This window comes from Pistacia vera, unplaced genomic scaffold (assembly GCF_008641045.1).
Source record: "Pistacia vera cultivar Batoury unplaced genomic scaffold, PisVer_v2 Contig1318, whole genome shotgun sequence".
NCBI classification, from domain to species: domain Eukaryota; kingdom Viridiplantae; phylum Streptophyta; class Magnoliopsida; order Sapindales; family Anacardiaceae; genus Pistacia; species Pistacia vera.
Genome location: NW_022195378.1, coordinates 14,162 through 86,250, shown reverse-complemented (window position 1 = coordinate 86,250; position 72,089 = coordinate 14,162). Strand labels below are relative to the sequence as shown.

The 72,089-nt window shown below is 37.9% G+C and overlaps 1 protein-coding gene and 1 pseudogene across 1 annotated transcript; one reads left to right on the top strand and one right to left on the bottom strand.

The window, feature by feature from the left end:
* LOC116122122 overlaps positions 1-34 on the bottom strand; it is a 3,457-nt pseudogene extending 3,423 nt beyond the window's left edge.
* A 30,924-nt stretch (positions 35-30,958) lies between these two features.
* LOC116122121 (translation factor GUF1 homolog, chloroplastic) lies at positions 30,959-58,554 on the top strand. The gene is made up of 22 exons (XM_031408030.1): positions 30,959-31,195; positions 31,271-31,447; positions 31,648-31,734; positions 34,207-34,263; positions 34,497-34,562; positions 34,854-34,916; positions 35,875-35,919; positions 36,045-36,145; positions 36,323-36,419; positions 37,444-37,515; positions 38,597-38,751; positions 38,857-38,914; positions 40,959-41,039; positions 41,162-41,248; positions 43,948-44,019; positions 44,135-44,269; positions 48,578-48,651; positions 49,362-49,449; positions 55,454-55,531; positions 56,411-56,486; positions 57,467-57,507; positions 58,408-58,554. The coding sequence occupies exons 1-22, from the start codon at positions 30,959-30,961 to the stop codon at positions 58,501-58,503; spliced, it is 2,043 nt and encodes a 680-aa protein (XP_031263890.1). The 3' UTR covers positions 58,504-58,554.
* The last annotated feature ends 13,535 nt before the right edge of the window (positions 58,555-72,089 follow it).

Sequence of the window (72,089 nt, the reverse complement as noted above, 5' to 3'; positions counted from 1 at the left end):
CAACAATGTCATCTTCATCTTCTTCCTCCTCCATGTTCACAAACTTTCGCCAACCATTCAGAATAAACACCCCACTATCAGTATAATTCATCTATACAAGCCACAAATTTTCCATTGAATTTTGAAGCACAACCTTCTTTGGAAATCCATTCAAGTGTTCCACAAAAGCATCTGGGATTTTTTGCAGCAGAAATGGAAGAAATCAGTTTCATCATCTGCATAATTTTCATATCAGTAAAAAATATTCACAAAACTGATCCTTGGCCTAAAGCAAACTTGAAGCTCCATTCAATCTAATTAATAAAGTGATTTTATCATTCGCAAGCACTTATTATAATATGAGAAAGATTTAAACTTTCTTCCTCTCTCAATTGCTCTCAATACATTAACCCACCAAATTAAAAAAGAACAAGAGTTCGAAGTTGGAACCCTCGACGGTTTTTTCATAAAAACAACTCACAGGCCGGACCATCCGGGTAGTCCTAGTAGGTAACTCCAAAATCTACCCACTTAAATATTCGCTAAACATTATGTTATTGCCAGTTGATTTTTTTTTTTTTTTTTTTTTTTTCATTTTCTAAATTGGAATCCTGTTCCATTTAACAATAGTCTTAAAACTCATGAGTACTACAATTCATAATGTTACATACAACAAAGCTCAGAGCTTGTAAAGCTAAGAGATTTCTTCACTTTTACTGCATATTTTTGCAACCCATCAACAATAGAACAGTAAAGAATCAAACTTTTCATCTAGCATATCAAAGAAACCACAAAACAAAAAAACCCAGAAAAGAAAATGCTGAAACAGAGAGAGTAAATGAAATTACCAAGCCATCGTACCCATGCTTTGGTAGGAACTGTTTGCAGAAGCCATGCCATCTCTTGTTTTTGCTGTTGTGTGTGTTGCCTGCCATTACTCTCTTCAGTTTCTGAGGGTTTTGGAGAAGAAAAGTACTTTCGGAGAAAATGAAAGTGGCAGCTAGAGCAAATAAAAAAAAAGGAGCCTAGCCACTGAGTTTCAGTCTTTCAGACTGGAAGCTTTGAAAGCTGTAGAGTATAAGCAGGCAAAATGTCTTAAATGTGGGCCCAGATCCCAGGATCAACATAACTTCTGGGAATTCCTTTTGGAAAAAGTACTCTTTACAAAATGAGTAATGATGCTGACATCGACGATAATACATCAAATTTATGTATTGAATCACGTAATAAAATCCTGATCATTGATTAATATTAAGTTAAAATTAATCAACGGTCAAAATTTTATCATATCATTTAGTACATAAATTCGGTGCATTATCATCGGTGTCTATATTATTTTCCTTAAAAAAATACATAATTTCGGTGATCTCCCTGTGGCTTTTTTTTTTTTTAAATTTTGTGATTTTCTAGAATTTTGTCTCCAAATTCTGTTCATGCGTCTCTTTGCAATAGCAGTAGTGAATTGATTTTCCAAAAGTCCTTTTAATCTTACTATCCTCTCTGGCCTTTCAGTCCTTATTTGACTAGAAATTTGAAGCAAGGTTCTGAAAACCAAACCTGACCAGTCGGTCAGACCGGTCCAACCAGTGACCGACACTCTCTTCGGTCCGAGTTACCAATTTTAACTATTCACCAAATCCCTAATCTAATCGCGGACGAACAGAGGGCTATCAAGTGCCGAGGTTAGAGGACTTTTGTAGAATGGAGGTCGATGGTTCAAGGGGTGGTGTCGAACTGAACTTTAGACGCCAGAATCAACCAAAATTTAGCTGAAAAAAATCAACCCAATATGCAAGTCACGGCCGATGAACATGGAGCTATCAAGTGCCGGGGTTAGATGGGTCTTGTACAATGGAGGCCGATGGTAAAGGTGGTGGTGTTGGATTTAATTTTGGACACCGAAATCAGCTGGAATTTGGTCGAAAAAATCAACCCAATCATGGTGTTGTTTGCAGGTCACGACCGGTGAACGGGGGCCTATCAAGTTTCGGATTTAAAGGGGTTTTGTAAAGTGGAGGACTGTGGTTTAGGTGGTGGTGTTGGATTGAATTGTGACTGCCGGAATCAGCCAGAATTTGGCTAGAAAAATCAATTTAGGGTTAGATGGCTGGGGTGTATTTGATAGATTTCAAACTTGCAGAGATTGCTCAACTTTCAAGGGTGTGTTTGCAAGATTTCAAACTTTTTGGAATGTCGTTTTAACTGGTCGGACCGGGCAAACCGAGAACTGACCCCTTGGTCGGGTGACATCCCCGTTCCGGTTTCTAAACCTTGATTAAAAGGTCACAAACTGTCCTTTACAATTTCAGCAGGGCCTAAAGAATTAAAAAAATCACCTTAATTCAAACTTCATAAAGATTCTAATACATAAACATGAATTCTTTTTTTTGTTTTTTTTTTTTTTTTTCTCATGGTGGTTCATTAGCTCCCACAATTCGCATAGTCTTTCATACGTACATAGTGTTAATAATACTATAAATAAAGCAATTATGCGTTCTAGTTTATTTTGTCTTGTCGAGACATACATTTTAATTTTCACTTTCATGACTATTAAAAATGATTGCTCAATCAAGACTTGAATCACCTTGTTGGATTATAAATAATAAATTTGGTATAGAAAAAAAAAAAAAAAAAAAACAGTTGTAGTTAAAAGTGATTAAAAAGGTATGAAACAACTTGTAAAGGGAGGTTGTTAATGAATAAAGAAACCTGAGGGGAGACACCTGCAGGTTTTTAAAAAGGTATGAAACACCTTGTAAAGGGAGGTTGTTAATGAATTGAAAAACCTGAGGGGAGACACCTGAAGGTTTCTCTAAGGGTTTGTTTGAAAGTTTTATGATAGCAGTTATAAAGGTAAACTACCGTAATGGTTTTAAAGAGTTTTTAGTAGCGGTTTTTAAAACACCCAACCTATGCTTAGGAGTTTATTTTCCAGCGGTTCTGATAGTTTTTTAAAATGATAAATTTACATATATGCCCACAAAAATACCTCAACTTCAACTAGTACTTGGGAGTTTTGTTTTTTCAATTACAAGGTAAGAGTTCTTTATCTGTTTTCTACTTATTAATATTTTATAACTTCAAATGTGATAAACTCTTTATCCTTCTTCGTCATTCTTTGTAGTATCAGGAATGATTGAAAAATTTTAGCTCCACTTCTCCAAGAAAACATCAAGAATGAGATTTTAATAATTTTTTTTTTTTTTTTTAAAAATAAATAAAAATAATTTAAAATTAAAAAAAAAAGGAAAAAAAAAAAAAAGATAAAATTTTTTTTTTTTTGGACGTAGTTGGGATAGTTTTGTAGTAGATAGGGTATTTGTGGAATAAAATTTTAAAACCAACCAAAACACCCCAATTTGGGGGGTTTTATAAACCCCTCAAAAATATACTACATTGATTCTAGGGGGTTTTTGAGCTATCAAAACTAGTGCAGAAAAAATTAGGCAAGTAATGGTTTTAGAATACCTCAAAACCAGTGAAAAAAACTCCCAAGCAGACCCTAATAGTAGGTGTGATAATGGGTGTTGATGCAAGAAAACACCAACTAGAGTGATCCGATCGACCTTGGCGGGATCGGAACTAATGTGTGTGATTATGAGTAATCAGCAATGAATGAAAAACAAATGCAGTAAAGTAAATGGCAAAGAGATTTTTAAAGTGGTTCGGCGAGATGAACTCTTGAGCCTACGTCCATTATTCTTGTATTTGTTGTGAGAGCTTACAATGAAAATCCTGGTAATATTTGCTAACCCCTTTCTCATCGTTAGAGGGGGTTTATATACATAATTTGTACAAAGGAATGAACACAAATAAAGGGATTACAATTAAGTTTGAAATGCAACTCCGATATTCTCGCGATTAGGCGCTGTGATTGCGCAAAGATTACTGTCGATCTGATCCTTCCTGAGATATCCGGGATCGCATTCTTCGGTAGGGCATTGGATAAAGATTCGGTCAGACTTTGAGAGTCAGACTCATGCCCAGTTGATGTACTCCACACTTGGACCTTTTCTCTTCTGTGACATTCTCGACAAAGTCAGAATTTGAAAAGAAAGGGTAGTTGTGTAAATTCCACGCGATCATGTCGCATTAAATGCGGCAGCCTTCAGCAGTTACTTTTTATCGCGGTGGGTGACTACAACTGTCCACGTGCAAAGTTGAGGTGACGTGCGACAATGGTTATGATTATGGCAGTCTAACGGTTGATTGCCTCTTGTGGATGATTAACATGTGGCCACGTCCAAGGGCCGAATTGCTTGATAATGAAGGGTAGAGATTCACTGTAAATCGACGGCTACGATTGAAACCAGCCCTTTCGTCTCCCATGCAAACCACTATAAAAGCGGGCAAACTCGTTAGAAAGCTTGCACACCTTGCAAAAACTCTCAAACGTTCTTGTTTATTCTGTTGCTGCTTCTTTGTCTTCACGGTGCTTTTTCTGGCGAGTTCATCTTATTCTCTTGTTTTGGTAAGGTTTCTTTTCCCTTCCTTTAGTTGTTTCCTTAATTTTCGTGGTTGAGGGTAGCCATTGTTGTGGCCACATTGAGTCTTTTGGGACTTTGTCAGGGTTTTTAAGTGTGTCTTCGGTAGTCTTAGGTTTAAGGAAGGCTTATCATGGCAGCCATTGGAATCCTTGGTAGGTTGCGTGCGTCTGTTGTCCGACACAAGCTATCTTGGGTGCCTGAACTGAAAGCAAAGTATGGATAGGTCGTCGAGTTCTTTGAGCTCTGACACATGTTTGCTTTTGTTTCAGGTACCCAGAGGCGAGTTATAGCCATGTCTTCATCAAGTAGCCACACAATTGATCACATGTTCGATTCCCTTACTGGATCGACAATCCTTCGGGGCATTATCCTTAAGGTTTCCGAAAAGGTCGTCGCACGGAGCTTAGACCCTGATGCGGTAGGCTCGTCTGATCATGCTTCCATGGAGGCCACTCAATCAAGGAGATCTCTAGTTCACAGGTCGTGGAAGGAACTGCAATCCTCTATTGATGTTGAGGATCTTAGGTGCATAAAAGAGACTTATGCGTCTCAACTCAACTTGAGGGTTCTGGGAGGCTTCTCCCAAAAGAATCACCCCACAGGCTGGGTGGCAATCTTTGAGACCCTTCTAAGATGTAGGATGTCTATTCCCCCTCGTCATTTCATTGACAATGTTTTGAGATGATTCGATATCATCCTTCTCCAATTGTCCGCGAACCCATACGTCATAATCATAGGTTTGTATATAACATACATGATTTCCGAGCTGGGTGTGCCATCTGTTGAGGAACTTGTCTATTTTTATAGGTTGAAGAAGGGTCAAGACCAGATATACTACCTCTCCAAGGTGAGGAAGGTACGTTTTAACTGTCTGGTTGACATTCCAAAGAAGGTCCTACATTGGGACTCTTAGTTTTTCTTTTATGAGGCCGGGGAGATTGGCGTTTTTACTTCGAAAGCTAGTAAGACTTTGACCCCCAACGTGTGCAAAATGCGTTTTTAAGCTCGATGGTCGAACTAACCAAACTTCTTTGCTTTGCAGTTAACGTCGAGCAAAATTTTCTCCCCACTACTAGCTTATAGAGGCTTCAGCTCTTCAGCAACCTTTTCGACAAAAAGCACAACATTAACAAGATTATCTTGCTTCCTCGCTTGAGGGCATATGGCTTTTGCGAGGATAACGCCAATTTCATTACCATTCTTGAGAAAGGTAAAAGTGTTCACTTGCTCGCACTTCTTCCTTTTATGTAGGTAGGTCGCTTATTGTTTGTTGCTCCTTTTGTAGAAATGTGGGTCGAGATATAGAAGGGCCTAAAGAAAAAGGTGACAACTTTCGGGACTGCTATGAAACAATTGGTTGCTCCGACGAAGAAGTAACCCACTGAGGTTGCTGGCACGAAGTGGAGCGAGGGCGAACTTAGGGAAGACCCAAGTGTGAAAAGGCCCGTGACTGCCTCGAAGGTAGTTGGCAGGAAGGTACCCTCGAGCCCCAAAAGGGTTTGCGAAGAAAGCATCAAAGCCAATTGGAGGCTTAGGAAAATAGAAAGTGCTCGAGCAATATGATAGCTTGGGCAAGAAAAAGTCGATCGAGCCTCAAAGGGGCTCGAGAAAGCAGAAGGTGGTCAAGCAGCAGTTTGGCTCAGGCAAAAAGGTCATCGGGCAGGCTGGCGGCCTAAAGAAATTTGCGGCCAAGGACTTTGCCAAGAAGAAATTTGTTCCCATGGGCAAAGCTGCTGTCACTGTGGGAAGAAAATCAAGCTTGTCTCAGTAGGGAGGCAAAAAGATGGACAAGGTGGCTCGAGCTACAATCGATGCATTAATCGATCAACTCCCTGATCATATCAACATCAGAGCCACGAGCCAGGGATGTTGTGACCCCGCGAACTTTCAAGGGTGTTAGGGATTTGTCTCATACACGTATGTTGGCTTGGGTGTGCAACTATACGGCAAAGGTACTAGCAGTTCGCCCCCTTCTCTCTTTTATACATACTTTCCTTATTCCTCGCTGACTCTCACTTTTCCTTTTCTAGGCTTGCGTGGCGAGCAGACTTCTCTATGATGAGTGCTAACTCACATTAGAAGGCACTCATCAAGGATGGTAAGAAGCGGAGACGCTTAAAGAGTATGCCTTGGCTAGGGCCCAGGTAGTGGAGAAAGAGAAAGACACAAAGCAGGCCGAGCTTGAGTGACTTAAGGAAGAGATAGCGACCTTTGGGGTCAAGGAAAGGGAGTTCCTTGATAAGATTAAGGTAAGTGAGGTCGCTTGGGAAAAGGTTGAAGCCAATGCAATCGAGGCTAAGAAGAACTTGACACAGTAGCAAGGTGTCAATAATAAGTTGAACTCCAAGCTTACTTTGGCTCAAAAATTGTCTCGGATTGGGAGGCAAAGTTCAAATAGGCCTCGCTCGACCTTGCCTAGGATGCTAAAGTTTGACAAAATACCAAGGCTGAGACTGAGCAGCTCATGCTTCAAATCGGGGAGCTGAATGAAGCCATTACCAATCGGACGTAGGAGACGTCGGTCTTCCTTGTGCAAAAATTGTGGGAAGCTCACCCTTTGATCGACTTCTCCTTTCTTCTGCAAACTTATTAGAAAGAGGTCGATAAGGTGAGGACCAAAGCTTAGGGAATGACCTATGTGTACTCGGATGATTCCGAGCTTGATGGTGAAGGTCAAGAGGAAATCGAGCAAGGCAAGGAGGAAACTGGCCTTAAGTAGGAGGTCGAGGATCCGGCTCCCCTGGCTCTACTTTCTCCTATTATTGTTGACCTTCCTTCAGGCGAGGTTTCAAAGAATGTGCCAGCTCCTAACCCTGAAGAAGCTGTTGTGACTCTTACCATTGAGGAATCATCTGTCCCAGTTGGCGACAAGCTTCATGGTTTGACCGGTGATGATGCCCTTATTCCTCCACCTGCTTAGGAAAATTTTTTCTTGTATCCTTTGCATTCATTTTTTTTAATATAGTTTTGTTTGTAACCAAACTTTTAAATCAATGAAAGATATTTTTGCATATACCTATCAAGCAACTTTTTATTTCTGTAGAGTCGTTTGAATCATCCTAATTGGACTTATGATACAAAATTTAAATTTGCTCCAAGTTATGCGTAGCTCGCTTCTGCGTCAACTTTGACTTTGGACTCATTGTTAGTCTTAAGTTTTGGTCGTCGACTTATGACTGATTTCCCTCGACATATTTTACTTGATTTTTTCCAAGTGTAACTTCGTTGATTTGGGGAATTTCACCCTTAAGAGTCAAATTTTGGCGTGGCTTATCGAGTTAAACTGTCTTTTTGTGGACTCTAGACTCTGAGTTTTTTGCATGCGATCGTGTAGGTCGCGATTTTTGAAGCAGTAGATGATAAATGATAAACAATAAGTAAATAAAAAGTGGCAAACAAAGAAAAGTTTATGAATAATACCTCTTTTATTGATATAGCTTTTTGGTTGTAAATGACCTTACAATGAATGCTTGAAAGAAAATAAAAAATAAGTGAAACCCGAGCTGCTCATTGGTAATACCTTTGCAGATGCTCAGCGTTCCAGGCTCGCAGTATGGCTTTGCCATTGATGCAGTTTAGGTGGAAGGTTCCTGGTGCGAGCTTCTCGGAGATCTTAAATGGACCTTCCCATTTGGGCTCAAGTGCCCCCAAGTTTGGGTTTTGAGTACCCTGGACAACCTTTCTGAGGACTAGGTCGCCCATTTCAAAGTCTCTATTCTTGACTTTGGTGTTAAAGTATCGTCTGGCTCGCTGCTGATACGAGGCGAGCCTTAACTGAGACTTGGCCCTATGTTCTTCGATTAGGTCTAGCTTTAGGCGGAGAAGATCTTCATTTGTTTCTTCGTTGAAAACTTCCCTCCGGAACGAACTAATCCCCATTTCAATTGGGGTCATAACTTCACACCCGTACGATATAGAGAATGGGGTTTCTCCTGTCGAGCTTCTGGCTGTCATTCTGCAAGACCATAAGGCCTCGGGAAATTTTTTGGCCCATCTTCCCTTTAGGATGTCAAGCTTTGTCTTGATGGTGTGCTTGATAACTTTGTTCATAGCCTTTACTTGACCATTGGCTTGAGGCTGATAAACAATGGTGAAGCTCTTTCTGTAAGTAATTGATCTACCATACACAGCAGAAAACAAAAATTCAAGCGGTAAATCAATTACCTTTCTTTGCCTAGATCCGAGTATAGATTATATCGTTTACATGTTTATAAACAAAAATCTGTATAAAGTAAATCCATTCAAGGATTAGAATACTTACATACGTTTGGAGGCTCCTTCCAATATCTCTGTTTCAGACAGGAACACTGTTAACGGTACTGTTTACGAGGGTACTGTTCATAGTTACTATTCACCATCTACTATTCTTGGTTACTGTTCATGTGATTTTTCTCTAATCGATCCACAATAGGATCGCACTCACGGAAGTCCACACGAAGATAATCCGCAGAACCCTTGATTATTCTGCTAGAACAATCAAGGGCTTTGAGAATCAAGAAAAGTTTTTTTCTTGAGAGAGAGAGAGATAGGGTGGTTAGGGTTTTAATTGAATGAATAATTCATTTCATGTTTTAATTTTAAGTTGCACTTATATAGTGCAACAATTAAAATCCTATTCCACTTAGGAATAGTCATAGGCTCCAACCCTAGTTCACTCTTGCAACCAAACACACCATTTATGGTATTTTAATTAATTATTATAATTAAAATCAATTAATATATAATCATGTATTGATATTTAATTAATAATAACAATTCATTTAAATATATACAGAGATATATTTAAATATAATCTCACTAATTTAATTTTAATATTAAAATTAAATACAGGCAACAACCTCAGCAAATTTAATTGCACTGTGAGATTACCAAAATACCCTTTCGTCCTAAAAGACAAAAATACCCTTCTCACAAATTGATTCTTAAATTATCTTCTAAGTGTGTGACCCGTAGGCTCCTCATGATATCGGTAGTGTGTAGTATCGCGATTAACACCAATTAATCATCGTACTACACATAGACCAAGATTGGCCCCTAGCAAGGCATCATGGTATGGTTACCGTGCAATCAAATCATTTCATCAACTGTTATCTCATCGAGACTAAGGTACAAAAATAGTGTCAACCTCAGATATCCTCGACATGTTTGTATTCAGTTATTGGACCAATGACTGGAATATTAAATTGGATTGAGCATCAACTCAATCCCACTGTGGCCACAGATTTAGTGTCATTGCCATTTATTGAATTACCCAGTGAGATAACTTCTCTCGTACCCAGGAGTGATGAATCCTTTGTCGATCCACCATAGTCTCGATACACTTCTTAATGCTTATTGATAGCTCTGAATAGAAGTACGTTGGGCTAGTGTCAAACTACACCAATTGGTGCACAAGGCGCTCCAGTGATCTCAAGTCTAAGGATCAGATGCACCACCATCCGTTAGGGGATTTATTCCATAGACACTGGGGTTACCATCCATATGGAATCCTTTGGTGGGTCTGTCCAGTGAACTTGCCTCTAGCAAACACCCATGCGTTGCACCAGGTTGTCGGCAAACAACCTTGACAAGTGAGATCAGTCACTGCCTTTCGATATGGTCGTTCAACACTATGATAACCTTACCGTATTATCTATGTCCCTGGTCAGAATAATACTGGGGCTACGGACATTTGTAGAATGGCCACCATATGTGATCATAGGGTTCTCACTGTCAAGATTTGAAACACTTGATACCCTCGTCACAGTTCTACCATTCTAAGAACATATATAATTACATACACGATATAGAAGAATATGCCTTTTATTGAAAAATAAACATTTATTACAGAGTCAATTTTACAATAATTGATTGGCTCTAGGGCACATACTCTAACAATTTTTAATACCAAGCCGTTCATAGAAAGATATGAAGTCCTCACTACCGAACTGTTTTGCATTGTCAGTCATTGTAGTGTGGGGGATTCCGAATCTACAAATGATTTTTTTGTAGATGAAATCCTTCAACTTGTTTGACGTGATAGTGGCTAAAGGCTTGGCTTCTGCCCACTTGGTGAAGTAGTCCACAGTAGCTACCACGAACTTAACGCTTCATTTTCCCTGAGGTAAAGGGCATATCATGTCAATGCCCCAAATTGCAAATGGCCAGGGGCTTGTCAAAGTAGTTAACTCTTGAGGTGGAGCTCGCAGAACATCTGCAAACCTTTGACATTTGTCATATCTGCACACATAGTTTACTGCATTGTTAAAGACTATTGGCCAATAATAACCCTGACGAAGCACTTTGTATGCTAGAGATCTAGCTCCTGCATGGTTCTCACAGATGCCTTCATGGATCTCTCTCAGAACATAGCCCGCATCTTCATGGTCAACACATCACAGTAATGGTGAATTGAACCCACGCTTATACAATTTGTTGTTGATGAGAATGTATCGAGTTGATTTCGTGCGAAGTGTTCTAGCTTCATTTCTCCCTTTAGGTACTATTCCATCTCGTAGATAGGTAATTATCGTATCCATCTAGCTATATCTCTGACTTATCACTAAGATTAGTTTTCGTAAAGCGGAGATGCTTAGACTTGGGAGGAACTTAACAGGTATTGAATTAGTCTTCTCTTGGCTCATTGCGGAGGCTAGGCGAGCTAGAGCATCAGCTACTAAATTTTTCTCCCTTGGGATTTGAAGAACAGTGAAGGATTTGAACTACTCAAGCTCGAATTACACTTGTCGGAGATAGGATGTCATTCTGTCTTCCTTTGCCTGATATTCTCCGCTAATCTAATGGACTATAAGTTGGGAGTCATTATAAATCTTAATGGACTATGCTCCCATTTCCTTGGTGAGGTGGATCCCCACGAGTAATGCATTGTACTCAGCTTCGTTGTTGGAAGCGGTAAACCCGAATCTGACTGTAGCCCTAATGGGTTTCTTTATGGACTTTCAAGCAAGAGCCCAGCTCTTGCCCCTTTCTCATTTGAGGACCCATCTACATACAAAGCCCACTTCCACAGTTTATCAAACTTTGGCTTTTGCTGTTCACTTTCTTCTGAGATGCTTGCCCCTAGCGGGCTTACTTCTCATTCTGGCTGACAAGAGAATTCTGAAATGAAATCCATCAAAGCTTGACCTTTGATTGCTATCCTCGGGATGTACTTGATATCGTGTTGACTCATTTCCATTGTCCACTAGATCAATATGCTTGATGCCTTCGGCTTTTGCATTATCTTTTTCAACAGAAAGTTTGTCCGCACATGAATGGAGTGCGCTTGGAAATAGGGCCACAGCTTCCTGCTGGCAATGAGAAGGGCATATGTGAGCTTCTCCATCTCAGGGTATCTTATCTTCGCATTGAGCAATCTCTTGCTCACATAATATACCAGCCACTGCGCTCCTCCTTCCTTGCGTACCAAAGCCGTAATGATTGCAGACTTAGATACTGATAAATATAATAGTAGTGGCTCGCCCTAGATGGGCTTTGATAATAAAAGAGGCTGTCCCAGATGTTTCTTCAATTTCTGGAAGGCTTTCTCGCACTTTTCTATCCACTTGAAACCCTTTTTCCCCTTCAGAGTCTCAAAGAATGGTAAGCACCTGTCTGTGGCTCGGAAAACAAACCTACTAAGTGCAGCCACACGCCTTGTCAAGCTTTGTACCTACCTTAGGCTGGTTGGGCTTTTCATGTCTAGGAGAGCTTGAATCTTCTTTAGGTTGACGTCAGCACCTCGCTGATTTACAAGGAACCCTAGGAACTTTCCCGCGCTTACTTCGAAAGCATACTTCAGAGGGTTGAGTTTCATTTTGTATTTTCTGAGAATGTCAAACATTTCCCCCAAGTGCTCAATGTGGCTTTTGGCGACCTTTGATTTGACGAGCATGTTGTCTATGTACACCTCCATAGTTTTGCCAATTTGGTTGACAAATATCTTGTTCACCAAGCACTAGTAGGTCACCCCAACATTCTTTAGCCCAAACGGCATAACTCTGTAACAATAAATACCCCTGTCAGTAAAAAATAAGGAGTGTTCTTCATTGGCTTGATATATCGGGATTTGGTTGTATCTCGACTATGCATCCATGAAGTTGAGTAGTGCATTCTCGGCTATTGCATCTACTAACTGGTCGATCCAAGGCAGTGGAAAGCTGTCTTTGGGACAAACTTTATTTAAACTTGTAAAGTCGACACAAGTCTGCCACTTGCCATTCGGCTTCTTAGCTAGGATTGGGTTGGCGAGCCATCTGAGTACTTCACTTCTCTGATGAAGTTGATGTTCAGGAGTTTGTCAATTTCATCTTTGAGCGCTTTAGAGCACTCTGCATCTATAGAACTTCTCTTTTGTCTTATTGGTCGAGCTATTGGGTCGATGTTCAATCTGTGGCACATTACCTCGGGGCTGATCCCCACCATATCTGCATGCACCCATGCAAATACGTCGAGGTTTTTCTTTAGAAACTCCACCAGATTATCGGCCATTTCTTTGCTTAGACTATTGTCGACCTTTAATATGTCAGTTGGATCTTCCTTGCTGACAGGTATTTCTCGTAGCTCTTTTGTTGGCCCTGCTGCGGGCACTTCCTCATGGATGTGAGGATCTGTTGTATCCTCAAGAGGTCCAGGGTGTGGCTCAGACTTTACAATGACCACGGTTCTCAGGAGGGACCATTTTAGAGTAGCATTGATGACCCTGTTGTAACATTCCTAAGATTCTTTTTTGTAGCTTCTACCCGTTGCAACCCCCCGGGAGTCGGGAACCTCATTGCTTGGCAGCGCACTGAAATGATTGCGCTCAAATCATCTAGGATTGGTCTTTCAAGGATGACATTATATGTGGTTGGGCAGTCCACCATTAAGAATTATGCCATCGCCGTCCTGATTTTGGATTCGACCCTCAGAGTCACAGGCAAGTCGGTCGTTCCCTTGGGAACCATGTTGTCCCAGTGAATCCATAGAGCGGTGATCGACACATCTTCAAATTTCTCTCTGTGAACCTCATTTTTCGGAAAGCTCCCAAGAAAATGATGTTCGCTACACTTCTATTATCAACCATCACCCTCAGTACCCTAGCATTGCTGATCTTGGCTGCGATTACGATCGCATCATGATTATGGCAAGGGGATTCTTCACATTCTTCGACTGTGAATCCTACCACCTCGCTTTCTTGTCTAGGTCGCTTTGACGACTTCTGTTCACAGCTCTTTACTCGGGGGATCGAGTTTCTTCTGGCCTTTCGAGCATATTGCTTGTGAGCACGCCTTGAGCTCCCTATTATGTTGGGCCCCCCCCTTAGATCATACCTATCAGGACTTTGTTGTTGGCGTTAGCCAGGGCTTGCTAGACCTTGTTATTTTGCTCGCTAGTATTTTCACAAGCTGGTGCCTCCTTGACAAATTCCTTTAAGTGGCCCATTCGCATCAAGTCTTCGATGACATCCTTTAAGGCTTGATAGTCGTTGGTATTGTGCCCGATGTCCCGGTGGTATCGACAATATTTTTTGCGATCTCTTCTGCCTAGAGCCCCTCTCATTCTTTCTGGAGCGAGCAACCTCTTGGCCTCACAGGAGACTTCATATATGTGAGTTATGCCTTGCATGAGAGGGGTGTATTCTGTATATCGTGGGAAAGGCTGCCTATCCCCGCGATTATCTGTTCTTTGTCTCTTTTGGGACCTGTTCCGATCTTTATCATTGCGATCATGGCCCCTCCGCTTATCTGATGGGCAATCTTGTCGCTTGTCTGAGGCTCTTCACGATGAGCTTCTAGCTAAGGCTGCTAGCAAGCTTTCTACTCGCTGGTGCTTTGTAACCATTTGGTAAAAATTTGCCAAACTCACATGATCTTCACTTTGGAGCTCTTTCCACAACTCCGTTTGCAACCTAATGTTTACAATTAGCAAAGTCTAGATTGACTCTTCGGGTGCATCCACGACCTTTGGTTGCTCATTCTAGAACCTAATTAAATACGAGGTCAGTGTTTCATCTCTCTCCTGACGAATGTTTTTCAAGTAGCTGAGCGGCATTGCGAGCTGTCTCCTCACTTGGAATTGCTGCACGTATAGCGAGGAAAATTGTTGGCAAGAGCTGAAAGAGTTCACCTTGAGTCTTTTGTACCACCTCTTGGCATCTCCTACTAATGTGACCGCGAAACAACGACACTTTGCTAAGTTGCAGACCTGATGCAGCTCCATCAGGTCATTGAAAGTGTTAGGTGGTCTTCGGGATTCCTTTCTCATCGAACTTACTTTTTGGTGCCCTGAATCTTTAGGGAAGCGGGGCCTGACGAACTTCCTCTATGAAGGGAGAGCTCACTATTTCTTCCGCCACATTGTTCTAGCAGGCTCTTAAATCGTTGAGCATATTCTGCACCCGATCCAAGTCTTCGTTGTGATTGCCCTAGCTAGCTCTGTTCAGCCTTATCTCGAGCAAGTGAGTTCACAAATCTGTTACTTGTGAGCCCCTTCCGTTATGCACATTAATGCACGAGGTTGAGTCATGATGGCTAGGTTGATACGTGCTATCATGCTCGTCAATGCGTTGTTCGCGACGTTGGTTATAACCGAAACGTTGGTCATTTCTAGATTGGCGCACATGATTCATCTCGCGGGCTTGCAAGGATCTAGCTTGTCTTGGGCGTGAGTTAAAACCGGCACGCTGACGCTGGGGGTATTGCCGAATAGGTCAAGCATCTTGCGGGCGACCATTACCTTCGCTTTCCCCTATTGGTTGTTTATGTTAGGAAACGACCAAACTTATGGCAATGAAAAACAAAAGTTTTAGAGCACATATCGTTTCCCATTAAACCAAGATCAGGGCACAAATTATATAGTTCATATGTTAAATCAAAATCTATAGTAATATGAACAGTCAGAGTAAAGTTTAGAGTTCATACGCACGTTTGGAGGCTCATTCAAACTTGTCTCTGGCTGGGTTCGCTACCAATTCAAAATAGAATCGAACCAGCGGTAATCCACACGAAGATAACCTGAAGAGCTAAAAAGGGATTTGCTAGATCCTCTTTAGCTTCAAGAACCAAATCAAGAATCAAGAAATTTTGATTCAATATAACAAGGGTGGCGTGAGACTTGGGAGAGGCCTATGTGTTTTTGTTTTCTTTCAATGAATAAATGATTGAATGAAATAATCTCTTCACCTCTTAAAAAATCACAAAACCTTGCACTTATATAGTGCTCACAAAACCCTATGCCATTAAGGAATAGGCTTGGGCTATAACCTAAACAGCCCCTATATCCAAACACTCCCAATCATGATATTTGATTTATAATTATTATTATTTCCAATTAAACTCAATTAATGTATTTATAGAAATACATTAACATTTAATAATAATAATAATCCATTTAAATATATGTGCACATATATTTAAATATAATCTCACTTATTTAATTTTAATATCAAATTAAATATAGGCAATAACCTCAGCAAATTTAATTACACTATAAGATTACCAAAATACCCTTTCATCCTAAAAGACGAAAATGCCCCTTGCACAAACTTATTCTCAAATTATCTTTTATGTGTGTGACCTGTAGGCTCCTCATCATAGTGGCAATGTGTAGTATCGCGATTAACACCAATTAATCGTCTCATTACACATAGACCAAGATTGGCCCCTAGCAAGGTATCATGACCACCCCATAGATTCAGATTCAGATTCAGATTCATCGAAGTAGCTACCTGTCAACGATATGGTTACCGTGCAATCAAATCCTTTCATCATCTGTTATCTCATCGAGACTAAGGTACAAAAATAGTGTCAACCTCAGTTACTCTCGATATGTATGTATTCAGTTACTGGACCAATGATTGGAATGATAACTTAGATTGAGCAACAACTCAATCCCAATGTGGCCACAATTTTAGTGTCACTGCCATTTATTGAATTGCACTGTGAGATAACTTCTCCCATACCTAGGAGTGATGAATCCTCTGTCTATCTACCATAGTCTTGATACACTCCTCGATGCAGCCAATCATTACCGTATTGACAGCTTTGAATAGAACTGCATTAGGTTAGTGTCAAACTACACCAATCGGTGCACAAGATGCTCCGGTGATCTCAAGTCTAAGGATCATATGCACCACCATTCTTTAGAAGATTTATTCCATAGACACTAGGGTTACCATCTATATGGAATCCTCCAGTGGGTTAGTCTAGTGAACTTGCCTATAGCAAGCACCCATGTGTTGCACCAGGTTGTCACCCAACAACCTTGACAAGTGAGATCTGCCACTACCTTTCGACAGGGTCGTTCAACACTATAATAGCCTTACCGTATTATCTGTGCCTTTGGTCAGAACAATATTAGGGCTACGGATGTTTCTAGAATGGCCACCATATGTGCTTATAGGGTTCTCACTATCAAGATTTGAAACACTTGATACCCTCGTCACGGTTCAACCATTCTAAGGACATATATCAATACATATAGATATGATTTACACGATATAGAATAAAAATGCCTTTTATTGATCAATGAACATTATTACAGAGAGTTAATTTTACAATAATTGATTGGCTCTATGGCACATACTCTAACAATCTCTCACTTGCACTATAGCTAATCATTCATGTATTTAATCCCAAATGACCTCAAGTGTTGTTCATGCTTCTGCTGCGACAGAGGCTTTGTTAGTGGATCTACGAGATTGTTGTCAGTATGCACTTTACTGATTTGCACATCTTTCCTCTCAACCATTTCTCTGATGAGATGGAATCGTCTGAGTATGTGCTTGGACTTTTGCTGAGACTGTGGTTCCTTAGCTTGAGCTATTGCTCCATTGTTATCACAATAGACATTTATTGGATCAGCAATCGTGGAAACCATGCCAAGTTCGGTGACAAACTTCTTAATCCAAACTGCCTCTTTAGCCGCATCGAATAATGCAATATACTCAATCTCCATTGTAGAATCTGCTACAGTACTTTACTTTGAGCTCTTCCAGCTCACTACACCCCCATTGAGACAAAATACAAACCCGGATTACGAACGATAATCATCTTTGTCCGTTTGGAACAGTGAGCTCATCTTCCCCTCCATAAACCAAGAATATATCCTTAGTCCTCTTCAAGGACTTAAAATTGTTCTTGATAGCCATCTAGTGACACTCACCTAGATCCGATTGATATCTACTACAAGTGCTCAAAGCACATAAGACATCAATCTGAGTACATAACATGACATACATGATGGATCCAATTGCTGATGCATGTGGGAACCTCTTCATCCTATCTCTCTCATCTTGTCTTCTTGGATACATATCCTTAGAGAGATAAACGCCATGTGACATTGGAAGAAATCCTTTCTTGAATTCTTCCATATTGAATCTTTTCAGTACCTTGTCAATGTATATACTCTGGCTTAGGCCAAGCAACCTATGCGATCTATCACGATATATCTTTATTCTGAGGATGTAGGTTGCCTCTCCTAAGTCCTTCATGAAGAAGCACTTGGATAACCAAGTCTTTACTGAATGTAAGTTCGGTATGTCATTCCCGATTAGAAGTATGTCATCAACATACAACACTAGGAATGCCACTACACTCCCACTCACTTTCTTGTAAACACAGGGCTCATCTTCGTTCTTGATGAAACCGATTTCTTTTACAGCTTCATCGAAACGAATGTTCTAGCTCCTTGAAACTTGCTTGAGTCCATAAATGGACCTCTACAACTTGCATACCTTGTCAGCTTGCCCATCAAGAATGAATCCATCGGGTTGTGTCATATACACATCATTTTTAAGGTTTCCGTTCAGGAAAGCTGTTTTGACATCCATTTGCCAAATCTCATAGTCATGATATGCAGCAATTGCAAGCATAATCCAAATGGATTTAATCATGGTAATTGGCGAAAAGGTTTCTTCATGGTCAATACCATGAATTTGTTTGAAACCTTTGGCAACCAGTCATGCCTTATATGTATGTACCTTGCCATCCATGTCAGTCTTCTTCTTAAAGACTCATTTACACCCTATGGGTTTTACCCCTTCAAGTGGATCCACTAGAGACCACATTTGGTTCTGGTACATAGAGTCCATCTAAGATTTTATGACTTTTAGCTATTTAACGGAATCTGAATCCGATATAGCATCTTCATAGGTTTTGGGTTTATTGTCTTGGTAGCCCAGTGCGTTACCATGTTGAGTCATGAGATAACCATATCTCTCGGGATCATGGCATACTCTCCCAAATCTACGTAGCTCCTATGCTACCTTAGGTGGTTCACTTTGATCCATAAATTGTGGAGTAACCTCCTTGCGATGTTCAAGCACCTCTTGTGGCACATCTTCCCATCCTTCATCTAATGTATCTTGTAGTACTAGATTTCATGGCTTTTAGTCATTTAACGGAATCTGGATCTGATATAGTGTCTTCATAGGTTATGGGTTCATTGTCTTGGTAGACCGGTACGTCACCATGTTGAGTCACGAGATAACCATATCTCTCGGGATCACGGCATACTCTCCTAGATCTACGTAGCTCATGTGCTACCTGAGGTGGTTCACTTTGATCCACAAATTATGGAGTAACCTCCTTGCGATGTTCAACCACCTTCTGTGGCACATCTTCCCGTCTTTCGTCTAATGTATCTTGTAGTACTGGAATTTCATCGAGTTATACTTTTCTCCCACTAGAACTTCTTAGAAAAAAAAAATCATTTTCTAGGAAGACACTAGTACAAGCGACCAAAATTTTGCACTCTTTTGGGTGGTAGAAATAGTATCCTTTGGTCTCCTTCAGATACCCCACAAATATACATTTACAGGATTTTGGACCCAGCTTGTTCGAAGTCAATTTCTTGACATAAGCTTGACAACCCCAAACCCTTAGATAAGACAAGTTGGGCTTTCGCCCATTCCATAATTCAAATGGAGTCTTATCTATAGACTTTAACAGCACACGGTTCAAAACGTGAGTGGTAGTCTTTAGGGCATAACCCCATAATGATGTAGATAGATCACTAAAACTCATCATGGACCTAACCATATCAAGTAAAGTTCTATTCCTCTTTTCAGACACTTCATTGTGTTGGGGTGTATACGAAGGGGTGAATTGTGATACTATCCCACATTCCTTCCGGTATTCAAAAAACCTTGAGCTTAAGTATTCACCTCATCAATCTGACCGAAGAGCTTTAATACTTTTGCCCAACATATTCTGTACTTCATTCCTTAATTCTTTGAATTTATCAAAGGCTTCAAATTTATGTCTCATAAGGTAGACATAACTATATCTACTAAAATCATCAGTAAATGTAATGAAGTATGAATATCCACCACTGGCTTTAACTGTTAGTAGACCACATACATCATTATGGATGATGCCTAACAGTTCAGTAGCCCTTTCACCTTGTCCTGTGAAATGAGACTTGGTCATCTTGCTTAAAAGGCATGATTCGCATACCTCGAATGACTGAAAGAAGACTTGGTCATCTTGCCTGCAAGACTCATGCTCATGGGCGAAATGTACTTTGTGACGCCAGAGGTGTCGGTCTCCCCTTGGTGCCGATGAACCAAACTGGTCACTAACTGAATTCTGACCTGTCGGGGTGATATCGGTGAAGTGTGGCTAGTCAATATTTTGTGTGGTTGGTTGCTGATTTCTCAGCTCGGCCATGTTCTGTTGCACCGCTTGTGCAACCATTGTTCTAATCATTTCCACCAGTTGACTGTTGTTGGGGTTTGACGTCTCTGCTTCCTTGTTATTCACAGTCTGTTAGGTTGGTGGCATTGGTAGTCGATACCCAGTGGCATCTTGTTGCACCTTCTGGTGAGTGGTCTCCACATTGTCGTGGTGTCTAGTGGTAGCTTTCGATCTTGTGCGTACCATTTTGGGCCTTGATTGATTAAATCACTATGGCTGCTTGCCAGAATTTCTAAGAATTTGGTAGAGGCCCTCTTTCTAACGCCAAAATATTGATGTAAGAAAACACCAACTAGAGTGATCTGATCGACCTTGACGGGATCGAAACTGATGTATACATGATTACGAGTAATCAACAATGAATGAAAAACAAATGTAGTAAAGTAAATGGCAAAGAGATTTTTAAAGTGGTTCGGGGAGATGAACTCTTGAGCCTATATCCACTATTCTTGTATTTGCTGTGACAGCTTACAATGACAATCCTAGTAATATTTGCTGACCCCTTTCTCATCATTAGAGGGGGTTTATATACAAAGTTTGTACAAAGGAAAGAGCGAAAATAAAGGGATTACAATTAATTTTGAAATGCAACTTCGATATTCTTGTGATTGGGCGCTGTGATTGTCCAAACATTACTGTTGATCTGATCCTTCCCGAGATATCCAGGATCTGAAGTTATCTGTGAATTGGTTGAGCAACTATAAGGATTGGTCGTGACTAGCTTCTGCTAGGTCATTGTTTTAAAAATTATACCATTCCTTGACCTGGTCAAGGGGTCGGTTCTCGGGTTGACTGGATACAACAGACAGATCTCTGAATAATTTTTTAGTCCTTATAAGTTTAAAAACCCGCAAATTTACTCCTAAAATTTACACATGAGTCCCTGTATATTTGAAATAACTTGCAACTTTCATTATTAATTATTTTTTTCTCTCTCCCCATCACTTTCATCTTTCTCATTTTTTCTCTTTCTCCCCGTCACTTTCTTCTTTCTTTTATCCCTTTGCCTTTTTTCCAGTAACTTTTTTCTCTTTTCTCTTTCTTCTTCCTTCCTCTATTCTTTTTCGTCTCCTCTTCTCTTTCTTCTTCCTTCCCCTCCCCTTACTTCTTCTTCTTTACATGCTAGATTTTAGAGTAAGTGAAGAAGAATAGAAGATGAAAATGGAAGATGCAATTTGGTCTTTGGAGATGAAAATGGTATTGAAATGAAATGAAGAATGCTTGTGGCTCAATGAAATAAAGAATAAAATGATGCTGCAAATTTGATTTAGGAATTAGCGATCAGATTAACCCCAAAACAGTGAACCATTTTAAGCTCTAAACCAGTCGGACCGACGGTTTTTACTGTTCCATCGGTCTATTACCGGTCCAAAGCGGGTTTAAGTTATTTCTGGTTTTTACGTTAACTCGGATCGGAGTTAAGGCTGTGTCCCAGTCTAACCAGTCGGACCGGTTGGTCCGATCCGGGTTTTAAAACAAAGGCTAGGTCAAGCTATAACTCGACAAGCTTATGTTGGGTCGGACAATCGGAAGAGTCGAGCTAGTTCTGGATCGGGCTATAACCTCGCGATACTCCGAGCTTGGTGGAAAAACCACACACAACAATGGGTTTTTGCGAAGCCCTTTAAATGATTATTTTCAAAAGATCATCCTTCAAAGAAATGAACTATTTTAACTAAATGATAAATCGAGCTAAACATAATTAGACATGAGAAAATATAATGAGTTTATTCGTTCTATTTGTTTTGTATATCTGAAAATATTGTAAATATTAAAAAAAAAAGGTGAAATATTAACTGGTGTGTTTGGTTGGGGTAATCCCCCATTACTGAGGTAATGTTATCTTATATTACTTGATTATCACATTTGTTTGTCGAGTAATACTGTTGTAGATAATCATGCAAAATCGTACAGATATTACATGATTAAGTGTATAAATCTATAATAGGATATTAGGATTGTAATCAATACATATTAGGAACAAATCTGTAAAATAGGAAGTTAGATTATTCATTTCCTAGATTAGATTATTTGTTTCCTAGATTAGTTCTTTATTTTCCTATATATTGATGTATAATTTGTCAATACAATATAAGAAAATTACAATAAGTTCTCTGTTTGTAACATGGTATCAGAGCAATTCTAGGTTATTTTTCAATTTCGTTTTTTTTTTTTTTTTTTTTTTCTGCCCAAGTGAGCATTATTTGCGAGTCACCCTGGAGAGTGGCCCTTTTTTTCTCACCGCCTACCTAGGAAGAAGCCCCTCCTGTCGATCGACCATTCCTTGAAGTCTGATCACCGGAGGAGTAGCGCGTGACTCTCACGCGCCACCTTTTCATCTGTAGTAGTATTCACGCGCTGGCGTGTGGGGGTGTGTGAGACGGAAGACAATGCTTCGATCACCGTTCCTAGCTTCGTCTTATTATTTTCGGCAAGTCTGTGTGATCAGTTCCTCAGTATCTCAGCCAGGTCAAATCAGTTTTGTTGATTTCTGTTGGTATCCAATTTCGTTCTTTGAAGAGTTTTGTTGGCTATTTGTGTTAAGGTCAGTTTGTTGATTTCGTCTGTAAGTTGTGCTGGCTATTTGTGTTGAGATCAATTTTTCATCTTCTTACCATGGCTGATAAGCCTATAACTGATATGGTTCCTGTAATGTCAAAAATTATGGAACATAAGCTTAATGGGTCTAATAACTATTTTGATTGGAGTAAGACAATTCGTCTTTACCTGCGAAGCATTGGTAAAGATGATCATCTCACAAATAATCCGTCTGAAGACGATTCAAAGCAAACATGGTTGAAAGAGGATGCCTGGTTGTTCTTGCAGATACAGAACTCCATCAACAGTGAGGTACTTGGTTTAATTAATCATTGTCAATATGTGAAAGAGTTGATGGACTATCTAGATTTTTTGTATTCTGGGAAAGGGAATGTTTCTCGTATTTTTTTATGTATGCAAAGCCTTTTATCAAGCTGAGAAGCAAGATAGGTCTCTTACGGCCTATTTTATGGACTTTAAAAAGATATATGAAGAACTTAATGTCCTTTTACTGGTGAGTGCTAATGCGAAAGTTCAACAAGCTCAACGAGAGAAAATGGCGGTTATGAGTTTCCTAACTGTTTTGAATCTGCTAAATCTCAGGTTTTCTCTAGTTTTGAGATCATGTCCCTCCAAGATATATTTACTAGGGTTCTTTGTACAGAAAGCACTCCATCTGTTCAGTTGAGTAGTGCTCTTGCAAGTCAAAATAATGACACCGGGTGTTCATATAACATGAGCAATAATAAAAGAGGGGGTTCGACTTATTGTGATAATCGGAGTCAGGAGTCAGGAGAGATTGTGTGCTACTACTTTCATGAACCCAATCATACAAAGTGCACGTGTAGAAAGTTGCAAAATAAGGCCCAAAAAACCCAGTCAGCTCATGTTGCCACTACTAATACTTCTGAGAAGACGGTTATGATTTCAGCTAATGAGTTTGCCAAGTTTTCTCAGTATCAATAGTTATTGAAGTCCTCATCTACTTCCATCACTGCTCTCGCCAAGTCAGGTAAACCAAATACATGTCTTATTTCCTTATCCTCTAAATGGGTCATTGATTCTGGTGCCACAGATCATATGACAGGTAATCCTAGTCTCTTTTTAACATATCAGTCATGTAATAACTGCTTCATACTAGGATACGTATAGAAATACATCAAGTAAATATATTTATATTAGAAAAAGTAAATGGGCCCAAAATTTTCTTTTAATACATTTAATCTTTCTTTATACAAAGAAAGACATAATAAGTAAAAGTTATAAAAAAAAGTGGAAAGTGTAGCTATTACTCCTCGCTTGCCGATGCCCATCCGACCGCGTCCTCACCTAGATCCTGCAAACACAAAGAAAAACAACGGGGTGAGCACAAAATAATGCTCAGTAAGTAAATCCTCTACTCGTCTATCCCCGTAACTCTTTCTTTTAATTCTTTCCTTACACTCTTCTCATCTCATTTATTTTCTCTTTCTGTTTCTCTTTCACATAGCTCTTTTCTATTAACTTTCTGTTGTATGTCACGGCCTCATCTTACCGGAGGCACGGCTGAGTGGAGATCACAAAGCACCCACCCACTCTTCGTGACTTCTACTCATTCTCTTCCTCTATTCTTTCTCATATTTTCTCATTCTTTCTCACTTGAATGTCACGGCCTCATCTTACCGGAGGCACGGCCGGGTGGAGTTCACAAAGCACCAACCCACTCTTCGTGACTTCCGGTTGGAGTTCACAAAGCACCAACCCACTTTTCGTAACTTCCGGTTGGAGTTCACAAAGCACCAACCATTCTTAGATTTTCTCATTCTCTTTACTTTTAGAGTAGCCCATTCACAAAGTTCTTTACTCTTTCTCAAACTACTTCTCAATGCACAATTAATGCATAAGGATGGTTCATGCTTAAAGTTTCTTACTTAATGCACTTTTGAAATGCACAAATGCAATATTGCATCAAAACTGCCATTCTGCGCAGGTCACACTCAAGAAGGCATAACTTGAGTTATACATCTCGGATTGCTACGGTTTTGGTCTCGTTTTAAAGCTTAGAGACAGGGCTACAACTTTTATGTTTTGGTCTCAGCCCAGTTCAAACCGTAAGTCACCCAAATATTACCTAGAAAGTCACGGCAGTGACAGGGCAGATTTCACTTAGGCATTTCATCAAACAACTCATATGCATAAACAAACCCTAATTCAATTATCATTCTATTTAGTTCTCAAACCATCCAAAATGAGAGAAAAACTCTCTTATAGCATCACATACCTACATGGCAAACACACTCCACAAAAATTTCTCCAATTCTTCCAATTTCAACCCATCATCAAATCATCACATATACTTCTCATATTCAAATATATCCAACAATAAGCATAATACATCATACATCTCATCTCAATTTCTCAATAATCACAACATATGCATATTTAAAATAAATCTCTACTCACTTGAATTCTTAAATTTTAGCTTGAGTTGGATTTTGAGTGGAATTTACTTACCTTGTGCTTGAGTAGTCTCTCCTAAACTCTCTACTCTTGTTGGATTCCAATCTTCTCTTAACCCTAAGCATAAACTTTATAAGAACTCAACCTTTACACAAATAAATCATAGATAAAGAGTATGAATCCTTACCTTTTGATACCTAGAATCAAAGCCCTATGAAAAACCACTTAAAAGCCCTCAAAATCCTTGGAGGATTGAATGAAAATTTGAGAGAAAATGGGGGAGGAGTGTGGCGGTGGAATGAAGAAAATAAGGGTTTCAAACCCTTAACACTTTAGTTTATAACCACACTTTCCCATTATGCCCTTATTCTTTCTTTGAAATTCCATCTATGAAATTCTATCTCTTTTCACTCCCCACAATTTCAACTAATTTTGAGTGAAAAGACCATTTTACCCCTAATCAAAGTTTAAGGGATTTTCTCTACATTTTTCTCAAAATAACTTTAACAAAAATTCAACTAAGGCCAACCAACCAATATTAACAATATATCGACCCAAATAAAAGCAAAACAATAAACATTTAAACAATACACCATAACTTAACTATGTACCTCAAGTGGGGCGTTACAAGTCACATAATTCCTCGTCTAATGTTACTTTAGCTGATGGGTCAACTTCTTGTGTTCTTGGGTCTGGTTCTATTAACCCTACTTTGTTAATTTCCCTATCCTCTGTATTGAGTCTACCACAGTTCACTTTTAATTTAATTTCTATGAGTAAACTCACTCGTGCTCTTAAATATTGCATCTCATTTTTCCCTGATCATTGCCTGTTTCAGGATCTTACAACGAGGCAGATTATTGATAAAGGACATGAATCTGGAAGGCTCTACATCCTTGACACACAGGTGCCCAGAACCATTGCATGTTCTAGTATTTCGACCCCTTCTGAGGCGCATTGTCGGTTAGGACATCCTTCTTTACCATTGTTAAAGAAACTATGTCCTCAGTTTAATAATTTATCTTCATTAGATTGTGAGTCATGTCAATTTGCCAAACACCACCGTCTTTCTTCAAGTCCAAGAGTCAATAAACGAGCTAGTGTCCCTTTTGAATTAGTTCATTCAAATATTTGAGGTCCGTGATCTATTATGTCTAAACCTGGATATAAATATTTTGTTACATTTGTTGATGACAACTCTCGTGTAACTTGGCTTTATTTAATGAAAAATCGTTTTGAGTTGTTTTCTCATTTTTGTGCCTTTTGTGTTGAAGTTAAAACTTAATTTAATACTTCTGTCCAGACATTAAGAAGCGATAATGTCAAAGAATATTTTTCGAGTTCTTTTCAGTCTTATATGAGTTAGCATGGAATTCTTCATCAATCCTCTTGTGTTGACACACCGTCCTAAAATGGAGTAGCCGAAAGGAAAAATAGGCACCTTCTTGAAACCGCCCAAGCCTTATTATTTCAAATGCAAGTTCCTAAACAATTTTGGGCCGATGCAGTTTCCATGGCTTGTTTTCTAATTAACCGCATACCTTCATCTATTCTAAATGGTTCCACTCCTTACAGTGTTCTCTTCCCGTCTAAGCCTTTGTTTCCTATTGCACCAAAGATATTTGGTAATACTTGTTTTGTTCGTGATGTTCGATCCCAGGTAACCAAGTTAGATCCCAAATCTCTTAAATGTGTTTTTCTAGGTTACTCTCGCCTTCAGAAGGGATATCGATGCTATTGTCCTAGTGTTAATAAATATTTGGTGTCACTTGATGTTACTTTCTTAGAAAACACCCCTTTTTTTCCTACTTCGTCTACCTATACAAGTCATGGGGAGGTTGAGGACTTACTAATCTATACTGCCACATCCCTACCGGCTACTCTTACACATGAGGCTTCCCCACCTACTATTCCTCCTCCTGCACCACCTCATGTCCGTCCACTACCTCCAATTCGCATTGTCTATTCTCGTCGACAAAAACCTCCTATACCAGTCCCTTCATCATCAGATCTAGTCTCCAGTGATCCTAATACTTGTGTTCCTCATCAAAAAGACCCTCATAATTCATGTCCTACCCAAGACTCTTCATCGTTGGATCCAACCTTGAGTGATCTTGATCTTCTTATTGCCTTTCGGAAAGGTAAACGTCAGTGTTTTTATCCTATCTCTTCATTTGTTTCTATGATCACCTATCATCTTCTTCTTGTTCTTTTGTGGCATCACTAGACTCTGTCTCCATTCCTACAACTGTTCATGAAGCCTTATCTCATCCTAGCTGGCATGATGCTATGATAAAAGAGATGAATGCTTTAGATGTTAATGGTACTTGGACCTTGGTTGACTTACCTATTGGAAAGAGACCTATTGGATGCAAATGGGTGTTTGTTGTTAAAGTAAATCTTGATGGGTCAGTGGCTAGGCTTAAAGCTCGTCTTGTAGCTAAAGGCTATGCTCAAACTTATAGAGTGGATTATTCTGACATTTTTTCCCCTGTGGCTAAATTGACTTATGTTCGCTTATTTATCTCTATGGCGGCTACTCATTCTTGGCCATTACATTAGTTGGACATAAAAAATGCCTTTTTACATGGTAACCTTCAGGAAAAAGTCTATATGGAGCAACCGTCTGGGTTTGTTGCTCAGGGAAAGTATGGGAAAGTTTGTTATCTTCGCAAATCATTGTATGGTTTGAAACAAAGTCCACGTGCTTGGTTTGGAAAGTTCAGTTAGGTAGTTGAAAAGTTCGGAATGACAAAGAGCAAGTCTAATCACTCAGTCTTTTACAAACAATCGGCAGTTGGCATTATTCTTCTTGTCGTATATGTTGACGACATTATCATCACTGAGAGTGACACTACAGGGATTTCATTACTTAAGTCATTTCTTCACACCCAGTTTCATACAAAAGATTTAGGAGTGTTGAAGTATTTCTTGGGGGTTGAGGTAACAAGGAGCAAGAAAGGCATATTCCTCTCTTAAAGGAAATATGTACTTGACTTAATAACTAAGACAGGAAAATTGAGTGCTAAGCCATGCAGTACGCCAATGTTTCCTAATGCGCAACTTACCAAAGATGGTGAACTGTTTGAAGATCCTGAGAGGTATAGAAGACTGGTTGGAAAGTTGAACTATCTAACAGTCACTCATCCTGACATTGCATACTATGTCAGTGTAGTAAGTAAATTCATGTCTTCTCCGACGGTCGACCATTGGGCAGCATTAGAACAGATTCTGTGTTATCTGAAAGAAGCTCCAAGACATGGTATTTTGTACGAAAATCATAGACATAATAATATTGAGTGCTTCTTTGATGTAGATTAGGCGGGTTCCAAGATAGATAGGAGATCCACTACGGGCTACTATGTTCTTGTTGGTGGAAATTTGGTCTCATGGAAAAGTAAGAAGCAAACTATTGTGTCCTAATCTAGTGCAGAGTCGGAATATAGGGTTATGGCCCAGTTTGTGTGTGAAGTAATATGGATATATCAGTTTTTGACTGAAGTTGGCCTTATGGCCTCTTTGCTAGTGAAATTGTGGTGTGATAACCAAGCCGCTCTTCATATTGCTTCTAATCCCGTATTTCATAAACGAATTAAGCATTGAAATTGACTGTCATTTCATTCGTGAGAAAATACAACAAGATTTAATCTCTACAGCATATGTGAAAACTGGAGAGCAACTAGGAGATGTTTTCATTAAAGCTTTGAATGGGGTTCGGATTGATTATATTTGTAACAAGCTGGGCATGATTAACATCTATGCTCCATCTTGAGGGGGAGTGTTGTAGATAATCATGCAAAATCTTATAGATACTGCATGATTAAGTGTATAAATCTATAATAAGATATTAGGATTGTAATCAATATATATTAGGAACAAATCTGTAAAATAGGAAGTTAGATTATTCATTTCCTAGATTAGATTATTTGTTTCCTAGATTAGTTCTTTATTTTCCTATATATTGATGTATAATTTGTCAATACAATATAAGAAAATTACAATCAGTTCTCTATTTGTAACAAATACAAAATTCTGGTAATCTTTCAAAACCAACAGTAATTACCGCTGGTTATATAAGAGGTAAACTGATTACCTCTATTTTCTTAGGTATTTTAAGATTACTTGGTAATCTTAATTTTGTTACAATTTTACTACTTATTAATAAAATTTTAGGAATAATGTCCTTGTTTTCAAAACAATTTACAATAAATTTATGGACAATTTTAGCCTTATATTCAATATTTTTAAGACAAAATTACCCTTGTACTTCAAACAAATTACCAAGACCATAGCTACCCGTAGCTACCACCCAAGAGGACTGTCAGTCGCTGTCGGCAATCACCAGAACAGCGCATGGTCGGCCATACGCCGATAAGGCCGTTTTCGAATTTGTGATCCATGGTCGGAAATAGCCAGAGATCTGGTCGTGAAATGGTCGCCTTTTCATGGCTAAAGATCTGGCCTTTTCACGACCAGATCTGTGGCCGTTTCATGACCATATCTTTTTGTTAAGTTTTAAACTTTTTTGGTTACTGCGGTGTTTTAGTTAAATCTGAAATGTAGGAGGTTAAAGAAATGATTCAAAAAATAATATTATATTAAGGTTGCTGGGTTGTTTTAGTTAAGTCTGAAATGTAGGGGGTTAAAAGAAATGATTCAAAAAATAATATTATATTAATATTTAAAAAGGGGACAATTTAGTAATTTATATAACATATCCACCAATTTATTCCTCCTAACCAAACATATTCCCTAAACATTCTCAGTAATGTTCAAGATAATCTATCTTTTAATTAATAGAGTAAACGCCATATTCCCACCCAAGGTTTGACGAAATCCCAAGTTAGTACCATAGGTTCCATTTATTCCAAATTCCCACCCTTAAAGTGACGGAAAAACGTTTGATGTAACGGTAAAAGGGTAAATTGGTCATTTTACATAGGCGGCGCATGTTAGCAAACCACCGCCTGTAACAGTCCTCCGACACACATTAGCAGCCGGCGTTCCTGACGTTTTTCGCTCTTTTTTCGGCAATTCTTCCACCCAAAATCACCCTTGTCACCACCATTTGACTCCTCGCATCCTCCCCTACAAAACCCCTAACCTTTCCAGCCACGGCAGCTCACCGTTTGTCATCCACCACTTCATCGAAAAACGGCCAATAAACACGAACTCTCGGCCAGTGAATGACGATGAAACGGTTGCTAGGGACATAGGGGTTTTATAGATTTGGAGACGGTGGTTGCATTGGTAGTGTCCAATTGGATTTTTGTCGTCGGAATCGACCGGAATTCGGTGAAGAACACCAAAACCGTAAACCTAACGGTGTCGGCGATTGGAAGGGCAAATGAGTCGGGAACCAGAGGGGTTTTGGATGACAGACTACGGGGAAGGTGATGGAGGTGACTAGGGGGTTCGACATCGTCAGAAACAGCCCAAATCGGGCTGTTTTCGACGAGGGTGTGTAGTGACCGAGGTTGTTTTTGATATAATTTGAAAATAAAATGGTAAGTTTATAATTTTACTAATTTAGGGGTTAAAACATAATCTACTAATTTAGGGTTAAGGGCATTATGGTAATTACACTCTCTAAACACTAAAAATTCATAACACTGTTACTTTAAGGGTAGGAATCTAGAATAAATGGAACCTATGATACTAACTTGAGATTTTGTCAAACCTTGGGTGGAAATATGTCGTTTACTCTAATTAATATAATATTCCTTGAACTAAATGGACTCAAAGTGTTTACCAATATTACCCCTCAACATTTGAATTGGGCGCCTGTGGCTAACAAAAGAAGAGGGCGCATAACAATTTAAACTATTCCCAAAACGCACACTTCCACACTCCCTCAAAATGTTGGCTACGGACCTCTCTTCTTCTTCTCTAACACTTCTCTTATCCATAAAACAAAACTTCCCAATTCTAACCTCTCAATTCCTACTTTCTCCTTCAAAATCTCCTCGTCTCTTTAATTCTTCTCTCTTTCTCTCTAAAAATGCCGTCACCATTCGACCCCGCTCCCGAGTGTTTTCTCAGACGCAGACCGAGTTGGAATTGGCCACCAAAGTTGGACAAGACCGTCTCTTAAAGGTATTTTCTTGTGTTTTCTATGTTTAGGTTGTTTGGTTATAAGAGAAGAGTTAAAACTAACACAATTGAGTGCAGGTTCCTGCGTCGAACATAAGGAATTTCTCCATTATTGCTCATATTGATCACGGGAAATCAACTTTAGCTGACAAATTGCTTCAGATGACTGGTACGGTTCAGAAACGAGAAATGAAGGACCAGTTTTTAGATAACATGGATTTGGAAAGAGAAAGAGGCATCACTATCAAACTACAGGTACTTTACATTTTATTTTCTTTGTACTTTTCAAAAACGAAAATAAGAAGTTTAAATTTTGTGCTTTCAGAATTCGAGAGTGCGTTTGTTATCTTTTCATTTGATTTTAAAAGATTTAAAGTCTCCCTTTTTTTTCAATTTGATTATTTTTTTCCCAGTGTTTGATGGTTCAATTTATTTTCCTATGATTTTTGTGGCAGGCAGCTCGAATGCGTTATGTATATGAAAATGAACCATATTGCCTGAATTTAATTGATACTCCGGGCCACGTGGACTTCTCTTATGAGGTACATGAATGCTACATTTAACTGGCCCCTAAAGTTTGATAATTTATGGACTTTTTTGGGATTTGTTGTTCAATTTATTTCTTTATAGACAATTGCTGGTGATTAAACAGAATGCATATTCGAATTAGTGTGTGTCGACTTGAAAATTTTCAAAGCTTGTCTTTTCTTGGGCAAATTTCTAGGTCTAAAGTTAAACTGAAAACTGCTTCTTGGTAGGCATATCTTCTGTATATATGAGTTTATTTGGCCTTTAAGTGTTTGAATTTGAAAGTTTTGGTTTTCTAGCTGATAATGATCCAAGCTGTTACCTTTCTTTAATTGAGCTTTAATTAGGGCGTGTGGTTGGATTGAAGAAGCTTTCTAGGGTAATTATGGCCTTCCTTGCAAACAAAAAACAAGAGTAATGCTAGCCTTACTCACTCCCCCCACTCACTTCTCTTACTCACCTTTGTTAAAATGTTAGCCTTATCCACTTTTTCACTTTTTTAACAAAGCTGAGTAAGCGAAGTGAGTAGGGGGAGTGAGTAAGGCTAGCATTATTCAAAAAACAAAGGGGCACTTAGTGGGGAGTTGTGAAGTATCTAAATAAAGCATTAATGAGTTTGGGGATAGGCTATCTGAAAGCTAAAATAGTGTTTCAACGCCAAGGTTTAAAGACTTCTTAGATAACATAGCATTTTGTTTTAGCTCTGTATTGAAACTTGTAATGTTGCTTTGTTTTGGAAAGTCTTATGGCGAGTTGTTTGCCTTTTCCCTTTTTTTCTTGGAGTTCACTGTTTTCTGCCCTAATCTCCCATATAATCTTCAATGTTTAGTTCCTTCTCAAGCTTACTGTTTTCTTATTGAACCTAAGACAATCAAGTTGAGGACCCTTTTGGTGCAGTAATTTGAATTACAGTTATTTAAAGGAAGTTTTGGGCTAGCTGAATGAAGTTGAAAATTTTCGAGTTTCTTGATCTTACAAAAAAAAAAAAAAAAAAAATGTGAGTGAGGCAAGCATCGATGCTCTGCTTCAGTTAGGAAAAGAGAAAATTCAGAACTGATTGAAGATGCAGTGGTTGATTCCAATTCTACAAATGTTTATATTTTGGCTACTATACCTGCCACATTGTAGGATGCATCCATAAGAATTTTTGCTCATGAAAATTTTCCCAGTATCCTTATAAAAGACATAAAACAAAAACTGGGTCTTATAGTCTCAGAACTACAAAATGTTTAGATGTTCATTTTCTAAGTTCTTATTTTATGAATTTTATTTTCTAAACACTTTGGATTTCTTAAGCAGGTTTTAATATATGAGATTCATGCTCTAATCTCCTTAGATACATAATCCCTAAGCTTCACAAGGCCCATAAATTCCTGCATGAGAGAGTTGATGTGTTTAAATTCCATACTTGACGTCGTGTGCTATAGCAATTTTAGGAGTCATGGTTAGACTCACAATACTCACATGCATGTTTAGACTTCAAAATCTTCCAACACTAAATTTACACACAACTGTTAACAGACCGAAAGTTTAATCCATATGGTTGACTCAATTCAGTCTTTCCTGAATCTAGAGTAGCAGAGATGCCATAGTTTATTGGGCACTTCTATTTTAAATTTGGTGTGTAGGGCACTTGAGAAAATGTCCATTCCATATTTCCTTCACAATTGACTAGCAGTTACAAAAAACTGTTTGTCTTAAATATTTGTAATGTTTGAGGGTGCTATGTGAAATTTATTATGAAACTTTCACATATTTGAATGCTTGGTACCCTCTTAGTTTCTTTAATTCTTCTATAAGAAAACAGACAGCTGTTCATATATAATACATTAATGGATACATTTTTTAGCACAAACTTTTATAGAGTTGTCAATTGATAACTCATGCGTGTGTGGTAACATGATATTTGTCTCCATGTCTACAAATTACAAGGATTTTGACATCACTTCTTTTTCTATGCATCAAAAGAGAAGTACCTTCCATCCCCATTCTTTCAAACACAGCACACTTCTTTCCTCTGGTTTGCTTTTTGGTAATCCCTTAAATATTTTTTTGATTTTTAACCCTTACTAGAAATATTAGCAGCGATATCAAATTAGAAAAGGCATGGAGTGGCTTTTGAAAGGTGAGAGACATTTTCTTATTGACTCTCAGTTCTGTAAAGTCTTGGAAATCTTTACATCTCTGAGCTTTATCATGAGGAAGTGAGAAACTAAATTGCATGCAGAGAATAATTTTTTTTTTCCTCCTTGAGAAAACTAGTTCATCAACAATTTGTTTCCTCTTTGAGGAAACTAGTTCCTCTATTTCCTTTCAAAAAGTTTTGTTGCCTTATGTGCATCTTTTCTCATGGACAAGCTAGACTAGTTATGCTTTCTCTGGCTGTCTTCTTCTTCTTCTTCCTTTTTCTTAAATTTTTGCCGGTGAGTGAATATTAGGGTATCCTCTAATTATACCTTAACTAGTTTTTGTGATTTCATATATAGGTTTCTCGTTCGCTTGCTGCATGTGAGGGTGCTCTCCTCGTTGTAGATGCTTCGCAGGTGGTCTTTTATCTACTTTGTACTTAGCACATGTTTCTAATTAAAATATTACTGTTTAAAAAATGAAATTATTGATGATGTGCTTGTCATTGTACTATTCGTATTATGGAGAGAAGCTATTTGTTGCCAAATGCATATAAGCTTCCCTACTGGTCCCACAAGTGTTGCCGTTACTACTACTGAACACTTCAGTGGCAATATTAAGTGTGTTAAAACTGTCTATTATATTGTAGGGAGTGGAAGCACAGACCCTGGCTAACGTTTATTTGGCTTTGGAAAACAATCTTGAAATTATTCCTGTAAGTGTTGATATTTTGTCTTTTCTGCCTTGTATATTACCTACAAGTTTGGTATCTTTCTTTTTAGCTCCTCAAACACTGTAATAATAACACCGAATGAATTCTGAATCAAACTTTTAGCTTTAGAAACCATTAAGGAAACTCATGAAGATGCTGGCAACAGGGAGCAATGTATATGTTCTTTTTAATTAATTTAATGCAAACTGTTTTCTGAACCAATGTTTTCTCACTTTTTTTTTTGTTTGTTCAGTTTATACTTTTCACTATGTATGAATTCGTCATCTGTTACAGGTTTTGAACAAGATAGATCTTCCTGGTGCTGAACCAGATCGAGTTGTTCAGGAGATTGAAGAGGTTGGTGCACAAAAAGCAGGGTTTCATTTGCTTAATGGGTGTGTAGTTTACATTAGTCTATGCTGTTTTTAGAAGTGGTTGGTATTGCTAGAGCTAGTAGTTATTTCCTATCTTAACTTCAAGATTTTGGCTTTGACCATAATAAGCTGTTATAATTGTTTTGTTGTCAAAATACTATTCTCAGGCTCTTTTATGATTTCAAGCTTTTAGGATTATTGACTATTCAGCAAAATATAAGGGCGTATTGCACAAAGAGATCTTATGCTTGAATTGTTAAAAGGTTTCCACTTCTTTTTTCTGTTTTCACTAAAATTAGGAAGGGGTTTTGGGTTGATTTAAAGCTATTGGAGTAGAACTTTTAGTTGTTTTAGCATTTTTTTTTTTTTATTTTCTTAGTGAGTCAATGTCATATCATATAGATCCTTTTAGTGGACGACACTCTTTTGTAATTAATCTTTTTAACCAATGATATTCTCTTTGTTTCCTCTAAAATAAAATTAAAACAGAAGCGAGATGGACATATGTTTTGTTCCATGTGACAAGCTTGTATTTTAAACCATCAAGGTGAGGGGTCATGTTAGAATCTGAGTGCAATTATTGATAGGTCCCTTCTTATATGCATAACTTTTGTGATTAGTGGTTCTTTGAAATTTTAAAAAGGATGTTACCAGTTTGTCTGATTGTTATTCCACATTCTAAACACATTAATTTCTCTAGCAGCTATCTATACATATATGTCATTGAATAGTCTCTGATCCCTCATTTTGAGGCATCAAGAGTTATTTGGAATCTAAAGCCACAACCATGGTAAAGGTGTTAGCTTGAATTGTCGCTCTTAGAAAAGTGAACACAAATGATATGATTTGGAGGAGACAACCTTTTTTTTATCTCCAGATTGGTGCCAGTTTTTTCTGTTTAGGTTTGAAATTATTATGAAAATCATGCTTGTTCTGTGTAGGTTGTTGGGCTAGATTGTAGTGATGCAATTCTTTGCTCTGCAAAGGTTAGTTCATGGCATTGGCTCTAATGTTGACTCATGCCTCGTTTATGTACTAATGAAAGTTGGTAGAAAAGAGCTTCAGTAGTTTTACATATTTCATATTTATGTGGTCTAACGTTCTTTTGCAGGAGGGGATTGGTATAAATGAAATTCTGAATGCAATTGTTAAAAGGATTCCGCCACCTTTGGACACAGCTGAATGTCCGTTAAGGGCTTTAATATTTGATAGGTATAGATCTGACTTAGTCCTCATCACAACCTTTGAAACTTAGCTGAATTTTTATTAACCTCAGCCCTCTACTAGTTGGTTGGTTATATGAACTGTTTTTCCTCTGATTTTTCATATTCTATTTGAGAATGACTTGTTGCCATCATTTACATATTACTGTTTTGTATACTTCTGCAGTTACTATGATCCATATCGTGGAGTGATTGTATATTTCCGAGTCATTGATGGAACTATGAAGAAAGGTGACCGCATTTATTTTATGGCGAGTCAGAAGGTGGAGTGCTCTTTCTCTTGTATAGTTTTCCTTCTAGTTTGAAGATTTGATGAGATCACCTTATGTTAAAAGCATAGGATCAACTTTTATGGAACCCCTGAGGTTTAGTGAAACATCAATACCCCCAAATGGTTTTGAAACCATCACAAAAACCCTTGTTGCTTGCTTTCATTTTTGTTAAGTCACTATTTATCCCAGTCATCATGTTGAAATGCCTGTATTAACCCAGCATTTATCCTTAATGATGAGCTAATATATGGAACTGATATTTTAGATGATTAATACTAGGATTTTTACATTTGTTATGTTTGATCTATGGTTCATATATTCCTTTGCAATGTACGAGGTTATATAATGTAATGATATCTTCTTTTTGATTTTTTATATTACCATATGATATTTTTAAGCAGCAAAAAGATCCAACATATATTTGATGAATTATTGGAATAATAATTGGATTAAATTCTTGAAATTATTTAAAATTGGATTGTGGTGAGATATACTGAAATATATGTGACGTAACACTTAACATTTAATTGCCATTTGGCCTACTGGTTCAGAGGACATTTTGCCACATGCAGGTCCTGGATTTGAGTCCTAGTTACTGCAGAACAATCAATTCAGTATTTTAGCCCTTCATTAAGGTTAAAATAATAATTTCATAGTCATTTCTGTGTCTTGACTACGCTAAATAGTGATCTGACATGCAAGGTCACAATAAGGGGTTTTGTGATGGTTTCTAAATATTTGGGGGTCCTCTAATGTTTTGTTAAACCCTGAGGGATCCATGAAATTAATCCAAAACTAAATTGGCTTAACATTGGTTTAGACATGCTACTTTTTTCTCACTTGGTAAAATAAGTTTACAAATGTATGAAGAAAAGTTATTAATTAAGGATGATAATTGACTCTGCTTAAGGTCTTTTTTTGGTTATGTTTATTTTGTTTTTGGATGGGTGATGATTAATTATACTTTGATCGATTGCTTGTGTCAATCTTGTAATAGTTTTAATTAAAACTTCAGGATTATTATGTTGATGAAATTGGTGTTTTATCTCCTAATCAATTGCAAGTGGAGGGACTTCAAGCTGGTGAGGTAAAATTTTATTTATTTATTTGTTTCTCTAGATGTGTTGTTATAACTTTTTATAAAGTTTATTTATGGTCTCCTCCTTTTTTTTTTCCCTCAAACAGATAGAATACACAACACAAGGATGTGCACATGTGTGTGCACGTGCATACTAGTGAGAAAGAGATATGTATGCGTGCTATGATAAAGTTTGAGTAGAAAGCAAAACCTTTTCTTCTTGTTTTTGCTTTTATGGGGAAATGAATAAGGAAATAAACTCAGACCTAAAGATTTACGCTAGGAAGGCAATTCAAGAAATTAATAATATAAAAAAAAAAAAAAATTGTTAAAATCACGAAAAGATAAGGTTATAAATATTGATTGATGATATATATATTTCTTGTTGCTCACATAGAAATCTTTGCCTAATAACCTTATTATTGCTGAGACTTTAAGTATCTTTTTTAATATTTATTCAATCAACTATTAATATCCCATTCAATTATGTATTCATAGTAGAACAGACTCTGATTATAATGACAATTGCAGTTGATATGATTTTTTCACATCTCTATGTGGTCAGCCTTACTGGTTAGATCTTCTATAATGAAGAAGTTCAGGGATCAATCTTCACACACACACACAGACATACTAGTGGGGGCTTTGCAGTTCATTAAACATAGTATGATCCAAATGCAAGGGTCTATGTAAATGTGATATCTTATGAAAACTTGCTAATGAGTGATATTGAAATTCAATAAAATCCTATCTAATAAGCCAGATGGAATATCTTTTCTGACAAGTAACAAGCGTAATTTTCCTGTTGCGATGCATAGTCTATTCATATCAGAACTTTTAATACTTTTTGCATAATCATATTGTTAAGGTTTAGGTTGGAAAATGAATAGAGATGAAGAAAAGTAGAGTGCATACCACAAACTTATGGTAGCTCCTCATGTATATTATTGAAGATTAGAAAAGTTAACTGAAATGCCTTTGCATCATATTAATGAATGTGAAACATACTGTAGAAATTTCAACCTATGTAATATCAATATCCAAACTTTTGAGTTTTTGGTTCTTCCATGTAACTGGGCCTTTATTGTAGGTTGGCTATCTTTCAGCTTCTATAAGATCTGTAGCAGATGCTAGGGTCGGTGACACTATTACTCATTTTAGTAGAAAGGCAGATAACTCACTTCCTGGATACGAGGAAGCCACTCCAATGGTATTCTGTGGCCTATTTCCAGTTGACGCAGACCAGTATAATTCTCTTGCTTTTTCTATTTTGGCTTTCTGGGCCTATAGGGTGAAATTTTGTTAATGCCAATGTCTCTAGCATCAGTTATCCTTATCTTTTGTTGGCAGGTTCGCAGATTTGCGTGATGCGTTGGAAAAACTGCAACTTAATGATGCTGCACTGAAGGTACTAAATCCCCAATATGTTATATAAAGGACAGTTATTTTCGAGTATGTCCATTTAATGTATTCACATTAACAACTTTTCTTTGTTTGGTCAACTTTTATCAATTGCAAAGCAGTTTCTGAATTTTCGATGGTGAAAACAATAACTAGTTTTGGTTGGTTTAACAAGTTCAATACTGAAATTGATATACTCCCAATATATCTTGAATTTAAAACTTCTTCAAGGATTAATTGATTAATTGGTAGGTGGACGGTTTTGTGGGTACAGTTTGCTTTCAATAGTCTTGTGAGTTTAAGTTTCTAAACAATTTTAGAATACTTCTTTTCACTTTATTCAGAGAGACTGGAATGCTGTCTTTGTTATTGTGTTCATAAATATCTCTCTGGTATTGTTGGATAATTGAGATGCTGGTTCACTACTTTGTATGTCATTCTTTCTTTTTTTTGGGTAAGAAACTATTTAATATCTATTAACAATAAGAGTTATACAAAAGTGAACAAACAGTCTACTAAAGGAGGACAAACTTGACACTATTTGGTATTCATTTCATTTATTACATTAGTTTCATGTTGTAATTGGTTGGTCAATTATAAAATGGGGGCTTGGGATGATATTTATGCTAGCCAATAAGGTGCAATGTGCAGAAAAATATTTAATTTCAGCTCAAATACAAGGATTTTGGAGTGATTTAGGATACAGATTACCAATTTAAAGAGAGAAAAAAAGAGAAACATGGGTGAATTCCTTTAAGAAATGGGAGGGAAAGAGATAGGAGGAGCTTTCTTGAATTAAGGAATATGCAGAAGTTATTGATCTGTGTTTTTCTATTTCATTAGTTCTTTTGCCATTACCATGATTTATGGAAAAAAAAGTAAGGCATTTCGACTTCTCTTGTGAAGTTAATCATGTGAATCACTAGCGTAGTGTTGTGTGTTTGAAGTTTAAATTAGGCTTCAGAACACTATTTCTTTTGTTGAGACTATGAAAAGTGTTTGCCTCTTTATTTTATTATATTTTTTGTTTTTCCATTAAGTCCTCACCTATGAAAAATTAATTTTCCTTTTTAGTAGAAACCTTCTTAAAAGCACTTATTTAGGTGGTTTTCCTTGAATGTTGAATTGCTATGTGATAGAAACCCACTCCCAAATTGATAGAAATTGGGTTAGGAAGTGGGCCTTTAATAGAATTGGGTTGGGCAGTGGTCTTTTTGTGGGCTTGGGTAGAACTCTCCTTGGAAAACCGGTTGGCCAAGAGAGGGTGCCCAAGCCCTTTATAACCCACATGCCCACCCTTTTCCCTTCCAATGTGGCAAACCGGTTTTTCAAGGAGAGTTCTACCCAAGCCCACAAAAAGACCACTGCCCAACCCAATTCTATTAAAGGCCCACTTCCTAGCCCAATTTCTATCAATTTGGGAGTGAGTTTCTATCAAATGGTATCAGAGCATGATCCTACGCTCACAAGATGTCGCCTATGTGGTAGGCTGACTTGTGCAGGCTGACCTTAGGCCCGAGTTGCTACCATGAGAAAGGGCATGGAGGCCCAAGGGAAATGGGGATTCACGTAGTCACCTAAGGGGTAAAGAGGTTGACGTTGACATCGGTTGCGGAAGTGTGGTGGAATATTAGGATCCCACATTGGAAGGAAAAAGGATGGGCATGTGGGTTATAAAGGGCTTGGGTACCCTCCCTTGACAAGCCGGTTTTTCAAAGAGAGTTCTATCCAAGCCTATGAAAGACCCATTGCCTAGCCCAATTGTTTGAGGAGTTGGAGTGAGTTCCTATCACTGTGCCTTTTGATATAATAATTAGTCTCAGGAGATTTTATGTTTTCAGATGCACATGGAGGCTGTTGTTAAAGCTTAATCCTCACTAGTTTTAAACATTATTTTTCTGTCACTTTTCTTAGTGATTTGAGTTGAACTCATAAACCTTTTCATTCATGTCCAGTTGCAATAAGAATGCAAGATATTGCTATTAGCTCATTTTTTGATCAATTACTAAAACGATGTATTGCTTTATTTTGTTCTGCTGTTAACCTTGCAGTTTGAGCCTGAGACTTCAAGTGCCATGGGTTTTGGCTTCAGATGTGGGTTCTTGGGTCTTCTTCACATGGAAATTGTTCAGGTCTGCCCTCTTTTTAACTTTCCTTGGCATTTATTCAGATTTTCTTTTTTCTGCTTCCCACGATTTGTAGTGCTGGAGAATTTGGACAGTAAGTACTGACCCTGAGAAATTTTATGTTACAGGAAAGGCTCGAGAGGGAATACAATCTGAGCCTAATAACAACTGCCCCAAGTGTTGTGTACAGAGTGAACTGTGTAAATGGTGATACTGTAATTTCTTCTAGATCCCAAACTCACTTATTTGGTTACTTTCTTGCATTTTTAAATGTCACACAGATTTTGATGTTTATGGTATTTGCGTTTACGCATAGCAACTTGAGGATCTAGGGAGAAGCTTAAAAATTCTGATTAAGAAGAGCCAAATCTGCATTTTTATGATTCATTTCCTTTATTAAAATGAATGAAATTATAAGAAGGCTGATACATTTTGCAAAACTAAGGTCTAATTTCTCAATGCATGAAAGCATCCTTATTTTATCTTCTTTTTTTTTTTTTTTTTTTTTTTGTGTGTGTTTAATCGGGCTGTCTTAACATATACTTTAACATGAAAAAGTGTGAACTTTAGTAGTATAAGATTGTCTTCATTTGATGATAAGACAGATGGCAGCCTTTTACACTGTTTTTGAATCAAATACCAATATCATCACCCTTCACTATAATCCAGCACATGCGTTTCTAAATTAATATCTTTTCTAGACTTGTTTAAGAAAACCAAACTAAAATTTTTGGGTGTTGATGCACTATAGAATTAATGCGGCAGACAGCTTGTTAAAAGTTTGTTCTTGGATTAGTTTCCTGAAGATGTGGAGTGCTCAATAGATTAAGAGATGAAGAGAATTTGTATTACTGAATTTACATTTTTTTTGGGAGTTTGGAATTTGGCTTTGGAAGGTGTTGAGAAGTTGGATGTGGTTTTGGGTTTGGGGGATATTTGTGCGAGTTTTTCCAAGAAGAATGCTTGGTGGGCTTTGATGATATTGGTGATGCAATAGGTGATGACAATTTGGATTGCTTGGTTGCAATGTAGGTGATGCAGTGGGTGATGAAATGAATTATACAGTGAGTGATGATGTGGGTTTGCTTTAGATTTGGCTGCCACTTGCAGAGGATTTGTTTATAAGAAATAAGTGGGGTTTTAATATGGAATTTAGATTTTAATCGAAAATGAATTATATCAGTCAAGTTTGTCATTTTATTTTTTTTAATAAAATCCATAATATTTCATTTATAGAATTTTTTTTATATTAATTAATCATATTTTATTATAATTGAATAAGACAAGGGCATTTTAGTCTTTATGTCAAATATTACTTGTCAGATGACATATTCTATTAATGTCATGACAATGTCACTTTCAGGAACCCTTAGGACAATTATAATTTCCCAATTAGTAAATAAAATTTTCCTTGGTACCTACCACCATCTGCTTTAATATGATACATTTTTTTCCCAACCAATATTGTTGCATTTTTATGTAAACTCCCAGTCAATCTAGTTTCTTTGAGAAGATCAAGAATATATATTTTCAGACAAACAAATTTTTCTTGAATGTGGTATCTTTGTTAGAGGACTTAAATGTTAATATTAGATCCTTGATAGATTATGTGTTGTATAACATTATCTTGGGGCAAAATATTATGAGTTCAAATCTCCTACATGTCACCTGCCTAGTATTTGTATTTGCATTTGTTCTTTGTTTGTGTCTTTGGTTTGGTCCTCTCTTCAAATTTTGTTGTCTTTGGGTTGGTCCTCTGTTTGAATTTGATTGTCTTTGGGTTGATCTTCTGTTTGGATTTGAGTATCTCTGGGTTGGTCCTCTGTTTGAATTTGAGTTTGTTCTAAAACTCATGTGAGACCTGTTAGAGGTCTTATATATTAATGTTTAGCCCTAGTTTAATAGTTCAAGCTTTTGGGTGTAGTGATGATTTAACACTAGCAATATTCAAAAGAACTTAAGTCTTCCAACATCATATTTTTTCAAATTTTTGGCAAGATAGCTTTTTAATTTCTCAATTTCTTCTAAATCATCTCTAAGGACATTAATATCTGGTGAAAAAAAAAAAAAAAAAAACAGTATAGCCTATTAGATTTAATAGACTAAGGACTAAAATTACTCTGAACCCCATTGGAGCCATGATTTCTTAAGGAGAAATGAGGGAAAAAGCAAAACCAGAAGAATATTTGATAATTCTGAGAAAACACTGATATTTTACTGCTAGAAATTTGATTTCATGAGTGAACACTTCTCTCCTTTTATAGCACTAGCATATTACAATATTCTGGATCACTTTTCCCTCAAGTCCTTTGGCCTGGGGATGGAACCTCTTTGCTGTCACTGCTGTCCAGTTAGTTGCATCCAAACATGCTTATTCTAATGAATGGCAGAAGTGTCCTCTTGCGTCCAAACATAAACTTTTGGAAAAATAAGTTCAAGCCCTCAGCTGGAGGTTAATTATCTTTCAGATCCTCTTCCATCAGTGGAGGGGTATATTGGTCAGTTCAGAGTTCCCAAAACACGTGTGATACTCTAATAGGTGGCATATTTTCGGTACCTACAAGGTTGTTGGCTCCCCATGAGAAGAATTCTTATGAACATTTCGCCACTGATACGGTGAATCTACCGAATCACACTAGGAGTTAGTTGCAAAGACTAGTCAATATTATTAGCTAGAGACAATATAACTCAAATAGTATGCCTCTTTGGCACTGAAGCAAAGCTTTCCTCATACTCTATATTATAAGCTTGAGTGAAACCCTTAGCTACCAATCTGACCATTTATCTTTCTAATGTTAGTCTGCTTTATATTTGAAGTAAAGACCTATTAAGCCCAATATGTCTATATATATGTATGTATATGTCTTATTAATTTTATATTTCTTCATTGCCATACTTCTTGATATTCTTGAAGGTTGAGTGCTCAAATCCGTCTTTGCTTCCTGAACCTGGACAAAGGAGGTCAATTGAAGAGCCGGTTGTTAAGGTTGTATCTTGGACAATAGATAGTCGTTCATTTATTGTTAAATTATCCCAGATAAAACATTATTGTTGAGGCTTTGAAAGTTATGTAAATTTTTGTTTTATTTAATGTGGTACAGATTGAGATGCTTACACCAAAAGACTATATTGGTTCACTCATGGAGCTAGCACAAGATAGAAGAGGAGACTTTAAGGAAATGAAATTTATTACAGAGATTAGAGCATCTATCACTTATGAATTACCCCTTGCTGAGGTAACCTCTTGCCATTTGTTTTTCCGTTCCCTTGATCTACCCATATGAAGTTAACTATTCTCTTATTTTGGGCTTTGCTTATTTATTTGTTGTCACTGTCAATAGAAGGCCATAAATTATGCCATAAATTCAAACCATTTGTTATGGTATCAGAGCCATTCTCTAGAAATCTCAGTCCTAGTTTTCTCAGCCATAGCCTTAGTTATTTATGGAGAAGTCAGATAATGTTTGTGTCAGATTCACTGGCAAAAATTATGCTGCTTGGGAGTTTCAATTGGAGACCTTCTCAAGGGTAAAACGCTGTGGGGACATATAGATGGCAGCAGCAACGGGGGATCTACTGCAGAAATGTCGTGGCTGACAGAGCACTTGGGATGCCAAAGTAATCAATCATGTCCTGGATTCTGTGGTCTATGGAGCCACATCTGATTCTCTCTCTCGTCCTCATAGGTCTGCAAAAGCTATGTGAATTATCTCAAGCAAGTCTATAAACAAGACAACAATGCTAGGCGCTTCCAGCTTGATTTGGCCATTGCTAACTATACTCAAGGGGATCTATCAGTTCAAGACTACTACTCTGGTTTTCTGACGTTGTGGAATGACTATTCCGACCTTGTTACACCAAGGTCCCTGCAGAAGATTGGAGGCAGTACAACTTGTACACAAAACCAGCCAAAAACCAATTTCTAATGAAATTAGGCCTGATTTTGAATCTATTCGTGCCTCTCTAGTTAATAGAGATCCTGTTCCAACTTTGGAGGCCTGTTTTGGAGAACTCTTGCGTGAGGAACAACGCCTCAATACTCAGAATATTATGGAGCAGTCTCGTGTTGCTTCTAATACTGTCTCTGTTGCCTATGCTGCTCATGGCAAGGGGAAGGGTCGTGCATGAGCACCACACAGTGCTATGTTGCAAGAAATATGGCCATATTGCTCCTACTGTCCTCAGAAATTTTGTAATTACTGCAAGCAGCCAGGGCACATTATTAAGGACTGTACTATTCGTCCTTCACGCTCCAACAAGGTCTATCATGCTGTTGTTACTGGTGACTTACAGCCAGCTCTGCCTGCTGCTACTGCTGCGCCACGTCTGCTGTTGCTTTACAGCCTCCAGCACCTTTTCTAACTAGAGAAACAGTGCAAGAAATGATTGTGAGTGCATTTTCAGCATTGGTTCTTCAAGGTACTGGTTCTTCCTCTCCCCTTGGATCTTAGACTCAGTGGCTTCTAATCATATGACTAATTCTCTCCATGGTTTAAGTAATGTCAGAAATATTGTGGCTCTCACATATTCAAACAGCCAATGGTACTGCTCTACCCATTGGGGCAGTTGGTGATGTATCTCTTCCTTTAAGGATGTTCTTGTATCACCTATCTCTCTCTCTGTGAATTTAGTTTCTGTTGGCCAGCTGGGGACCAAAATTATGATGTACATTTTACTCATGGTGGTTGTGTTGTGCAGGATCAGATGTCAGGGCAGTTGATAGCGAAGGGCCCTAAGCATGGACGTCTCTTTTCTCTACAATCCCTGTCCACAAAGCTTACCTTCTTTCTCTGTACTATCTTTGCTTTGTAATAAGTCTAGAGTGTCAAATGAAGTCTGGCATAACGTCTTGGTCATCCTAATTCTAGGATTCTATCTTATTTGTTGAATCTGGTTTATTGAATAATAAGAGCACTCATCTTCCACTGTGTTTCCAGATTGTGCACTTGTAAACTTGGCAAAAGTAAGATTTTACCCTTTCCTTCTGAAGGAATTAGAGCCACCCACAGTTTTGAGATCATTCATAGTGATGTCTGGGGTATTAGTCCTATTATTCTCATGCCCAACACAAATATTTTGTGACATTTATCGATGACTACAGCAGATATACATGGGTGTATTTCTTGCGGCACAAATCAGAAGTTTTTCATATGTTCAAATTGTTCTTAGCTCTTGTTGACACTCAGTTTTCAGCTGCTGTTAAAATTCTTCGGTCCGACTCGGTGGGGAATATATGTCACATGAGTTCCAATCTTTCTTGCAATCTAAGTATTATCTCTCAACGTTCTTGTCCATATCACTCACAACAAAATGAGTAGCTGAACGAAGAATCGTCATCTTTTAGATTTTGTCCGGACAATGCTCATTGAGTCTTGGGTTCCTCCTACCTTTTGGAGAAGCACTTACCACACAACCTTTCTTATAAATAGCTTCCTTCCCAAGTTTTGGATTTCGAGTCTCCATATTTCAGGCTTTATCATCAAATCCTACCTATACAAATTTTCACATTTTTGGGTGTGTATGCTTTATGCATCTTCCTCCACCGGACAGAAACAAACTTTCTGCCCAATCCATCCGTTGTGCCTTCTTGGGATATAGTGTCACACAAAAGGGTTATTTATGCACGATCCAAACTCTAATCGGGTTCGTGTTTCAAGGAATGTGATTTCTTTGAAAATCAATGGTTTTTCCTATGTCTTCCTCACTAGAGTCTTCCATTGCTTTCTTGCCTTCTTTTGATGACACTTTTAGTGCTCCTAGTACTCAGATTGAAGGTTCCAGCCGGCATGGTATCCCAGCGAGACCTCCATGCTGCCCCCTTCTGCTCCTGTCTTGCCATCTGCTCCTTTGCGCCGCTCCTCTAGATTACGGGTCCTCCTGACCGTTATGGATTCCCGTCACTTATAACAGGTACTACTCTTCTGCACTGTCTGCCACTCTATCTTCTATTGCTATTCCTACTGGTTACTCACAGGCGTTAAGAGAAATGCTGGCAGCAGGCCATGCAGGAGGAACTATGTGCTCTTGAGGCTAATAACTGGGAAGTGGTGGTTGTCCTGCGGTGTGACCCACTTGGATGTAAGTGGTCTATTCTATTAAGGTTAAGTCTGATGTAGTTTGAAAGGTACAAAGCCCGCTTAGTAGCTCTTGAATAATCAAGAAAACGGAGTAAATTACGAGGAAACTTTTGCTCCGGTGGCCAAAATGACCACCATTCGCACAATTTTGGCTATTGCCGCTTCTCAAAATTGGGGTTTGCACCAAATGGATGTGAAGAACGCCTTTCTTCACGGGGATCTCAAGGAAGATGTTTATATGCGTCCCCTGAGTTTACTTTCCACCCCTACTTCAGCAGTGTCAAGTTGCGTCGCTCCTTGTTGGTCTCAAACAGGCCCCTCGTGCATGGTATGAGAAATTTACTTCTACCCTACTCAAGTTTGCTTTTCTCAAAAGCGTAGGATGCATCTTTGTTTCTTCGCAAAACTGAGATTGTGGTTTCATTCTCTTGGTGTATGTTGACGACATATCATCACGGGTACTGATTCGGTTCTGATCTCCCAATTAAAGCAGTATTTACAGGACTCTTTTCACATGAAGGATCTGGGATCTCTTACGTTTTTTCTTGGTTTAGAAATTACTGCTGGTTCACATGGTATTTTCCTGTCACAGCACAAGTATGCCCAGGATTTGGTGGCTGCTGCAGGTCTCCAGGACTCTACCCTCTTGATACTCCCATGGAACTTAATCTCAAGTTGCGCAAAGAAGAGGGTAACTTGTTATCAGACCCTGTAGCCTATCGTACGCTGGTTGGCCGCTTGGTCTATCTTACAATTACTAACCTGATATTTCCTATGCAGTCCAACAAGTTAGTCAGTTCATGGCTTCTCCACGACACCTTCATATGGCTGCGTTCGACGATCATTCGCTATGTCCATGGCACAGCTTTGCGGGCTTTCCTATCCTCCTGGTACTTCACTTGATCTTGTAGCATATAGTGATGCTGATTATGCCGGGTGTAGTGACACTCGACGTTCTATTACGGGTTTGGTGTATGTTTCTTGGTCCAGCTCTTATTTCTTGGAAAAGCAAGAAACAGGACCGTGTTTCTAAGTCCTCTACTGAGTCAGAATATAGGCCATGTCCCAAGCTTGTGCTGAGATACTTTGGCTCGAGGGCTATTGGCTGAACTTGGCTTCTCTCCAGGGGGTCCTACTTCTCTCAGCAGATAACTAGTGCCATTCACATTCACCAATCCCATCTTCCACGAACGCACTAAACTATCGAGGTTGATTGCCACTTCATCCGTGAGGCATTTGAAGCTCAGACTATCTCTCTTCCTCATGTGTCTAGCAACCTTCAATTGGCAGATTTTCACCAAGGCTCTCAACGGCAACGGCATAATTTTCTTACAAACAAATTGATGCTTATGATAACCCGCATCAATTTAGGGGGGATGTCAATAGAAGGCCATAAATTATGCCTAAATTCAAACCATTTGTTAGTCACTCTGTTCTTTCTGCTTACTTTATTTTATCTTTTGGCAGATGGTGGGTGATTTCTTTGACCAGTTAAAATCAAGAAGTAAGGGATATGCCAGCATGGAATATACTTTTGTCGGGTAAATACATTTTATGTTTATCATTTAATTATAACTTTTAACTGTCATTGAAGTACTATGCATGTTATATATGTATTCGTTATTCAGTAGAACATGTTCAATGCTTTGATGATCCAATATCCCAAGTATTTAGTTTGTGTGGTCATGGTAAGTAATTACAAACTAGGAAACCTATGGCATAGTTGAACTAATAAAGTGATAGGTTGACGAATGTTTAAGACAAGGCCAAAAAGCTATTAAGCTTTTATATTTGATCAGAGTAAATTTCCTTTCCAAGCTAGAGCTATCTCTTACTACAAAAACCTTCAAGAATCCATTTATTGCTGGATACATTTGAACTCTAAGTTTCCCTGTTGCCCGTTGACTGCTTAATGAAGTTTTGTGATTAAAATGTTGTTGCATGATTATCAATCGAATTAGACTTTTTTCGGTTTTAGAAATCAGTTTTCTTTCAAAGTCCCGTTTCTGCATTGGTTTACCCTTTAAGAAATGCAAATGAATGAACTTTGTTTATTTGAAAACAAGAATTCTCTTCATCTTGATTGTGAACATGCTCAGTTTCTTAATGTCAACTGTAGCTTTTTTTTGTTCAAAATTAATCATTCAAGCTTGTATGTAACTGATTATTGCAGCATCTTAGTATGTCTATCACATTTTTCAAGACTTTGTACCTACAATGATGCATGATTTATTCTTAATCTGATTGCCAGGTACAAGGAAAGTGAATTAATAAAGCTTGACATTCTGATTAATGGTGATTGTGTGGAACCATTGGCAACCATTGTGCATAGGGATAAGGTTAGTGTAGTTTTTCCATGTCTTGATCTTCATTTTATTATTATAAATTCTTAAGAAGCTGATGGAAAATAAATGCTTTGTATATTAGCATATGCTTATCTAAAGGAGTGCTGCAAACCTCAGATTAAAATATTTGTTTAAGGCAGATGAGGGGTTCTTGATCATGCGTTTGATCTTGTGTTTCTAATTTTTGTTAGAGATGACAAGATATGAAAAGCTGTGAAAACTTTTAAGAGTTCAGGTTCATTATTATTCATAACAGAAATTTTGAAGATTAACATGAGAAGTAATTAATATAAGTGTGGGATGTGGTTAATACCTGTACACTTTAACGGTTAATGTCAATTAAAATGTTAATATGTTAAAAGTAGCCCGATAGACCAAAGAGCATATGCTCTTTTCAAATTTGAGGATCTAGTGTTGCCCCATTTTACATTGAGATTATGGTTACTATTTGCACCTAATGGGTTTCCTGATAAAACCCCAGGATTAACAAGCAAAAACAACAACAAAATCAGACAAAGTAACCAATTCGCGAGACAGATTTTGGATGGATGAAATGGGATTGATATTAAGAACGGAAATTGGAAAATAGAGTAATTCAGGACTGAAATGAAAGAAAAAAAACAGAAGATAATCCTAGCAGTTCGAGGAGTGGGGACCTCCTGATCACACCCTTACAATTTTTCTACTTTTTAACCAAAAGGCTCTCCCTTTTTACATGAATATCTAACAACTTTATCCTTCTAACTAATTGGTTCACATGTCACGTGCCTCCAGCTTGTTCAAATGTCACCTGCCTTCAGCTTTTCCCACTAAGCATGCTTCTCCCATTCCAACCAAATCTGTTAGTGGCTTTTTACCCTTGTGCCCTCTGTGCTGGTAAACCTTCTTGAAGGTGGTCTATCAATTCCCCCCCTTGAAGAACCCCTTGTCCTCAAGGTGAAAGTGAGGAAATTGAAGAGTGATGGTGTCGGCCACTCCCAGGTTTGCTTAAATGGGGCTAAATCCTTCCGCTTAATAAGGACTTCCTGAGAGCCATTCACTAGTGTGCGGACTGCCAAGAACAGATTCTGGCTGAACCGCAACTCCATGTCCTCTGTGAGGCAGGATGGTAGGGTTGGATAGGGACGAGCTGTGCAGACTGCGCTTGAGTGAGATACATGAAAATGGGATGAAATTTGGCTATGGAGGCAACTCCAGCTTATATGCAACCTGTCCAATTTTTTCCAAAACGGGGAATGGTCCATAAAAACGCGGACTCAACTTTTCATTGAGTTTAGAAGCCAGGGACCTGAAACGGTAAGGCTGAAGCTTCAAAAACAACTGGTCTCCAGGCTGAAAGTTAACATCCCGACGATGGGCATCTGCCTGTGATTTCATATGGTTCTGGGCAGTACTCAGGTTATGTTTCAGTATTCCAAGTGGCGTTCGATAGCCATCTGCTGATTGACTTCTTCAAAACAGTGAAGGATAGTCGGTGAAGCGGGAGAAGAGTGGGTGGGTCACGGCCGCGTAGAGTTTTGAAAGGAGTCATCTTGGTTGCACTATGAAAAGTGGAATTATACCAAAATTCGGCCCATGCTACCACCGTGGCCATTGTTTAGGCTGGTTGCTACAAAAACAACGGAGATAGGCTTTCAACAATGGTTTAACGACTTCGTTTGGGCGTCGGTTTGGGGATGATACGCGGAACTGCATTTCAGCTTGGTACGTGCAGCTTTAAACATTCTTGCCAAAATAGACTGACAAACACGTGATCTCGTTGGATACAATTGAGTTTGGAAACCATGCAGTCGAAACACCTCCGAATAAACAGATCAGCCACGTCCTTGGCCGTATATGGGTGACATAAGAGGAGAAAGTGACCATACTTAGTAATCGATCCACCCGACACAGATCGTGTCGTATCCTTTGGGTTTGGGCAGCCCCCGATAAAATCCATACTAATGTTTCGAATACTGGGTGGGAATGGGCAAAGGTGGAGTTAGCCGCAGGTTTAAGGGTTGAATGTTTGTTCAATTGACAGGTGGCCACTGTTGAACAAAAGTCTGAACATTACTTTTATACCCTCCCAAAAAAAACCAGATTCGTCACTCGTTTGTAGGTTCTAAAAAATCAGAATGACCACCAGCAGGACTGTTGTGGATTCCTCCAAACGTGAATAAATCTAGAAGATTTGGGAATCACAACCTGTTTTTGTAGAGCAGAACGCCGCAGCGGAGACTGTAATGCGGGTGGGACTCTGGGGATCACAAAGCAAATCTGGATGTAGTTTGAAGCTTCTCATCTTGCTGTGCTTCAGCCGCCAGATCATCGAATTCTGAGAAGGTAGCTACAAATACAGCAATGATTCCATGTCTTCTCTGCGGGAGAGGGCATCAGCCACGTGGTTTGAACTACCTGGTTGATACACGATCTCAAGAGTAACCAAGAAGCTTAGAAATCCATTTTGTTGTTCAGGTGTTTTCACCCTCTAATCTGTCAAGAACTACAGACTGCGCTGGTCCGTTTGATAGTAAACTTTTGCCGCTAAGGTAGTGACTCCATTTTGAACCGCGAACACTATGGCCATTAACTCTTTCATATACGATTTTTGCTTGGACTGATAGGAAAATGCTTTACTGATGAATGCTATGGGACGCTGGTTCTGAAGTAAGACAAGCTCCCAATCCTTGGCCCGATGCGTCCTGTGGACTTCAAAAGGAAGATTGAAATCAGGAACATCCAGCACAGGCACGGATGACATGGCTTTTTTCAGGTTATCAAAGGTTGTGGGCTTTGTTCATTCCACCCGAAGACATCTTTCTGCAGTAGTTTAGTTAGTGGCTGAGCTATTGACCCAAATCTTTCACGAATCTACGGTAATATCTTGTTAATCCCAAGAATCCCCGCAACCCTTGATAGTCTGTGGAACAGGCCAAGATAGCATGGATTCAAACCTTGGTTGGGTCTGCCCACCCCTTCCGCCGAAATCAAATGTCGAAATATTCCAATTTCAACTGCCCAAATATACATTTTTCCGTTGACAACCAGCTCGTTGTCGGTCAAAATTTGGAAGGGTTATCGCAAGTGAGTGAGGTGGGCTTCTAGGTTGGGGCTGTAGACTAGGATGTCGTCAAAAATACCAGTACAAAACTTCTTAAAACTGGTCTGAAATGTGTGGTTCATTAGAGCCTGGAAAAGTGGAGGGAGCGTTAGTCAGCCCAAATGGCATGACAGGAATTCGTAAGCCCCTGTGAGTCCGGAAAGCTGTTTTCGGACATCCTCGGCCTAACTCTGATCTGTGATTATTCCGGATTTCAAATCCAACTTAGAAAAAACTGTCGCTCCAGCCAACTCATCTAACAACTCATCAATTGAAGGTATGGGAAATTTGTCGGGTATGGTTATGTTGTTAAGGGCGCGGTAGTCAACACAAAATCGCCAGCTTCCATCTTTCTTTTTAACCAACAACACCGGGCTTGCAAAAGGGCTAACACTTGGTTGGATTATTCCGGACAGCAGCATTTCACCCACCAACCTTTCTATCTCATTTTTTTGAGTGTAGGAATATTTGTAGGGGCGTAGGTTAGGGGGTTTGGAGGATTGTTAGAGGGTTATGGCATGGTCAGTTGGTCTTCGTGGTGGTAGGCAAGAGTGTTGGTCAAACAGTTGGTAGAATTCATTAAGTAATGCAGCAACTTCCGGCTCCATGAGTTCACTCTGCTCTTCGACTTTCCTCTCAATAGAACAAAACTCAACTACATATCCTGCACCCTCCATCTGTAGTGTCTTGAGCATGGCTTTTAGAGATACTACAGTCTTAACTAACGAAGGATCACCTTGCAACACAATTCTCTGCCCGTTACTATCGAACGCCATGGTTAAATTTTTCCAGTTAGAGCACACATCTCCCAACGTGCTCAACCAAGATATCCCTAACACCACATCAGCTCCACCTAAATCAAAAGGAAAAAAATCTTGTGCCAACTCCACCTCCTGGATCCTCATACTCACATTTCTGCAGATTCCTTCTCCCCTGACGGTAAAACCATTGCCTACCATTACTCCGAATTGTTTCCCCTTTTCCACATTCAAGCCTAGCTTCCTTACCAACTCCTTTGAGATGAAATTGTGGGACGCCCCACTATCAACCAACACAATGACTATCTCATCTCCAATCATTCCTCAGATCTTCAAAGTCTTATCCATAGTCATACCCACAATCGAGTTCATAGATAAAGCCAAGGGATTACCTGTTGGGTTGGTGTCATCGTCGTTGTCAGAGTTGGGTTCTTCTTTTTACGGTGAGTCTTCATCGGTTACTAAGAGAATCTGCAGCGATCTCGCCTTACAACGGTGTGTGGGACTGTATTTTTCGTCACATTTGAAGCACAATCCCTTCTCCCTTTTGCTCTGAATCTTAGCGTCAGTAAGTCGTCGGAACCCTTCGCCTCGAGTTCCTTGCATGGGTGCGTTAGCTGGCCTCTGTCGTTCATTTCCTCTGCTTGGAACCAGATCTATTACTTTGCTTGAAGCCAGATCTGAAGCATGTGAAAAAGTACTTGGGAACCACTCATTTGTGCGCCAATTTTCTGGGTTGGGTGTGACCCGCTGGTATGGCTCCATTTTAAGTAGATAGGTCTTAAATGGCTTGGGCCTTTGTTTTTCCAAAACCCAGTTTTTCTCCTCAACTCTGTGGGCCTGCTCAATAAGTGCAAAAAGTGTACTTGGTTGGGCCAAACGCAGTTCAGCCCGAATTTATTCTTTGAGTCCATTTAAAAAAATTCCCATTAACAACTCTTCTCCTACTTCCCGTAAAGGAGCTGAATGTTCTTCAAAGCTTTCTCTGAATTCTGTTACTGTTCCAGTTTGTTTTAAGGCCACTAGTGACTCATATGCTGATCCTTTGAAAGATGGACAAAATCTCGCAACCACGGCAGTTTTAAAAGCTTCCCATGAACTAATTGGTGCCCTTGATTCAACCCACTGATACCAATTCAGTGCCCGTCCCTCCATACAATCCGCAACTGCCTCAACCTTTTCTCCCTCTGTATAACGATCGACTGAGAAATATCGATCTGCTCTGAAAGTCCATCCGGATGGATCTTCTCTATTAAACATTGGTAATTCTAATTTTTTTTTTTTTTCCTTTCTTTTCCTCCTTAAGGCTCTCAGTTTCCTTACTATGACCCATTTCCCCATTGTCGTTACTGTTGGAGTTTTCCCCCAGATTTGACTTACCCCGATCTCTACTATTTTGTGCTTCCCTCTCCTCTTTCAATCTCATCCATTCCCTCATTTCCAGCAGATACCCTTTTATACTGCCTAACTCTTCCTTCATACTCCCCATTTCTTTTTCTAATCCCTCCACCTTTTGCTCCATTTTCGATTTAGGCATTACCAAGCTCTGATACCAGTTGATAAAACCCTAGGATTAACAAGCAACAAACAACAACAAAATCAGACAAGTAACCAATTCGCGAGACAGATTTTGGATGGATTGAATTGGGATTGATATTAAGAACGGAAATTGGTAAAACAGAGTAATTTTCCAGGACTGAAATGAAAGAAAAAACAGAAGATAAATCCTAGTAGTTCGAGGAGCTGGGGACCTCCCTGATTCACACTTTACAATTTTCTACTTTTTAACCAAAAGGCTCTCCCTTTTATACATGAATCATCTAACAATTTTTACTCCCTTCTAACTAATTGGTTCACACGTCACCTGCCTCCAGCTTGTTCACACGTCACCTGCCTTCAGCTTTTCTCCACTCAAGCATGCTTCTCCCATTCCAACCAAATCTGTTAGTGTCTTTTTACCCTTGTGCCCTCTGTGCTGGTAAACCTTCTTGATAGGTGGTCTATCAGTTCCACAGATATTATCTCATTTAGTTTGTATTTCTTAAATGAGTTTAGTGTGTTGAAGTTGCATAATGTTTTAGCTGGACACCTTCTAGTAGTTTATAAGCTTTTGTGCTATGAAAAGTTGTTTAGAAATCAAAACAAGCTTCCTTTTCAGGCATATGCTGTTGGTAGGGCTTTGACGCAAAAGCTGAAGGAGCTTATACCACGACAAATGTTTAAAATACCAATTCAAGTAAGATCTCTATATTCTTTTAGTTGTCAGTAATCTAAAAGTCTAGATTAATTTCATTAATAATGTAAAGAAAGATGCTTTGAATGTGATCATCAAGTGCACTATAAAGCTTGTTTGATTTACTATGTATAAGGCTTGTGTTGCAATAGTTGTGAGTTAAGTTTATTTCAATCCAATGGTTACCATGTGTGTATATGTGCGTGTGTTGTGATCTCTCATTTCTCATATATATTTTAGACATAAGGAACATATCTGGGCTTTGGGCTTCTAGCATTATTTCAGTGGCTGTACTATGTTAGGGTGTTGTATTCCTAAGTACTTTATTAATCTATAGGCTTCTGTAATCCTGTAGCTGACCATAAATAAGTAATTGTTGAATATCTGATAGGGAGATTAAGACAACTGGTGAGTTGCATTGGCTAATCTGTGCCCCTTTCCTACACTTTATTTATTTTTCTTCTATTATTCTCTGTTCTTCAATCCATTTATCCATCTCCACAACTATATAAGTGCGTATATCTACATACATCTGTATAGATGCTTGTGTGTCTGTGTGTATGTGACTACATGAATCTACATATTTGTAGTCAAACTGCTAGTATTGTGTCAGCTTGGTATAATTTCTGTGTTTGTGTGCTTAGGTATGAACTGCTTAAATAAAATATAGTTCTGTATATGGTGTTCTGTTAGTGCGTTGTGGACCATTCTAAAATTGTGCATTCTGGTTTGAATCTCTCTTTCTTCATTGGTGATGTTCCATTTTAATTGTTTATATACTGCAACAGGTAAAATGCCTGATTGTGGAACATTGTTCTTCTATCATTGTAGTTTTGTTAGGCACTGACTCGGTTCAATGTTTTCATTATATAACTATTACAGGCATGCATAGGTGCTAAAGTGATCGCCAGTGAATCTTTGTCAGCAATTAGAAAGGATGTTTTAGCCAAATGTTATGGTAAACCTCTTAAGGAACTTAAACTTATGAATGATATGATAATGTATGAATATGCGTGTTCATAAGTTCAAATTAAATTTGTGTCAATTGAGGACAACAGCAGAATGTAGGAGCTGTAATAAATATCAGAATACTTCAACTACTACAGCATTGGCTCTGAAAATTGGTTCAAAAAGAGCTTATGAGTGATTTAAAAAGTTGTTTTACATTTATTCGGAGAACATCAAAATTCAGACTTTTTCAATGTGCTCTTTTGAAGTTTTTAGAGTTTTGATGTCTTCAAATGTAAAAGATGCTCCTACATCATGTTAAAAATTGGATGCTACTACATCATGTTAAAAATTTTACTTTATCTTTTCTTTGTAATAGAACCTTTTTTTTTCTACACTGGTACAATTGACAACTAATTATTTTTTCTTTTAAAAAAAAAAAGGGGGAACTTGTATTTATGTAAGCCTTACTTAAAGAAGCTATTCGAAACAAACCCCTAGATTCTGTGTTCTTTGTGGAAGGGCAGACTTGAATTATAGGATAGCTGATAGCTGTTCAAGAGTGTTGGGATGAATGTAAGTTCAAATGTAGTCTTGGAATATAATAAATGTATTAACGATAATGACTTTTTTTTTTTTTTTTTTTTTGCCTGAAGTTTTATTTAACTTTAAGATATATTCATTTTTTACTTTCATAAGAGGAGCACCATTAGTGATACAAATTAGACACCAGAGATCCAGAATTCAGAATGTTTGTTCAAATTTGGAAAGACTGACTCTTTTATTATTCTAACCTTTTATCAACGTCTTACGATATTTAAAATCTGGCCAGAGCATTAGAGCTTTTAATTACTACCTTTTTTCTTTTCTCATATTATTTATCCATTGTGTTTCTTTGTATCTTCTAAAGCGTGGAAGCTTCTGTCCCCCTTTTTCTCTGTATATTGCTTTGTAACCAACTGTTTTTCTATTTCTCCTCTATTCTTGTAGGTGGAGACATTTCAAGGAAAAAGAAACTACTTAAGAAACAGGTGCTTTGTCTTACTTGCCAATCTATAATGTGTTAGTTATCCACAACTCTCTGTTGATTTTTGAATGCTGTTTGGTGATCATTAATTCACTTTCTTCAATATAAAAGTAATTTGTCAAAAAGTACCAGCAATCTGCTAAAACCTAAGTGCCAGTGGATCATGGTTATCTTTTTTCAAGGACTTGCATACAGTTTGGTGTTGTGTATTTGAGATTTTCCTATGGACAAAGTTACCTTTGGTGCATGTAGTGCTAACCTGATTGATGTTTCCTTGATATAGGTTGGAGTGTCAAGATTGAACCTTCAATTTTATCCCATGTTTCATTTGGTTAAATTAGTAATTAGACATTGGTTATTTGATATGTTTCCTTCTTGTGAGGGATCAATGTCAATTAGTCTTAATGTCGAGACATGGATATATGGATATCATTCTCTGTCAGTGATGATACTTATCATGCATTTCTACCATTAGTGATTTAGGATAAGCAAGACAAGACTTTCCCCTTTCTCAAGTTTTACATTTCTCTTGTATTCTCTTCTATACTGGTTGTAATTGTGTGGTTGTCTGTGGAGTTTGATTTGTATATTTAGGGAATTTTCACATATGTGTAATTGGTAGTATGAAAAATAACAGAATTGTTGACTATGTGTTTATGCTTATATAGGCATTATCAAAGTTACATTCTCAAATATTACAATACACAATGTTCACGTGTTGAATAAGGGATTGTATTTTCAGCACATTATTACTTGTTAACTGTATAGATATATTATCTACGCTAGAATGTGATTATAAACTGCTGAATATTTTCAGTACATCTTCTGCTGATTCAGCAAATTGAGAAAGAGATATAATAGGTTGCGCTCCTCCATAATCGTTTTCTTGTCTAATTGTTAACAGGCTGAAGGGAAGAAAAGAATGAAGGCAATTGGTAAAGTTGATGTGCCCCAAGAAGCCTTCATGGCTGTGTTGAAACTTGAAAAGGAGGTATTATGATCATCTTATGTGTTATCTTGTAACATTATTTCCAATACTAATTTTTTTTTTGACAAAAAAAGACTAGACATAAAAAAACATCCAGAATTTCCATTATTGGTTTATGTATGGTAGATTTAAGACTACTGTCTTCCAGTAATGTGATTTAATGCGGGAAAGTGTAAAACTAGTTGCGATAAAAAATGGATTGTATGAGGTTCATATTCTCGTTATTTTCCATCTTTAAATGAACCGAAATCTTTGTTCTAAGTATTACATATACATAAATCAATTTCAACTTTGAGGTTCAAGACTAGACTTTTCTTGGTATGGTTAAAATCCAAACTTATGCCAAATGATGTATATAACAAAAGCCTGTCAAAATGTGTCCTTTTTATTATTATAAAATTAGTTTGAAATTTATATTAAATTTGAGAGTTTAATTTATTAACATATGGGGTAAATAAAATTAAAGCGAGATGTTACAATTTGTTTTTAATTTTTATTTTTAGCAGTTTACCTTATTAGCGTCTAAATCTCCCACCATTAAAATTTCTGGGTCCCTTTCAATAAGATCCTCATCTTCAACAATAAGTCTATTTGCCTAGTGTGAGAATGGTGGTCCCTTTTCACCAATAATAATACTCTTTTTCTTTTAGTTTTCCATGTCCATCTTCATCTTCAGCTTTATGCCCTCTCAATCTAGGAAAATGGATATGATGTGTTTCTAAAATGGTTTACTTTAATTCTCCACCACTAATTAATTAACACTCTTTTTCAAAGCCCATCTCAAGAATCAATTCATCTTTTCGTACTTCTATCTTCTCAATTATATATTCACTTTCAAGCCTTAGAGATTCTTTAATTTGTGTATGATTTTTGTTAATCACAAGTTAATTAAAAATCATGACTCTCCTCATCAATGATCATTCTTTTAATATATATCAATATTATTAATCCTAATGGATTGACCTGACGGTTAAGAAAGTTTGTTCTTTAAATTGACTTTTTTGTTTCAAACTATCTTAGGGTCATTTATCACAATTTGTGATTTATTTTGGAACATTGGGTTTATAGGGTGTTTAATGGCTCCAGAGATTAGATGAGGTGTGTAAGTTAGCATAGTCATCAATATATATATAAACTAGTATTTGTTGACTGAGTTGTGGAAAGAAATTAAAAAGTCTTCCAACCATCGAATAATTAATTAATTACAAGAATATTAAGAAATTGTCTTTGAAAACACTTTTGGATTATTTAAAAGTAATTTATAACTCTAATTAATTATGACAAATTTTTACTGGATAGATATATAACAAAGAAGATGGTAAACCCAACTCACATAAAATTTTTACTCCTTTTATACCCTTAAATTTAATTGCATATAATCCGTACCAAACCGACCCTAAACAAATGGAGTTAAAATTTATGCTTAAACAGAATTCTACATTGTCCCAATTCCCTTTTACTATTTTACTCAACATTAACCTAATTTAATATACTTATTACATTAATTAGTTTGAAAAGATGCCCATAATAGTGGATTAATTAGTGATCCTCTTTTAATTAAAATTTAAAAAAACGCACAAAGTCTAAAGTTTACCTTTAAAAAATTGGGTAAATTAGATAGGAAAAGTGATAAAGATGTTTTAAATTGTAATATTTTTTTGGAAAAGACACATTTATGATATTAACAAATGGGTCCATGACTTTGGCTTAATTTTCTAAATGAAATGAAATGATTTTATTTTAATTGAATGAGATTGATGGACCGTGGATCCACGATGTTGATGCAGAGAAATTTTAGTCAATAATAAATATTGAGAAATGCTAATTTTACAAAGATGCATACAAAGATAAATCATACCCTCAATCTTCATGATTGTCTTTCTCTTTCTCTCTTTTCCCTTTTTTTAAGGGTTGGATTTATCTTTGTATGCATCTTTGTAAGTGTAGCATTCCTCATAAATATTTAGGGTATTGGGGTAGCTCAAAATCTCTATCAACATTTTTTTATTTTTACAATAAAATATCATAAGTTTCTAGAAAGTTCTTATCCCACATGGAAAGATTTGTCAGAAGCTTTGGAAAAAAAAAAAAAAATATATATATATATATATATATATATATATAAAAAAATATACTTTGAAGAGTAATAATTTATATATATATATTTTTTTCATTAAAGAAGAGTTTGAATTATTTTCCACGTATTGTATTTATAATTTATCTTGATTTATTACTCCAATTTTATATTCATATTACAATCATCATCTTTAGATAGATGGAGGATTTAAGTCAATGTGACCATATTTGTTAATTTCAAAGCAATAAATTACATGACATTATATGGTGGGACTGAACGTTTTCCACATATGTTAATTTGAAAGCAATGAATTATGTGAAGCCCCATTCAATTCATTTATTATATGGTGGGGGCAGTTGAATATGAAAACAATTAGATGGTTCAAAATTACCTTCACATGTCAGTTTATAATGATCTGCATCTCCATATATAAATTAAATAGTTAAAATAGTTGTGCTGGAGCCTTAACAACAATGACCAACCCGTAATACTCTTTTAACATTATATAATATGAATATCCACGCACAAGGGGAAAAACAGAAAATTTACCAAGCCGTAATAAGAGATATGCTAACGCGGCCAAGGAATCTATCTCCAAACTTCTATATAATGTCGTAATATTCTCAAGCTTCATCACGAGATCCTTCTTCAATCTGCTCATTGTTTTTCATTCCCTCGTTCTTTCTTCTACATGTAACCCATTCTTCTTCTTCTTTGGTGCAGACATTGTGCCACAATGATTAAAACTATGCCTTGTTTCATTTTAACGAAAGCTTTATCATTGACGCGTCTGCTTCTACTAAATCTTTCGCTTATCCAAAAGTTTCTTCATGGAAGCTCCATGGAGAAAATGATGATTGTTGTTCATGGGATAATGTAGAGTGTGATGAGCAAACTGTTTATGTGATTGGCCTAAACCTTTCGTAGCAGTTGGTTTTACGGTTCTTTCAACTCCAATAGCACCCTTTTCCACCTTCAAAAACTTAAATCTTTCTGATAATCATTTTAATGGTTCTAATATGACATCACAAGGCCCAAAAAAGTCGTGCTTTTCGTGGAAACTGCATTGCAAGAGGACAACAGTGGACAAGAACAGGAGAGGCAGGATGAGTCAGATGCCCTCGCTGACACCAGCCAAGAACAGGAAGCCGAGGTTGAGAAAGAACGCGTGTTTGAGAAGCCCTTAACTTCGAGCGACGTGGGGAGGCTGAAATGTCTGGTGATACCCAAACAACACGTGGAGAAATACTTCCCACTTGGCGGCGGTGGCGACGCGGGGGACAAAGGATTGTTACTGAGTTTTGAGGATGAGTCCGGGAAGTGCTAGAGTTTTCGATACTGGCATATGAACAATAGCAAAAGCTACATGTTGACAAAATGGTGAAGCCAATATGTGAAGGAGAAAAGATTAGATGCCGATGATATAAGAGTACTTATGAAACAGCTTGGTCTTGCAACATAGTTTCCACTAAAAGTAAGACCTTTTTATAATCATTAAAATAGACTGTTTTTGAACCATTCAAATTATTATCAGAAAGATTAAGTTTTTTAAGGCGGGAATGGTGGACAAGGGTGCTATTAGAGTTGAAAGAACCATAAAGCCAACTGCTACTGAGGTTCAGGCCAATCACATGACCAGTTTGTTCATCACACTCTACGCCATCCCATGAACAACAATCATCATTTTTTCCATGGAGCTTCCATGAAGAAACTTTTGGATAAGCGAAAGGTTTAGTAGAAGCAGACGCGTCAATGATAAATCTTTCCTTAAATTGAAACAAGACATAGCTTTCATCATTGTGGCACAATGGTTGCACCAAAGAAGAAGAAGAACGAGTTACTTGTAGATGAAAGAATGAGATAACAAAGAACAAGTGAATGAAAAACAAGAGCAGATTGACAAAGGATCTCATGATGAAGCTTCAAAATATTACTCTTAGAAAAACAAACGAGAGTGGGGAGGATAGATGAAATTTAACATATCTCTTACAACAACTTATAGAAATTTGGAGATAGATCAATAATTATTATATATAATATGCTTTTGTTGATACGTATATTAAACAAGTTTTTGAAGGTGGGAAAGGAGGAAAAGAGTGCTATTAGAGGCCTGTGCAAAACCAGGTACCCGAACAAAATCGGGTACCCCTAAAAAGGTACCCACAAACCGAATCGTTTTTTAGAATACCCGGTTTTGCGGGCACCCGAATTTGATTAAAATTCATCATGAATTTTAATTTTTTACAAGATACAATTCCTTCCAATTGAAGCCAGTATTCAACTATTCCTCAACGCCAATAGAACATGTGACCAGACAAAAGTATACCTTAAGGTATCAGTTTGAAAATCATGGCCACTAATGCCTTCTAATAATATTGCTGACCTAATTTTAAGACATAAAATTTGTGAATTGTTTATTAATAATGGAGTTTGAGCTAATTAGTTGGTTTAAGAATACCATCTATATATAACGAAATAGTGAAAACATTTTAAATTTGTTTCCCAAATAAAATAAAAGCACCAAGTCTAACTCATTGATTCATTAATGTCGTCTCTCTTGTTCTTGTAGTTAAAACTCCCATAGGTCGGCTGTGTTGAGTCCCATGCATGTAGTATCATTAGTTGCCCACTACATCAACTTTTAATTTAATGACTTAAATACTTAAGATTTAATATACACCAAACATCAAATATAATACTGCAGCAAACATACTTAAGATTTAATATAATTAAGAAATGAAAAATGTCTTTTACATTTAATCCATCAAACATAATACTGCAGCAATAAACACTTGCAGAAAATGGCAAAATGCCCCAGATTTACACCAGCAAAGAGCAAACTTCCAGTATCACTACCACCCATAAACTAGCATCACGATCATCAAAATTAACACTGCAATTCAAAGTTTACTCATCATTATAAGCACAACCCAACAAACTTTACTCATCAATATAGACAATTCAATTAAAGTAAAGGGTTAATTCATCATTTGAAAATGATTTGCATATTCTACCTTCTAGGGGCTGCACCAATACAAAATTCATAGAGATGGTCTGAAGCATCAATCATGTAGATGACCATGACTACGAGTACTCTCCAATGCCGTAGATGAAAATTCTACATAAAGATTGGAAATAACATAAGTAATGGTACAAAATGGAGTCAATAAGTAAGATATAAGTTATAATTAAATATTAAATATATGAAACTAAAGCAAAAGTTTTACCTGACTCAATTTCCAACAATTCCTCCAAGCCTTCCTTAATAAGAAATGGTACAATCGTAGCCCGAATCCAATCTTGTGCACAAATAAGAGCCTTCATTGTCTTAGGAGTAAGAGAGCTACGATATGGATCTAATACACGACCCCATGTACTAAAAGATGACTCGTATGCAACAGTGGAAACAGGCATAGCCAAAACATCTCGTGCCATCAAAGACAGAATTTGATATCTTGCTGAATTTAGCTTCCACCAATTCAAGATATCAAAGTTCTTGTCATTCTCATCTTCAAGGCTTTCCCGTAAATATTTATCCAACTTAGATTTGAGCTCCAAAGCACGTTGTCCAGCCCTTTGTTGATTATACATAACCTTCATAAAGACTTGAGGATCAACATTTGCATCAACAACATCAATCCCTGTTGCAACTTGAGATTACTCACTTGATTGCGCACTAGGACAAGCCTTACGCAAACTGTATTCCTCAAATAAAGAGAACAAAGCGTCATTCACTTTTTTTTTTCAACCTCTCAGCATCAACAACATCATATGCATTATCAATAGCCTAATATGCATATTCTAACTTATGCCTAGGATCCAATACCACTGCAATGAATATCAATAAGTTGATATTATCAAGATTTGCCCAATATTTATCATGTTTTGCCTTCATCTTAGTTGCCATTAAATGTAAGCTAGGATCATTACTTTTACACCATGTATTAATCTTCAATGCAATGCTATATATTGCTTCCATGTATCCATTAGAGGTAACATAAAGAGAGCCAGATACACGTAGAGTTGTATCATAAAAAAACCTTCAGAAAAGGCAACAAGTATCGAACATAATCCCAATCAGTAGATGTAGGTAAACCCCTTGACCTTTCCCCAGCAGTAAGCTCATCTTTATACTTAGGGTCTTGGATTTCCAATAACTCAAATGCTTTCTAAAATTTTAAAGCCACTTCCAACATCAAATAAGTGGAGTTCCATCTTGTTTCTACATCAAGAACTAGAAGACTTTTAGTTTCCAATTTTTCTTGCTCCACACACTCCTTAAACCTTTGTAATTTGACTGGAGAAGATCTCACATATCTCACTGCAGAACCAATTCTAAATATTGAGTCATCCAACTCTTTTAACCCCTCTTTAACAGTTAGACTCAATAAATGCACAGAACATCTCATGTGAAGAAAGTTATCATTCAAGACACTTCCATTCCAACGTTCTAACCGATGCTTAAGATAAGTTATTCCAACATCATTCGAACTTGCATTGTCAACAGTCACGGTGAACACCTTTGAAATACCCCAATCAATCAAACATTTCTCAATTGACTTGCCAATAGTTAAACCTTTATGACTGGTAATCGGACAAAAGTTGAAAATCCTTTTGTTCAGTTTCCAATCATCATCAATAAAGTGAGCAGTAAGACACATGTAATTGAGGTTTTGGCAAGATGTCCATGTGTCAGTGGTGAGATAAACACTATGAGAATACTTACTAAAATAATTCTTCAACTTTTGTTTCTCATCATAATAAATTTTCAAACAATCCCTAGTTAGAGTAGTACGACTAGGTATTTGAAACTTAGGTTGTGCAATACTCATCAATCGACGAAACCCCTCATGTTCCACTATCCTAAAAGGAAACTCATCAGTAATTATCATTTTAGCTACAGTATCCCTAATCAAATCTTGATCAAATTTCCAAGTCAAAAGTGAAGTGGAGGCAACAGTAGCTGCAACACTACTTGAGGGCTCAACCGAGTGCTATTGAAAGACTAAGGTTCTTTGTTTCTTGTCCACTACATTGAAATGATATTTTTTACACCTACCTAAGTGGTTAAGTAGAGAAGTAGTACCACTTTTGATTGGACGAGCAAGAATAGACGCACAATAATTACATGTAGCTGTCTGATTATCCTTATCCTCACAAGGGCTTTTAGAAAAATGGTCCTACTTTTCTGAAGCATTTTTCCTAGTAGTAGAACTCACCCGTTTGGGAGCTGTAGTTGGTCTTGGAGGCATAGAAGTCATATGAGAAGGATGAGGACTCTGACCTTCTGTCATCGAGATTGACATATTAGTGCCGCTACCCATCGGCCCAACCCCACAAGTAGTACTAGTATTTTCACCAGTGGAGGACATCTGCAATACATACAAAGGTGTCAAAAATATCCATCATTTGTGCTGCCATGTCCCATTTGCAATAAAAGTGTATGATGATTTGATTGATGCATGAATCTGGCAATTTGCTTAATTTATAAAAAAATTAGTTACTTGATTGACAAGAATTTAGAGTTAATTAAAAATTTGACTTAGTTGACAAGAATTAGAGATTGCGAATGACAAAAGGATTAAGAAGAAAACATGGATACAGCCTGTAAAGCAAATATATAAAGGTCCCCATCTACATGGAACACAAAACCGAAAAAAAACAAACACAATTCCAAGAATCAATTACCCAACTTTCTCACTAGTCAATTTTTGCTGTTCAAAACGCAAATTCAACTCTTCTACTTTCAGCAATGTTATTTTACTGCTCTTACCAGTCATTCATAGCTACAAGTTTTATGAACTAGAGAAGTGTGCTTGCACCTCCAGTCTAATAACATTTAGGAAACAAGCATTTTTCCAGATAAATATATGGATAACAAGAGCAAAATAATGTATGAGATCCAAAACATGCACACATTCTGCTGCAGCAATTTTAGCAAAACATATAATTAGCTATTTGTAAAATGTGGATGCAGGAACTTTACACTGGAAGCAAGTTTCTTTCAACATTAATTCAAATCTGCAGGTAAAGTGCCAAAAACACCAACAAATCCAACAAACTATGTATGAAGAACTTTAATGAATGAATATTAGCAAAGTATAGTCCTATACATCAAGTGAAGATGACATAAGATGACTGAAAATATTTACCTCGGATGGAGACTGAAAATCAAGCCAACGACGGCAGTGCAGAAAGGTGATGGAGCAAAGTGAAGCCGAATGTTGCGAACAATTTAGAAGCAGTTGGAGTGTTTCTATAATTTGCAGTACTCTGAAGAAGAAAATTTCAGTGGAGAATTTTTAGACTTTAGTGGAGACTGGAGAATTTGAGAGAGATGAGTGGGGGACCTGACGCTGACAGGCTAAAATTTTAGGGCAATGTATTTGGGGCCTTTTGCCCTTTGAAAATTGAAAGTAAAAAAAAAAAAAAAAAAAAAATTGATTTTTTATTTTTTAATAAAACCGGGTACCGGGTACTCGGTTATCTTAAAATAAATAACCGATACCCGAACCGAAAATTCGGTTATCGCACGAAAATTCGGGATCGATTCGGTTCAATTAACGTGTTCGGTTCGGTTAACGATTTTTTTTGCACACCCCTAATTAGAGTTGAAATAACCAAAACGACTATTGCTGTTTTAGTTATAGAAATTTAGTTCTTCTGTTTCAATTATTAAATAAGTATAACCTACATAATCACGTGAATTACATATAAATTCTTGGACTTTCAAAGCAACGAAATTTCAGTTGAAAATTGTATTATTTGTAATATATAAAGAGAGAAAATGTTACATTTTGTTAGACCTAAGGGGAATTTGTATTAAAGTCATGAATACTATTAAAATTCTGAAAGGGAAATCTATCAAGAAATGGCCAATGTATTAGATGCCCTTCCTTTTGAAAATGAAAACACTACTTTATCAGGTCAAGCATATATCTTTTACCAGCTGCTGGTGCACCAAATATCAATATTGTTATGCCTGAAGAATCAAGACTAATGTAAGCTTACATCAGCTAGCTCCAATCAGAGTTCAAGAAGACTTTGCGCCATCCAGGAGTTGCCACGTCGTCCTAAGACAAAAAGAATATGGCTATCACCAACTTGGCAGATTCAAGTTTTATCTATGAGTGAATGGGAGCCACACACTTGTTCAAACCCTAGGTAATTTGAGGATATATCCCAAGTTATCAGCCAATGGGAGGTAAGGAAGGACTTGTATGACACCTACCCACTTGATGATTTGTAATCATTATCTTGAATTTCTCTACTATAAATAAAGGACTCTCCCTCTCATTTTCGGGATTCTAATACAAAAAATTCACACTTAGAGGTCGTTGAACTCATATAGATGATCTTGCAGATTAGAACTCCTATTGCAAGTCCTGGTTCCTATAGTTAGGAACCGGAACCGCACCGTTAGGAACCGGAACTCATTTATATTAGTCTGGGTTCCCGGTTCCTATACTTAGGAACCGGAACCACACAATAACGGTCCCAAAAATTTAGAACCGAAACTTACCCATTAACAACTAGTCTGGGTAAGAACCGGAACCAAACCCCGAGTACCCGTCGGTTCTAGTTCCAATCGGTTCTTTTGAACACCCCCAATGATAAGTGCCAGAGATTCACGAACATCCCGCGAGCTCCTTCCCACCAACTAACAACAATTACTAGTCCTTGGCCATTCTCTATGTGGGGAATTGATCTCATTGGACTCATGCCAATCGATAAAGGGGGCATCAAGTATGTAGTGGTCATAGTAGATTATTTCACTAAGTAGGTCGAAGCAGAACCTTTGGCCGCGATTACTATAAAGAAGCTCAAAGACTTCGTCTTCAAGAATATAGTGTGCCGCTATAATATTCCTATCATACACTCATCTCTAATAATGGAAAGTAGTTCAACAATGAGGAATTCAAACAGTTTTGCGAAGAGCTAGGGATTCATAAGAAATTCGCCTTAGTGGCAAGACCGCAAGCCAATGGTCAGGTTGAAGCTGTCAACAAGACTATTAAGCACACATTAAAGGTCAAGCTTGGCACAGCTAAGGACAATTGGGCCGATGATCTCCTAAAAGTTCTATGGTCATACCAAACGACTCCGAGAACCTCTACTTCAGAAACACCCTTCTCGCTAGCATATGGCTACGAGGCAATGGTTCCAATGGAGGTAGGGACTAGTTCACTTTGGATAGAATTTTTTAGTGAAACAGATAATGAAGCACTCTTACATGCAAGTCTAAACTTAGTTGAAGAACACCACAACAAGGCTCGGTTAAAGATAGTTTCCTACTAGTAGCGGGCAAAAAGATTCTCTGACTTTAAAGTCAGGAGAAGAGACTTCCGGGATGGCGACCTGGTTTTGAAAGAAATCCTTCTCGGCATAAGAGAACCAAGTGCGGGGGTATTGGGAAGGTCCATATCGCATCACTAAGGTAATACGACCTGGAACGTATCACCTCAAAATGTTTAATGGTTTTGAAGTGCCGCAAGCTTGGAATGTTGAACATCTTCGCCCTTATTATTAGTAACCTCGAGCTCGCTTATAGCTTGATCATTTTTTTACTTGTAAAGTTTTATTGTTGTCAATATCGTGAATAAGATTGTTCCAATTCTCCTCAAAGAAATACTTGTGTCTTAATCTCAAGTTTTTACTAATATTGTTCTTTATAACATTTTACAAGTTCAATGATCAGATATGCTATATTTGTTTTGTAAAGTACTTAAGTTATAAAAGTGCTATCACAAGTGATCAAAAATTCTTTTTTATATATTCAATGACTGTATACAAAGAGTGACTAGGAGCTACATTAGCAAAATATAAGCAAAAAAGACTCCACTTCAGCAGAGAAGAGAGCGATCACTGGTCTTCATTTCTGGGATCCTTGGGTGCGACCTCTTGGTCGTTTGGCTGATCGCCAACCTCTAGATCGATTGTGCGATCTTCAGGAGTATTCGTTCTCGGCTGATCGTCCTTTGGGGGAGGTTCTTATTCCTCTCGCTGTTCGGCCTTTTCAGCCTCGAGCATAGAAACAAGAATTGCTTAGTAATCATTAGTGAGGTCGGAGAATCCATTTTCAGATTTCTCGGCCACAAGTTGTATATAGCTTGTATTACCCAGTGAGCAGTCTTCCTCTCGAGCTCAAGGTTCTGGCACCTCATCTGTTCGTTCAGCGAAGTAACTCACCCCTGAGCTAGCTCAAGATTCGTCTGCAGAGCCCTCTTCTGCTTTTCTAAGTTTTCTTACAACTCAGCCTGAGTCTTTTCTGCTGCTTTTTCGCGCTCTAAGCTCGCTTGCAGTTCATTTTCTCTCTCGCTCAACTCCTTAGTGAGCCTCGTTATTGTTCGTTAGAACTCTTTATTTTCATCATTCTTCTTCTCGAGCTTGACCTTGTTGAAGTCTAATGCTTGCAAAGCAGAGTTCTTTTTAGTCAGATACAGATTCGCCTGAACTTGAGCAGTTTTGGCCTCTGCATCTAAAGCCACAAGATCTTGCTTTAGTTTGACATTTTCTTCCTTCAGTTCGTGAAGTTTTCCAGCAGAGTCCATATCCATCTTCTATTGAGCCACGTTCAAGGCAAGCAAAGACTGCATGGAAAAGGAATGGGAAGTTAGTTTTTTTTAAGTTCTTAAAAAACTAAGACTTCAGCTGGTAAGGAAGAGTTCTCGAAGAGAACAAGTCGCTTTACTTGACTTTGCATTTGGAGTGCGGTGGCCACTAGGTCAGTGGGTTGAGAAGCCACGAACCCGTCAAAGGTTGTGGCAAGTTGGCATTCTAAGAAGGTGAAAACCATCGGCTGTAAATGTTCCAGTAGTTGCTCTAATGATCCAACATGGACAAGTCTCGCCCCGTGGAGGTAGGCGCCTCTTTGACCCGTCCCTCACCTGCTTCCCCTTGGGCAACTATGGTCTCTCCCTCTCCCCTTTGTGAGCTCCTGGGAGCAGCTGAAATCCTGGGAGCCCATCTTGAGGGTGGCCCCGTGGAGAATATTTGATAAGGTGGAAGCCCACCTGGCAATACCCCGAAGCCTTCTGGTTCAAATTCAATGTCTTCTTTGATGGGTAATTGTTTTCTTTTCTTGGACTTCTGGCCCATAGTCTTCTTCTTCAAAGCGCGAGCAGCTGCGGGCTGGGGAGCTTCTTTGCGTCACTCCATGGGTTATTGCCTTTCGCACCAATTCGTATCCCTCCCCCATTCCACCCCCCTCCCAACCCCCCCCCGCCCCCCCCCCCCCCCCCCCCGCGTAGGGATACCACTGGTTTGGTCAAGTTAATCCTAGAGAATATGAACCCCCCAAGTTTCTTCAATGTCTTTGGGACCCTTGGTGGCATGGTCGTTGCATACCATGAAAATGTATCAACAAGAAAAGTCTTCTCTTGTTAGTAAAAGACTTAGAATTCCTTTGACGTAAAAAGTTACTTATGGGATGGAGCTTCCAAGGATGCTTCGGGGCTGAAAAACCGTACTTCCCAAGGTTGGTGGTCGTCACAAGCAGCCTTGCGTTGTACTTCTGGTTGGGCAATCGACCAAATGCCTTGATGCGGCTAAAATCAGCTAGCTCAGACAACCTGGTCATTTTGTTTTCTGCAAGAAAGCAAAAAAATTCATTAGCCTTAGTTATCAAAGAAGAGTTAAAGATAGAGAATAAGTAGTCTGAGAATTAAAAGGAAAACCTACTCGATTCCCTAAATTTACAGACTATGTCATACTTAAAGAAGAAATACTCGGTTTCATAAGCCCTGACGTTGTTGGGTTAATCAAATATCTCTCCTTCGATCGTTGATCGTTTAGAGAGGTAGTATGAATCCTTGTCTTTACTCCGCTTTAGATAACAGATGCAGCCGAGTTCCACTGCTATCGGCACACCGAGGTTGTTTTCATCAAATGCAATATACATAGCGATTGCTATCATATATGCATTGGGCGTCAATTGGAACGGTGCGACCTGGAAGTGGTTGAGAATCGACCTGATGTAGGGGTGAAGGGGTATCCTCACTCCACATTTGAAAATCATCTCTGAGTTCACAACCATTCCCTCGAGCGGATCCTAAGCAGTGTGCGACCTATGCTGGTAGACATTTACATTGATCGCAAATTTATCTATCGCCTTTTGTATCTCTTCCCCTATAACTATTGTTCGTATAGCCTGCCCAGGACCTGTTGAGGTGCCCAGTGGTCGCGATCTTCCCTCTCTTGCTGTTCGTACCTCAGGAGTGTTCATTGCTCTTAAAGTTTGAAAATGTGCGACATGTAGAAGTGACTCAATCTCCGTACACATTGCCTCATACGAAGACTTACAAGAGTAAAAGAAACCCTTATTTCTCTTCCTTAAGCCCTAAAAATCCTAAAAATTCTTAAGGATGTTTTTTTAACAATCTATGCCCTAAGTTTATACTCTTAAAGGTGTTTCTTTTCAAACACTACCCAAGGATGTTCATCGTCCAAACCCATCAGACATCTATACCTACCATTACTGTATAAACTGAGTTTTTTAATAGAAATGAAAAAGAGAAAAAGA

Excerpts from the sequence above, each read along its gene's own strand:
- LOC116122121 (XM_031408030.1), top strand. The coding sequence starts at position 30,959 with ATGTTGGCTACGGACCTCTCTTCTTCTTCTCTAACACTTCTCTTATCC. Across the intron at positions 37,516-38,596 it reads AGGGACTTCAAGCTGGTGAG|GTTGGCTATCTTTCAGCTTC; the intron begins GTAAAATTTTAT and ends CCTTTATTGTAG. Across the intron at positions 49,450-55,453 it reads CCATTGTGCATAGGGATAAG|GCATATGCTGTTGGTAGGGC; the intron begins GTTAGTGTAGTT and ends CTTCCTTTTCAG.